The sequence below is a fragment of the Jaculus jaculus genome, chromosome 17 (genome assembly GCF_020740685.1).
Source record: "Jaculus jaculus isolate mJacJac1 chromosome 17, mJacJac1.mat.Y.cur, whole genome shotgun sequence".
Classification (NCBI taxonomy): Eukaryota; Metazoa; Chordata; class Mammalia; order Rodentia; family Dipodidae; genus Jaculus; species Jaculus jaculus.
The window spans coordinates 49,915,051-49,987,139 of record NC_059118.1 but is presented as its reverse complement, the minus strand read 5'-3'; the positions used below and the strand labels follow the sequence as shown (position 1 = coordinate 49,987,139).

Here is a 72,089-nt window from a genome sequence, read left to right as displayed (position 1 = left end):
CTGTATAGTCTCACTCATCTACAGCACCTAACCTGAATCTACCCAAGATGCTGATATACCCAGCAAGCATCTCAAGGACTAGACTGTAGGATGGGTAGGGAGGAAGGGGAGGACAAGGCAGGGGGTGGGGTACACAAATCTAGACCGAAATGACAATGGTACTATAAAATTCTACATCCTAAAAGGCAGACCAAATGATTGAACCTTTACCAGGCCCTTAGAGAGAACACCTGAGTCACAAGGGACTAGAGGGTACGGAGAATACTAACCTTAAACTTCTACAATTTCTCTCTCTCCCACCCCTCCCTATCTCTCTCCTTCTTCTCTCTAATTCTTTTATATTACTTATCTTTTTCTTCCTTCTCTTCATGGACACCAACATGTAACTCCCACTACCAGCAAGTGGCTATCATCCACAATGAGCTTTTGACCAGACAGACCTACAAAGATTCCTAAAAGAATGACAGATTTATGACAGAATATTTCATGACACACCAAAGGTTAGTGGAAAGACCCTGAAGGCACCATATGCAGTTGACACATAACATGGAGTAACATGGCTGGAAGCTGGAAGAAAGTCAATCCCCAGATAGTCAGTGCTTCTAAATTGTAGAAGGTGTTACATGGATGGCTGGGGTAAAATGACAAATATCTGTCCAAGCAACTCATGGTCTAACCTACTTAGCAGCAAGTAACCTGATGTGATGCCCACACAAGTGCAATAGTGGCACACAGCCATGGTAGGGGACCAACTGCTCTTGATTCGGCTAACTGATCCCCTCAGTGGTACGGGAACCATAACTGGAACTGGAAAACAAGTCAGAAACATATCCAAGCATAAGCCTGCTCTCCATTATCAAGCTACCATCAGTCATGGGCTACAAGAGGGCCTACACCTATTAAATTCTCTATAAAAAAGTGAGGGTTATCTCATTTGTCTTGGTGCTAACTTACTCTCCACTGGAGAATCTGCTTCTCTTTTTCAGATAAATGTAGATCCTCAGGAGAGAGCCACCCTGTTATACCTCAAAAGGGCCCTGGCTGAAACTAAGAAAAATATGCAAAACAAGCAAGGGTGCTGTTTCCCTGGTGAACTGGGTACCAACATAAGGGAGAAGGATATCAACACAGAGAAAAATCAACTCCTACCAAATCAGATATCCAGAGACCCGGAGGCCCCCAACACCTCATCACTGAAGCAGATCAAAAATGAACCCAATATGGCTCAGGGAAATTTTTCAGAAGAGGGGGAAGAAAGAATGTCAGAGCCACATGTTGGGACATGGTATGCAGAGACATTTATTCTATCCATAACTGTGAGATAACTCCACAATGCATGACCCATATACCTCAACAAGGAGGGACCAAGGGGAGGGGATAGGTCATGGATGAACCTAATAATGGTACCAAACTAACTGTATTTGCTGAATAGAAAACAAATTAATAAAAAATTAAAAATTAAAAAAAAAACAGAAGAATAGATATAATGGCATGGGGGGCAGAGGTAAGAGAGGGTAATATGAGGTATATATCAACGTATGTATGAAAATGCCAACAAGAAAATAAATAAGAAAATATAAAAAAAAAAGAAAATCAAGTCATACGCTGAAATTGTACCTCAAGAAAATGATGAACACAATGTGAAATAACACAACAGAAAACAATTGTTAAAAAAAAACCTTACTAGAACCCCTCCTAAAAGAGTCATTCATGTAGGACATGGATCCTCAGAGCTGAGCATAAGACAGGAGACACTGACCAAGAGTACAACACCTTTGCTAAGTTCAAACAAAATCGTGTGAACAGAAGAGGAGAGAACTGTGGGGTACCCTAAAATGATCAAACATCCGGATCATAGGTATATCAGAAGGAGAGGAAATCCAGGCCAGAGCATAGAGAATGTATTCAACAGAATTATTGAAGATAATTTTCCCAATTTTGCAAAAGAGAGGCACATGCAGATACAAGAAGCTCACAGAATACCAAATAGGTAAGACCAAAGAAACTCACCCAGGCTCATCATAGTTAAAATTCTTAACATTGAAAACAAAGAGAGAGTGCTAGAAGCAGCATGAGGGAAACAACTCATTTCATAAAAAGGCAATCCCATCAGAATTACTTCAGGTCTCTCAATGGAAACCCTGAAAGCCAAAAGGGCCTAGAATGGAACACTTCCAAGTCTAAAAAACTGTGGCTTCCAAGTCAAACTACTGTATCCTGCAAACGTATCCCTCATAATAGATGGAAAAGGAAAACTTTACACAAAGCCAACTATATGGGTATATAAGCATGAAGCAAAACCTGTAGAGAATACTTCAGGGAAAGTATTTCCAACACAAAAGAGTCAACCAACCAACCTCAAGAGCCTTCAATAAGAAGATCACAATAAACAAAACTAAAGCAGGTTCAAAAGAGTACAAAGCACAAGAAAGCACCAAACCCATTAAGCATCCCATCATGGCAAGGATTAAAACAAACCTCAGTTTTAACCTTAAATGTTAATAGTCTTAACTTACCTATTAAAAGACAAAAGTTGACTGGGTGAATCAGAAAAAAAAGTGTCCTATCTGCAATCTTCAAGAAACCCTGTTACTAAAGACAGATGCCTCCTCAGGGAGAAAGGATGGAAAATTATATTTCAAGCAAATGGAAATAAGAATAAAGCAGGTGACTTCCAGTTAAGATGGCAGTGTAGGTACCATGCCAAAGCAGCCTAGGGGGGAAAAAGACCAAAAAAACTCAGCAAAATATACACTTTTACTAAAAAGTGAGGTGTATAGGAAATTGAAGCAGCAGAGGAGAAGTAGAAGAGATCCAGAGCATCCAGAGCCTGCACAGGCCGGCAAAAGTGGCTCCATCAGCTTGGCCAACTGCGGCAGCGGCGGTGCTCCAGAAAGCCACGAGGCTCGGCTTCAGCCGCAGGAAAAGCCAGGTGCAGGAGCTTCCCCTCTTACTGGCGCTCTCCGCAACTCAGGAAATGTGAAGGGAGAGTGACAGTGAACAATGGAGGAGCAGACCGCGAGGTAGAAGAACACATAGAGCAGCAAGAGAACCAGAGCAACTGTGACTCCCTCCCCTCCCCCACTGCCTGAGCACAGCTCCGTCGAACAGAGCAGCGGTCCCGGGACCTGGCCACGCCAACTTGAGCCAAGAGCGAGACCCAAGCAGGAGCAGAGTTCGGCAGCAACATCAGTGGCTCCAGCAGCGGTAACAGTGGCCCCAGCAGTAGCAGCTCCAGTCGCAGCAGCAGTGGCAGACCCAGCAGCAGCAGCTTCTGTGGGAGCAGCAGCAGTGGACACAGCAGCAGCAGCTTCAGCAGCAGTGGTGGCTCCAGCAGTGGCAGCTACAGCAGCAGCAGCGGTGGGTCCAGCAGCAGCAGCTTCAGCAGCAGCGGCTACAGACACAGCAGCAGCAGCTTGAGCAGCAGTTCCAGCAGCAGGGGTGCTGATCTGCAGGGCCACGCTTGCCAGGCACAGTTTTCCCTGCAGGAAAAGCAAGTGCCCAGCTCCAGAAATTAGAACAGCAACCCGACGACCCAGGCAGCAACTTGACTGAGACCAAAATCACCCAAGGTAACTGGGATTGCACCAGGGAAGGGTCTCACTTGGACGCAAGCTGACTTGGATCCCGCAACAGACCAGAAATCTTAACCTTTTTGTTGATAGAGGATCTGGTCGTTATAATAACTACTCTTGCATACATACTCGGGGCTGTTTTTGATTGAATGTGTACAGTATTTAGTTAAACTTTAGATATCCCTGTATTTTATTCCACTCAGCCTGCTTGAATACTCCTATAGCAGGGAAACTCAACCCCTAAGAACATCTTTGCAGATACTCTGAGAGTCTTTTTTTTTTAATTTTTACTAATATTTTCCATGATTATAAAATATATCCCATGGTAATTCCCTCCCTCCCCACTCCCACACTTTCCCATTTGTAATTCCATTCTCCATCATATTACCTCCCCATTACAATCATTGTAATTACATATATACAATATGAACCTATTAAGTATCCTCCTCCCTTCCTTTCTCTACCCTTTATGTCACCTTTTTACCTTACTGGCCTCTACTGCTACGTACTTTCATTCTCTTGCAGAAACCCAGTCATCTGTAGCTAGGATCCACATATGAAAGAGAACATGTGGCGCTTGGCTTTCTGGGCCTGGGTTACCTCAATTAGTATAATATTTTCCAGGTCCATCCATTTTTTCTGCAAATTTCATAACTTCATTTTTCTTTACCGCTGAGTAGAACTCCATTGTATAAATGTGCCACATCTTCATTATCCACTCATCTGTTGAGGGATGTCTAGGCTGGTTCCATTTCCCAGCTATTATAAATTGAGCAGCAATAAACATGGTTGAGCACGTACTTCTAAGGAAATGAGATGAGTCCTTGGGATATATGCCTAGGAGTGCTATAGCTGGGTCATATGGTAGATCAATCTTTAGCTGTTTTAGGAACCTCCACACTGTTTTCCACAATGGCTGGACCAGATTGCATTCCCACCAGCAGTGTAGAAGGGTTCCTTTTTTTCCACATCACCGCCAACATTTATGATCATTTCTTTTCATGATGGTGGCCAATCTGACAGGAGTGAGATGGAATCTCAAAGTAGTGTTAATCTGCATTTCCCTGATGACTAGTGACGTAGAACATTTTTTTAGATGCTTATAAGCCATTCGTATTTCTTCCTTTGAGAACTCTCTATTTAGCTCCATAGCCCATTTTTTGATTGGCTTGTTTGATACCTTATTATTTACCTTTTTGAGTTCTTTGTATATCCTAGATATTAATCCACTATCAGATACATAGCTGGCAAAGATTTTTTCCCGTTCTGTAGGTTGCCTCTTTGCTTTTTTTTTTTTTTTTTGTGTTGTTTTTGCTGGTTTTTTTTGTTGTTATTTTGTTTTTTTGTTGTTTGTTGTTAGCATATATGAAGGCTACTGATTTCTGCGTATTTATTTTGTATCCTGCTACATTGCTGTAGGTTTTCATCAGCTCTAACACTTTGCTAGTAGAGTCTTTAGGGTCCCTTATGTATAGAATCATGTCATCTGCAAATAATGATAACTTGATCTCTTCCTTTCCAATTTGTATTCCTTTTATGTGTGTCTCTTGCCTCATTGCTATGGCTAAGACTTCCAAAACTATATTAAATAAAAGTGGGGACAGTGGACACCCTTGTCTTGTTCCTGATTTTAGTGGAAAAGCTTCCAGTTTTTTCCCATTTACTACTATGTTGGCTGTAGGCTTGTCATAAATAGCCTTTATTATATTGAGATATGTTCCTTCTATTCCCAGTCTCTGTAGGACGTTTATCATGAAGGGATGTTGGATTTTGTCAAATGCTTTCTCTGCATCTAATGAGATGATCATGTGATTTTTGTCCTTCAATCCGTTTATGCAATGTATTACATTTATAGATTTGTGTATGGTGAACCATCCCTGAATCTCTGGGATAAAGCCTACTTGGTCAGGTGAATGATCTTTTTGATATATTCTTGTATTCTGTTTGCCAATATTTTGTTGAGAATTTTTGCATCTATGTACATGAGGGAGAGTGGTCTGTAACTTTCTTTTTTTGTTCTATCTTTGCCTGGTTTTGGTATCAGGGTGATGCTGGCCTCACAGAAGGAGTTTGGTAGAATTCCCTCCTTTTCTATTTCCTGGAAAAGCTTAAGAAGCAATGGTGTTTTCTCTTCCTTAAAAGTATGGTAAAATTCAGCAGTGAATCCATCCCGGCCTGGGCTTTTTTTAGTTGGGAGATTATTGATAACTGTTCGGATCTCCATGTTTGTTATAGGTCTATTTAAGTGATTAATCTCATTTTGATTTAATTTAGGTAGGTCATATAGATCAAGGAAATCATCCATTTCTTTCAGATTTTCGTACTTTATGGAGTATATGCTTTTACAGTATGTCCCTATGAATTTTTGAATTTCTCTGGAATCTGTTGTGATGTTACCTTGTTCATCTCTGATTTTATTAATTTGTGTCTCTTCTCTCTTTCTTTTTCTCAGATTTGCTAAGGGTTTATCCATCTTGTTTATCCTTTCAAAGAACCAACTCTTTGTTTCATTAATTCTTTGTATTGTTCTTTTTGTTTCTATTTCATTAATTTCTGCCCTAATCTTTATTATTTCTTCCCGTCTACTGATATTTGGTTTGCCTTGTTCTTCTTTTTCCAAGTCATTAATGCGAAGCATTAGGTCGTTTACTTGTGACATTTCTAATTTCTTAATATAGGCACTTAAGGCTATAAATTTACCTCTTAGAACTGCCTTCATTGTGTCCCAGAGATTTTGGTATATTATGTTCTCATTATCATTTGACTCTATAAATTTTTTGATTTCCTTTGTGATTTCTTCATTGACCCATTCATCATTTAGTAGTGTATTGTTTAGTTTCCATGATTTTGTGTATGCTCTAAAGCCTGTCTTGCTACTGATTTGTAGTTTAATTCCATTGTGGTCTGATAGAATGCAAGGAATTATTTCAATTTTCCTGAATTTGTTAAGATTTGCTTTGTGTCCTACTATATGGTCTATTTTAGAGAATGTTCCATTTGCTGCAGAAAAGAATGTATATTCTGCAGCCTTTGATGAAATGTCCTGTATATATCTGTTAAGTCTATTCCTTCTATGACCTCATTTAGTCCAGATGCTTCTCTGTTTATTTTTTGCCGGGATGACCTGTCAATTGATGAGAGTGGGGTGTTAAAGTCACCCACCACCACTGTGTTTGGTGTTATCTGTGACCTTAGTTCTAATAGTGTTTGTTTGACGAATTTAGGAACCCCCATGTTAGGTGCATATATGTTTAGGATTGTAATGTCCTCCTGTTGGAGTGTGCCCTTAATCAATATAAAGTGACCTTCCTTATATTTCTTGACTAATGTTGGACTAAAGTCTACCCTGTCCGATATTAGGATAGCAACCCCTGCTTGTTTTCTAGGCCCATTTGCTTGAAACACCGTCTTCCAACCTTTCACCCTAAGGTAATGTCTATCCTATGTAGAAAGTTGAGTTTCTTGGAGACAACAAATTGTAGGACCTGCTTTTTAACCCAGTCTGCAAATCTGTGTCTTTTCGTTGGGGCATTGAGGCAGTTGATATTAAGGGATATTATTGAAAGGTGTGTATTTATGTTTGCCATTTTTATTTATTTATTTATTTATTTTGTGGTTCCAGGTCTACCTGTGCTCTCTTCTGTTAACTAGTATTTGAGTATTGCTTGTTTTTTCTAGGTACCTTATATGTGTGTTTTTCCTTTTCTTTAGCATGGAGGATTCTATCAAGTATTTTCTGTAGAGATGGTTTTGTCCTCCACTACTCCTTTAACCTGCTTTTGTCATGGAATGTCCTTATTTCTCCGTCTCTTTGAATGGATAACTTTGCAGGATAAAGGAATCTTGGTTGACAGTTGTTATCTTTCAGAACTTGGAATATATCACCCCAAGCCATTCTGGCTTTAAAAGTTTGTGTTGATTATTCTGCTGTAATCCTGAAGGGCTTACTTTTGTAGGTAAATGGATTTTTCTCTCTAACTGCTTTCAATATTTTTTCTTTGGTGTGTGTGTTGTGAAGTTTGATTATAATATGGTGAGGAGAGGTTCTTTCCAGATTTTGCCTGGTTGGGGTTCTAAAGGCTTCCTGGATCTGTATTGGCACCTTTTTCCCAATTTGGGGGAAATTTTCTTCTATGATTTTGTTGAAGACACCTACTATGCCTTTTGAGTGAAATTCTTCTCTTTCTACTATGCCCTGAATTCTAATATTTGATCTTTTCATAGTGTCCCAAATATCTTGAAATTCCCACTCATACTTTTCTATAAGTTTGTCTCATTCTTTGTTGGCGTGTATTAGATCTGCCACCTGGTCTTCTAGCTTAGATATTCTATCCTCTCCTTCATCCATCCTACTGGTGAGATTATCTACAGAGTTTTTTATTTCGTTAACTGTGTTCTTCATTGCTAGTAATTCTGACTGGTTTTGCTTTATTATTTCTATTTCCTTATTTATGTCTTGTAGTGCCTTCTTTATTTCATGAAATTGGTGTCCTGCATCTTCTTTGATTCCTTTGATTTCCTCTTTAAGTTCCTCTTTGACTCCTTTGATTTATTCTCTGACTTCTCTGAACATATTTACAATCATTCTATTGAAATCTTTTTCAGGCATGTCCTCTAACTCATTCTCACTGGAGGTCATTTCTGATGCATTAATACTTTTAGGTGGATTTATATCGTCTTGCTTTTTAGTGTTTCTTGTGTTATAATGTATGCATTTTTGCATCTTGTATTAAGTTAATGCTTGGATTTTCTAGCTAGCTGGGTATTCTTAGCTGTATCAATTGATTTGATGTTATATATTTTCAGGGTAGGAGCTTAAGGTGTTAGATGTGGCTCTTAAGACTCGGAGAGTATCTACAAAGGTGCTCCTAGGGGTTGAGTTTCCCTGCTAGGGGAGTATTCAAGTAGGCTGAGTGGAATAAAACACTGGTAGATTCTAAAAGTTAACTAAACTCTGTACCCATTCAGTCAAAAACAGCCCCAAGTATGTATGCCAGAGTAGTTATTATAACAACCAGATCCTCTATCAACACAGAGGTTAAGATTTCTGGTCTGTTGAGGGATTCCAGTAAGCTTGTGACCAAGTGAGACCCTTCCCTGGTGCAAATCCTGTTACCTTGGATGAGTTTGGTCTCAGTCAAGTTGCTGCCTGGGTCGTTGGGCTGCTGTTGTGATTTCTGGAGCTGGGCACTGGCTTTTCCAGGGGGGCAAACCAAGCCTGGCAACTGTGGCCCTGCAGATCAGCACCCCTGCTGCTGGAACTGCTGCTACTTCTGGGTCTGCTGCTGTTGCCACTCTGGGTCTGCCGCTGCCTCTCCTGCATCTGCTGCTGCTGGGGCCACTGGTACCGGTTCCAGGGCTGTTGATGTTGCTGCTGAACTCTGCTCCTGCTTGAACCCGCTGTCGGCTCAAGCTGGTGTGGCCAGGTCCCGGAATGCTGCTCTGTTTCTTGGAGCTGGGCTCAGGCGATGGGGGAGGGGAGAGAGCCGCAGCTGCTCTGGTTCTCTCGCTGTTCCACGTGTTCTTCTACCTCACATTCTGCTCCTCCGCTGCTCACTGCCGCTCTCCCTTCACGTTTCCTGAGTTGCGGAGAGCGTGGTGTGAGTGTCAGCTCCCGCACCTTGCATTTCCTGCGGCTGGAGCCGAGTCTGGCAGCTTTCTGGTGCGCCCTGACGCCGCCGCGGATGGCGGAGCTGCCAGGGCTGCTTTTGTCAGCCTGTGCGGGCTCTGGATGCTCTGGATCTCTCCTACTTCTCCGTTGCCGCTTCAGTTTCCTATACACCTCACTTTTTAGTAAAAGTGTGTATTTTGCTGAGGTTTTTTTTGGTCTTTTTTCCCCCCAGGGTGCATTGGCGTGGTAACTATTCCGCCGTCTTAACTGGAAGTCCATCCTCTGAGATTCTTAAGAGCCACACCTAACACCTTAAGCTGCTACCCTGAAAATATATTACATCAAGTCAATTGATACAGCTATGAATACCCAGCTAGAAAATCCAAGCATTAACTTAATCCAAGATGCAAAAATGCATACATTATAACACAAAAAACACTAAAAAGCAAGACGATATAAATCCACCTAAAAGTATTAATGCATCAGAAATGACCTCCAGTGAGAACGAGTTAGAGGAAATGCCTGAGAAAGAGTTCAAAAGAATGATTATAAATATGTTCAAAGAAGTCAAAGAACAAATCAAAGGAAACAAAGAAGAAATCAAAGAGGAAATCAAAGTTAACAAAGAAGATGCAGGACACCAATTTCATAAAATAAAGAAGGCAATACAAGACATAAATAAGGAAATAGAAATAATAAAGCAAAACCAGTCAGAATTACTAGCAATGAAGAACACAGTTAACGAAATAAAAAACTCTGTAGATAATCTCACCAGTAGGATGGATGAGGGAGAGGATAGAATATTTAAGCTGGAAGACCAGGTGGAAGATCTAATACAGTCCAACAAAGAGAAAGACAAACTTATAGAAAAGTATGAGTGGGAATTTCAGGATATTCAGGACACTATGAAAAGATCCAATATAAGAATTCAAGGCATAGTAGAAGGGGAAGAAATCCACTCCAAAGGCAAAGTAAGCATCTTCAACAAAATCATAGAAGAAAATTTCTCCCAAATTGGGAAAGAGGTGCCAATGCAGATATAGGAAGCCTTTAGAACCCCAGCCAGGCAAAACCTGGAAAGAACCTCTCCTCGCCATATAATCAAACTTCCAAACACACACACCAAAGAAAAAATATTGAAAGCAGTTAGAGAGAAAAATCAAGTTACCTACAAAAGCAAGCCCATAAGGATTACAGATTATTCAACACAAACTTTTAAAGCCAGAAGGGCTTGGAGTATTATATTCCAAGTTCTGAAAGATAACAACTTTCAACCAAGGTTACTTTATCCTGAAAATTATTCATTCAAATAGACAGAGAAATGAGGACATTCCATAACAAAAGCAGGTTAAAGAAGTATTTGAAGACAAAACCAGCTCTACAGAAAATACCTGATAGAATCCTCCATGCTGAAGAAAAGGAAAAGCACACATATAAGGAACCTAGAAAAAACAAACAATACTCAAATACTAGTTAACTGAAGATAGCACATGTAGACACGGAACCACCAAAAAAAAAAAAAAAAAAAAAAAAAATTGGCAAACATAAATACACACCTTTCAATAATATCTCTTCATATCAATGGCCTCAGTGACCCAACGAAAATACATAGGTTTGCAGACTGGGTTAAAATGCAGGATCCTACAATTTGTTGTCTCCAAGAAACTCAACTTTCTACAAAGGATATACATTATCTTAGGGTGAAAAGTTGGAAGATGGTTTTTCAAGCAAATGGACCTAGAAAACAAGCAGGGGTTGCTATCCTAATATCAGACAAGGTAGCCTTTAGTCCAACGTTAGTCAAGAAAGATAAGGAAGGTCACTTTATATTGACTAAGGGCACACTCCAACAGGAGGACATTACAATCCTAAACATATATGCACCTAACATGGGGGCTCCCAAATTGATCAAACAAACTCTACTAGAACTAAGGTCACAGATAACACCAAACACAGTGGTGGTGGGTGACTTTAACACCCCACTCTCATCAATTGACAGGTCATCCTGGCAAAAAATAAACAGAGAAGCATCTGGACTAAATGAGGTCATAGAAGGAATGGACTTAACAGATATATACAGGACATTTCATCCAAAGGCTGCAGAATATACATTCTTTTCAGCAGCACATGGAACATTCTCTAAAATAGACCATATATTAGGACACAAAGCAAATCTTAACAAATTCAGGAAAATTGAAATAATTCCTTGCATTCTATCTGACCACAATGGAATTAAACTACAAATCAGTAGCAGGAAAGGCTATAGAGCATACACAAAATCATGGAAAATGTTAATAAAAATTAAAAAAAAAAGAATAAAGCAGAGCCTGGCATGGTGGGACATGCCTTTCATCCCATCACTTAGGAGGCAGAGGTTGGAGGATTGCCATGAGTTTGAGGCCACCTGAGACAACATAGTAAATTCAAGAACAGCCTGGGCTAGAGTAAGACCCTACCTTGAATAACTATGATAATAATAATAATAATAATGATAAGCAGGGGCCACTATATTAATATCTGATCAAATAAACTCCAAAACAAAAGTAATAAACGAGGACAAAGGAGGCCACTTCTTACTCATCATCCAACATGAGACGATCACAATCATAAATCGATATGTACCAACACAGGTATACCACAGTTAATATAACAAAACCAACAAGACAACAACACAGAAATAAACACCAACACCATCATGTTTGGGGACTTCAATATTCCACTATCATCAGTAGACAGATCACCCAAGCAGAAAATCAACATGAAAATAATAGAGCTCTACAACACCATAGATCAACTAGACCTAATGGACATCTACAGAACTTTCCAACACAACTCTACAGAATACAAATTCTTCTCAGAAGCCCATGTAACTGTCTCCAAAATAAAACATATATTAGGCCATAAAACATGCCTACATAAATCCAGGAAAATTAAAGTAACCCTCTGCATCATATCAGGTCACAATGCTTTGAAGCTAAAAATTAGTAACAAGAGACACATCAGAAACTACACCAGCGCCTGGAGACTGAACAAACACACTTTTCAAAAATGAATGGGTTGTGGGAGAAATCAAAAAGGAAATTGTAAAATTTCTAGAATTGGATGATAATGAAAATACAACTTAGTAAAACTTATGGTATGCAATGAAAGCAGTCTTAAGGGGAAAATTCATATTCATAAATGCCTTCATAACAAAGACATAGAGATCCCAAATTAATAACCTTACTGTCCACCTAAAGGCATTGGAAAAACAAGAACAATCCAGCCCTAAGAGCTCCCATAGAAAGAAATAATGAAGACCATAGCAGAAATTAATGAATAGGAAACTGAGAAAACAAGAAAATTGATGAAACAAAGAACTGATTCTTTGAAAGAAATAAAGAAGATAGATAATCTCCTGGCCATTTTCATCAAGTAAAAAAAAAAAAAACAAAAACAATAGAAGTCTCAAATTAACAAAATCAGAAATGAAAAAGGAGAGATCACAACAGCAACAATGAAATTGGAAGAATCATCAGAACATAATTTCAAAACTTCTACTCATGAATATTAGATAACCTGGAAGAATTGCATGAATTTCTAGACATATACTGTCTACCAAAACTAATCTCAGAGCAGATTAATCAAGATTGAAAATTTAATAAAAAACTCCACCTCACCCCAACCCCCCCACCCCCACAAAAAAGTCCAGGATCGGATGGCTTCTCGGCCTAATTCTATCAAACTTTATTTTTGTTTTGTTTTGTTTTTTTGAGGTAGAGTCTCACTCTAGCCCACGCTGACCTAGGATTAACTATGTAGTCACAGGGTGTCCTTAAACTCACGGTGATCCTCCTACCTCTGCCTCCTGAGTACTGGGATTAAAGGCATGTGCCATCACACCTGGCTTATCAAACCTTAATTGAAGAACAGAAACTATTTTTTCTCAAACAGCTTCACATAATCAGAGAGCAGTGAATTCTCCTCAATTCCTTTTATGAAGCTTGTATAACTTAATACCAAAACCAGATCAAGTTACAACAAGAAAAGAAAACTATAGTCCTATATCCCTGATGAATTTAGATGCAAAGATGCTGAACAAAATCCTTGCAAAACAAATTCAACAGCACATCAAGAGCAACTACTTGACCAAGTAGGCTTAATCCCAGAAATGCAGGGAAGGTTCAACATATGGAAATTGGTCAATGTAATACACCACATAAATAAATGTAATCACAAGAACCAAATGATGGTCTCAATTGATGTAGAGAGGGTCTTTGACCAAATACAATGCCACTTAATGATTAAACCACTGGAGAGAATAGGCATGCAGTTTTTATAGATAAAAATAGATACCCACAGAATGGGAGAAATTTTTCTTCAGCTATACCACTAACGGTGGCCTAATATATCTAGTAACTTCAAAGAACTCCATAAACAAAACAATACAAAGTCAATACACTCCAAAAATGGGGCTGAGAACTTGATATAGAGTTCTCAGAGGGAGACATACAAATGGCTAACACACACTTAAGAAAATTTTCAAAATCTCTAACCATTAGAAAAATGCAAATTAAAACAACTCTGAGATTCCACCTTACTCCAGTAAGGATGGCAATCATTTAAAAAAGGTAACAACAACAACTGTTGGTGAGGATGTGGGGAAAGGGGATCTCATCCACATTTGGTGGGAATGTAAACTTGTACAATAACTAAAGAAATCAATATGGAGATTCCTGAAAAGGAATTATTATTATTTATCCCCTTACTGGGCATTTATCCTAAATGCTCCATGCTTCACTACAGAGATATTTGCTCAACTATGTTTATAGCTGCTCAATACATAATAGCTAATAACTGGAATCAACCCAGGTGCCCAACACTAGATGAATGGATAATGAAGTTCTGGTGCATTTACATAATGGAATTCTACTCAGTAGTAGGAAAAAAAATAATGAAATTTGTAGAAAAGTGGACAGATGTAGAACAGATCATATTGAGCATATTCACATAATCACAGAAAGACAACTGCTTCATGGTTTTGTTCATCTGCAGTTCCTACTCTGGACTATGTTGAGTTTTAATTTTCCTCATAGGCAACACAAGTTCCAGACTACAAGGATGTGAAGGTTTCCATGGAGTAGAAGTTGGGGGAAATAAACAACAATAAATCCAAAATGAACTGGTATCATAGAAGTCTTTATCCTTGAAGAGAGACTAAAAGATTTAACACTCAACGGTAGTGAGTGGGGAACACCTTAACAGAAGGTCCCTGCAGAGTCTAACCTTAAAATATTTTCCCCCTTTTGGCTTGTGACTCCCAGAACATGGTTGCTACCAACAATGTGCTGTTGATCAAAGTGACCCGTCAGGTTCCCAAAACAAGACTGGCTTCTGTCAAATCACTTGATTACCCATCTGAGGCAAAAGGTAAAACCCTATCGCTGAAGACACCATATGCTGCTGACACAGAGCATGGACAGACATGGCTGGAATCCAGAAGAGAGTCAGTCCAGGGACAGCCCATTTAGTGCTAGAAAGTGCTATATGAGCTACAGAGGGAAAGTGGCCAACAATGGTCTGAGCAATCAGAGTTCTAAGTTTCTCAGAAGCAAACACTCTGACAGGATATATATACATGTACAATAATGGCACACAGCCTTAGTGGGTAACCAATAGCTTTCTGATTGGCTTAGAGATCTGCAAAGTATAAAGGAACCCATATCTGGAATTGGGAAAGTGGTCAGAATCCTATGGGGACAATGATTATGCTCTCCAGTGTCAAGCTCTCAGTAGTCTTTGGCTAAAACATGGGTTACATACATCAAATTATCCTTAAATTAGTAATACTTATCCAATTAAAACTATGCTGACTTTACTCTCCCTTGGAAAATCTGTTTTTCTCTTTTAGAAGGTAGTGAGACCTGAGGAGATAAACTATCCCTCACACTTCAGCTAACCCACACCTGAACCAAAGAGGAATTAGGGAGATGAGCAAGAGTGTTGCTTCCATGGGGAACCTGACCATCAGTGCCAGGGTGAAGGAGACAGACTTACCAAAGCAGAGATTCAGAGAAAGGATGTTTGGGAACATATTCGGTATTCCATCTTCTTGAAATCCCTACAATCTCCTCTCCTTGGCCAGCTTTGATGGTGAACCATAAATGAGTGTTTTCCTCATCAAGCTAAAATTCTCCTTGTTCTAATCTTGTTATGAAAGAAAGGGCTGTTGGAAGTGAATTGGGCTAAGTCAACTTCACACAGGATAACCAAAAGCTTACCATAAACACAGACCAGAGTTACTCCTAATGAAGAAGCTGTGTAACAGATACAACACGACATAGTGTGGACATAAGCAGTGCTGGGTACAGCAGTGCACAGCCTATTGTTAGTGAGGCTCCGTGGGGTATTCTGTACCCTCAACTGCTCCTTTCCCTACAGCATTAGTCACTCCTTCTTACAAGATCATCCCACTGCTAATCTGCTGGCTTTCCTATCAGTGGGATATTCCCTAGTATTCCTTACAGAAGAAAAACATACTCAGATGAAAACAGATTGAGTTTTATATATTTTGCTTAAAATTTTACCACTGATATATAACAAGTATGACATATTGAGTACTTAGTTGTAAACAGCTAGTTATAACAACAATGCTTTGAGCATTATAACTTATTTTTCTCTCCCTTTCCTCTCTACCCTTCTTGCTCTTTCTTTCCAAAATGAATGTATAGCTATGTAGACATACTTAATTTGTATAAATATTTCAGTATATTAAATGGTTATATATAAATATATATTTAATTTTTGCATGCATGTGTGTGTATGGCATGTGCATGTGTTTTTATCTGTGTGAATGAACATACATGTATGAAAGCTAGTGGTCAACATTGAATGTCTTCCTCTATTGCTCTCCACCTCATTATTATTATTATTATTATTATTATTATTATTATTATTATTTGAGACAGGATCTCTCACCGAACTGAATTCTCACTAAATAAGCTAAACTAGCTAGACAATGAGCCATGGAAACCCTTCTATCTTCACCTTTCCAGTGCTGAATTTCAGGTACATACTACAATGCCCAGCGTTTACATGGGTGTTGGAGACCCAAAAACAGGTCATCATGCTTGCACGGAAGCATGTTACCAAGCGAGCCATCTCCTCACCCCCTATTTTGTTAACTATTGTCTGTTACCAGATTTACATGCACAAACAAATGGAAAGTAGAAGTGAATTAGGTGATGGAATTAGGAGAAGGTAAAATTTTATAAGAGATCTAGAGAATACTGGGATATACTTTACTACAATCATTATACTCCGAGTCATTGAACTGTATAAATTTGATTTTCTTTTAATAATATGTTAGAAATATATCAGAAAGTTTCAAATAAGGTTTTGTTTTAAAAAAATACCCAAACTATGGTTATGCCCTATTATAAGGCCTAAAATGCATCTAGATGAATGAAAAATAAATTTATAACTTGACAAATGGTTTTTGTACTATGAGTATCCAAATATAAACAAAATCATAATTCTTATTCCTGCTTTCTCAGTATGAATATCTAAAGTTTTCCATACCCCTATTTGTTATTTAAACAATGACTTTTAAATCAAACATATAGTGTTGCAATTTTGGTTTCACAAATACCATAAACTGATCTGTATCTTTTTTTTCTTTTTGTAGCAAGTAGAACTTTTATTAAATAAATTTTAAGTTTTTTTTTTTTTTTTCCCAGACCAAAGAGAGGTGATTTGAAGTTTAAGACAATACTTGACACCTCCCACCTGAACGCAGCAGGGACAGGGGGCCCGTCCAGGCACGGGGTATCTGCTGTGACATGAAATTCAAACTAAATCAAACCCAAAATTCCCTCCCTGTCCTTCCTTTCCTTACTTCCTTGTGAAAAAGAGAGAGAGAGAGAGAAAGAGTGTAAGAGTGTGTGTGTGTGTGTGTGTTGTCCAAAATTTATTTAGCAAGTGGAAAGTTCAGGAAACAACTAGTAGCAGAAATAAAGGGTATCATACAAACCACGCGAGTCTTCCGTGGAGTATAAAAATGGTGTTTACAGCTCGTAAACTTGTACTAGAAGGAAACGCACGATGCCACGCGCCAGCACGCACTCGTGAGGCGACCCGTGGGGGACACCGGTGTACCCCGTGAGGCCCCGGGACACACCTGGAGTTTGCACACGTACAGACAGACGCAGTCACGCGTAGGAATGTGTCAGAACGATTATCAAACTGGAATAGCGAAACAAGTCATCAGATTTTTTTTTTTGTTCTTTTCCTTATTTTTTTCTTTTTTTTGCTTTTTGTTTTTTGTCTTTTTGTTGTTGTTGTCAGTCAACGTATTTTGGTAGAAACAAAGGGAAATGCTGTAGGGGTTTTTTTTTGTATTTTTTTTTTCTTTTTACATTTTCTTGTTTGTTTTACTTTGACTTTAGTTAGGACTGAGACCTCCCCCACCCCCCTCCGCCGGACATCCAGATTAACTTGAGTCTGGCTACGTTCCGGGAATGGCAGGCAGGCCGGGCAGCTGTACAGGGGTGTCTGTCCCCACCCTCACCCCCAGCTAGGAAACAAAAATTATCCCTTCATTTTTTTCCCTCCCACTGTTTTTTTTTTTTTTTTTGTCTGTTTTTCACCTGCTCAAAAAGACCAAAAAAAAAAAAAAAATCAGGAAAGAAGGAAGAACAACACCCATTGAGGTCCAAAGATTTCTACGAAGCCTGCAGAGTCCCACAGAGGGGCAGTTGGCTGGTTTGCTGTGACACGTCCGACACGCTGGGTGATCTTGGGTACAAGACCTTAAAATTTGAAGCTGGTGATCGAGGGGCAGCGGGCTATGGCTGCTTGCCCTTGGGGGTGGGGGGACAGCAAGAGACAGGGGAATACCCAAGTCCTGTGTGTCCCTGAAGGAAAGCTAAGGACATAGGAGTAAGGCTGTGACTGAGGGACGTGGGGATAGAAAAGGTTCTGGGGTCTTTGTGCCAACATCTGGGAAACGGGGACCTGGGACCAGGGGCACCAGGCAGGCTGAGCATCAATGGTGGCAGTGACAGCAGGGACCCAAAGTTCTAGAGGTATATGGTGCTGGAGGGTTCCTTGTGTGATATTCCAGCAGGAAGTGGCCTTCCAGCCAGCCAGCCTCAGCCTGTCCTTCATGTCTCTCTGGGTGGCCACCTCACAGTCACCCTCTCTTGGATAGAGGGACCACACAAATGTTTAGTCCCATGGTCTATACTCCAAAAAATATATGAACTGTCTATAACTCTATCTATGTGTATTTATAGGAAATTCCAATTCAGTGTAGGGAAGGGGCAGGGTGTAAGGACACCCCCAGGCCGGGGACAGGGGTGGGGTGGCAGTGTTCAGTGAAGCTCTGGGATTCTGCACTCATGACACACCATGAGACAGACCACCATGCCTATATGTCCCACTCCCTGCGGCTCTGGGGCAGTTTCACATTTTGGGGTGGCAGGCAGGAGAAGGGGACACTGGAGAGGGGGGCTGGTGTCCAAAAAGGGCTGTAATTTATGGGAAAGTCCTGGGTCATTCGGAAGTCCTCGTGGGATAGAAGAACCTTGCCCTGGGGAGAAGGATGGGACCTGGGTGGAAGACACCATGTCCTAATTCCCTGGGGTCATGGCCAGGTTCTGGGTCTAGACATCCAAGCATCCCCCATATCTCCCTAACCTTCAGAAGCCAGTGGGTCCAGCTTGTCACCCAAATCTGCTACCTTCATCTGGCGATGGGGTACAAGTATAGAATATTCTTTTTGTGCCCTGATCCTTGCCACAGCAAACAATCTAGAGAGGTAACAGGTCCCCTCCCGGTTTCCCATCCCTCCCCCACCCCATGTTTTGTCCCATCCCTGCTGTGTCCACCAGTGCTGGCCTTGGTCACCAGCACATTTCTTGCAGGGTTGGCAGGATTGTGATTTTTAAAAAGAACAAATCAGGATGAGTTCATCAGAGCTCTGTAGGGGCAGGTTCTGTGCTGAGGAAACTTGGACAATCATGGGTGGCTCTGGTCTGTCACTGCCCCATGAGCCCATTTCACAGATGACCCTAGAGTTTGGCATGAACTCTCAGAGTGGCTCTCATTGATGATTCAGTTGTTAAATTTGCTGATAGAGTTGTTTGGCTTTGATGAGGAAAACAACCTTTGGGGTATTTTGTTGTTTGGATGTTTGGGTTCCCTCCCACCATGATCTTAACCAGTTGGTCATGAATTAGAAGACAGAAGCAAGCTGAGGGTTGACTGCAGCTGGTGAGGATGGAGATGGGGGGACAGGATGGCACTGTCCCTACCTCCTCCACTTCAGTTCTTTTCCAAGCTGGGTTAGGCATCTGGGATCCAGCCTTAGGGTCTGGGGTGCATTGAATATCTTTTCTCTGGTTTCAGGCATCTCAGCCAGGAGAATATATTCACTGGATGGAATAGAAACCCCACCCAACACATCCTACACCACAGACCCACATTCCCTCCTCTCCTGTGAACTTCTAGTCATCCTTCAAAGCCTTCTCCTGGAAGCCCTTTTGGTGAGAGCTCCTGGCTTCTCCTCACCTCCCACCCCAATGCCTCCCTCTACTCCACCCAGCCAAGGTTACAGGGGAAGGATCTTTATCCCCAGGCAGCCTCTTGGAGCACTGCTCCGGCCCCCAAGGAATTAGGGAGTGAGTGTGGGCTGGGAGGGGGTTAGGTGAAACCCGGGATGGGACAGGGCATAGGGCCGCCTGGCGGCTCACCTGGGCCGTACCCACGGTTCGGGGTGGCTGTGGGCATGGTCAGTACGGGTGTCCTGGGTCTTTGGGCCTCTTCAGCTGAACCTTGAGTCTCTTCATACCAATCTGAAAGCCGTTCATGGCCTGGATGGTGGTCTGTGCGCTGGCGGGATTGTCAAAGCTCACGAATCCGAAACACTTGCTCTGGTTGGTGGCCCGGTCCATAAACACCTTGGAGGAGATGATATTGCCGAAGGGCAGGAACATCTGCGTCAGCTCCGAGTCTCCAAACTCCTGGGGGAGGTGGTAGATAAACAGGTTACAGCCTTTGGGACCTTCTCGCTGCTGCTGCTGCAGGAGGGGCGGCGGCTGGGGGACGCTGTGTGCGATGGGAGTGATCGCTGTGGTGGGGTACATGGCTGTGTACTGCTGGACTCCGGAAAAGGCAGGGTGCAGCGTCTCGGCCACCGTGGGGCTCTGAGCTGGGTAGGGCACAAGGCCATTGGCATACACAGTCTCTAGGGCAGGATGGCCACCAGGGAACGGCAGAACCCCAGCAAAGCCGTTGGTGATGGGTGCCACGAGGCCAGGAACGGCGGCAGTGCTGAGCAGTGGGGGTGCGGGCAGCCCAGAGGCAGGGGCAATGGGCGTGGCAGGCAGTCCATTAAGGCTGACAGCGCCAAACTGCTGGATATGACAGGGTGAGAAGGCCGCGCCGGGGCTCAGGTAGCTGCCGGAGGTGGACAGGACTGTCGTCTGCTGCTGCATGAGCTGAACGAGGGCAAAAAGGGGTCAGTTGAATCAATGTGGTCTGAGATCATGGCTCACAGAGGAAGCCTGATCTGTATCTTTGTAACTAGTTTTAAATGCTATTGACTCGAAGTGTGTGTTTGTGTATGTGTGTGATGTACACCTTAAAAAAGAATGCTGTCCTATTGAGAAATAAAAATATCTTATTCTTGTATTTCTTTCTGCTTACAAAACATTTTGACATTACCAGCTCTCACACTAAGCCTATGAGTTAACTTGCTATGTCCATATTACAGAAAAGATCACAGAAATTATAATGTGAGTGACCAGGAGGTGATGGACCCAATACATGGCAGTCCTTTCTCCCAGAGCTTCATACCCCCCTCCCCCCCGAGTCTCTCGCCAACAGCCAGCTTCTTTCTGGAATTAAATTAGGCATAGGAATTTATTCCCAAATCTGAGAATCTTATATCCCAACTGGACTACAGAACTGTCCAACCAAAGCCAAACCCTTTTGTTTGGTTATCTCTTCTACAACAACCTTCATTTTGAGATGGGCAGTGTACAGATGTCAGAAGTCCTCACTGCCCTTTAAGCAAGAGCCTCTGGAAGGAGCTGGTCCATGCACATTTCTTCAGAAGCATGCTGATTAGACTAATATCAGACTCTATTCAGACAGCGATGGATTAAGATGGCTGCATCATTCCAAAATTTCCACCCTTAAAATGGTAATTATCTTTTGTTTCAAAGTCACTTCCAGGTGAAGTTGAACGTAAAGTAAAATTTGAGTTTTGGGTGAATTTAATTTTTTTTTCTTCTTTTATGGCTAATACAAAGAAAATTTCCCAAATAGTTAATTGGCATGAGGCTACTAGATATTCAGAAATACATTTATTTTAGTTTACTTAACATTATTTCTAAGAGCATAGAAAGATACTTCTTTTTTACAGAAAATAAAACTTTGAACTGTTACATTTATTCTAAGCAACACATATGTTCTCATTCCATGCATTTTAATTATATGTATTTTATAGTCCCAGAAGACATAATTATCAGTGACTACATAGCTAGTATCAATCTATATATATATATACATTTTACTTTTGTGCTGCTGTATAGCCTTGTTTTTTAAAAATATTTATTTATTCAACTATTTATTTATTTGAAAGAAAGAATGAATAGATGTGCCAGGGCCTCTAGCCACTGCTGATGAAATCCAGATGCATGTGCCACCTTGCGCATCTGGCTTAAGTGGGTACTGGGGAATTGAACCTGAGTCTTTAGGCTTTGCAGGCAAGTGCCATAACAACTAAACCATCTCTCCCTTTCACTTTACAATGTTTTTGTGGCTCTAAGTCTTTTTCCTGGTATAACCAGTTTGGAAGTAGCATGGAAATTTCTTTAATATTTAAATGTAAATTTAACAATGCTATTTTCTTTGTATGCATTTATAATGTACTTGACATAATAACTAATATAAATTTATCATATTTAATAAACAAAAAATAAAATATAATGTGATTATAATTTGACTCATAGATCATAGCTTGAAGATAAAGCACATCTTTACTCTAAGATCTACATGTGAATATTCAGAGTAACATTTTATAATAAAAAGTCAGAACAATAAAATCTCTAACAAGTACTGAATGTAAGAGTCAAATGTGGCTTAGCTTTGCAATAGAACATTATTCAGTGAAAAGAAAAAGATTATTCTTACAGGAAACACTATAGAATGATCTCTAAAAGTATTATGTTTAGTGAAAACGTATAAGCACAAAAGACAACATGTATAGATATACATTCATCTGAAACATACAGAAAAAGCAAATCTACAGACAGAAAGAAGATTAGCCTTTCCCTGGGGTTAGAATAGAAGGGGTATTTCAAATCCCATACAGCCATCTTTTTGGAAGATAAATATGTTCTAATTTTCAATTTGGCAATGTTCTTTCAACTTTAAAGGTGCTAATGATGATGAACTATTCCTTTGGCCTGGGTAAGTTTTCTAGGGTACAAACTGCTCTTCAAAAATGTTGATCTTCTGGCCACTTTGAAGCATAAAAGGCATGTTTAAAGTCGTGTTTGGATGTTGAGGCCAACGATGCACAATGGCAACTAGAGGGCCTGAGAAGGTGCACTCATAAAATGAGGCTTGCAGGGCCTATTAGAGCAAGGCTCCCCAGCTGGTCTGAAAAGGGCTTGAATGTTTAAAAAGGAGACTGGCATTATGGTTTTTGGTGTGGTTAGGTTATGGAATTGGCGTGAGATTTCCTTTCCCATGGCAAGGATTTGCATGGCTTGAAACACCTTAGCAGTCAAGAAGCTGGATCTGAGATAGAGTTTGCCCAGGTGAATAGCAGAAGGGAATAAGAGGTGCAATCTGAAAGTGTCTGCAGGTAATCATTGAAATGTAGCCAGGCACTCTATTAGAGCTATAAATTCATTTTATTTTTTTAAAAATATTTTTATTCTTATTTATTTATTTGAGAGAGATGAAAAGGCAGAGAAAGGAACAGAGAGAATGAAAAAGAAAGGTCATACCAGTTCTTCCAAGCACTGTAAATGAACTTCAGCTGCATGTGCCATATTGTGCATCTGGTTTACATGGGTCCTGGGGAATCAAACTTGGGTCCTTTGGTTTTACAGGCAAGTGCCTTAACTCCTAAGCCATTTCTCTGATCCCAAAATTCATTTTCAATGGGCAATATTTATTCCCTAAGTTTTTCATATTATCCTCTACCTGTGGCACTTGTCTAGTCTCATTGTCTCTTCTTTGTTTTCCTAAGCCCCAATGCTCTTATAATATGTACAATAATCATGCATATATTAATTGTTAAAAGTAGGTGACAGATGGTGTGGAGTGAATAAGGGAGGTAAGGAAGGAGAAAAGAAAATGTTAGGTTCCTTAGGAACAATCTATCTTCAAGCCAGTGACAGGATCTATGTTAGATGATTGAAATTCTTGATCCAAAGAAAATACTAAAACACAGTTTAACAATGATAGAACACATACTGGAGACAACGTCATTAAAATTTTATTTTTTGTTTCGATTATTAAGTGTACAATTTGATTACTATGTTTTGGTATCCTTAATTCTTGCCCATCTGCTTAAGCTTTTTATGTACTCAGAAAAAAATAATCACATGATTCTGGTTGTGTCTTGCTCCTCCCTCATCCTCAGTCTCCAATCTTCTAAAAGTCATAAACTCTACAGCATCACCTCTATCCATTGTCTGGATAACCATAAGTACTTGTTTGTCAGAGAAAATGTGAGCTTACTGTTGTTCTGTAAAACTCATTGATTGCTCATTCTACATGATGATACACTTTGAATATTATGTATATCCATACCATAGATTGTTCACAGATAGACTTTTCAGGAAGTCTTCAGATATGACCTCACTGAGCAGCTGTACCAATACTAGATCAATCACGTGTAGCCATAAACATTTATGCAGAGGCATTGTAAGTATATTTAGTTTTATTAAAACTTTTTCTGTGGCTGGAGAGATAGCTTTGTGGTTAAACGCTTGCCTGTGAAGTCTAAGGACCCTGGTTTGAGGCTCTATTCCCCAGGACCCATGTTAGCCAGATACATAAGGGGGTGCAAGCATTTGGAGTTTATTTTCAGTGCCTGTAGACCCTGGCGTGCCCATTCTTTCTCACTGTCTTTCTCTCTCTGTCGCTCTCAAATAAATAAATAAAAATAAACAAACATAAATTAAAAAATTACTGCATCTATGTGTATAAACTTGTGTGTGTGTGTGTGTGTGTGTGTGTGTGTGTGTGTGTGTGCATGTGCCTGTGTGTGTGTGCATGTGCCTGTGTATGTTTCATAGTAATATAGAGTCATTGAGAAGTCACTGATTTAATAGTTGGAATGAACAAGTTCTGGTTATAAGTATAAATTATGCCCAATTTGGGAAATAGTATGATCGCTTTATACTTCAAAATCTTTGTCAAGATCTGGGCATGATGGTGCACACCTTTAATCCTAGCACTGAGGAGGCAGAGATAGGAGGATGGCTGTGAGTTCAAGGCCACCCTGAGGCTACATAGTGAATTCCAGGTTAGCCTGGGCTAGAGTGAGACTCTACCTCAAACAAACAAACAAACAAACAAACAAAAATCTTTGTCAAACAGAAGTACTTCTGTTTGCCTTGTAACAAGAAAAATAATGGTATGTAGTGGAAGCTTCTGGGAAAGTTTACAAATTTGGTTGTAAGACGTTATTAAACTTACTTCCAATTCCCAAAGAGATGAGCAGATATGTAATCAGCTGGTAGTGTAAAGGAAGCATATTCAACAATGCCAGAAGCCCACAGTGCTGGTATCACAACAATAATGGTGAGAATCCCTGGTTAGTCATGAAGATTTACTCAGAATGATTATATTTTGAGTACTTTACAAATATTATCCAAGTTACTAAGCCTATTAATAACTGCACTCATTTTATAGCTGAGGAATTCAAGGCACAGAAAAACCACATGATTTGATAAGATACAAGTAGCTAGCAAGAAATAGAGCTGGTTTCGGTTTCAAACCTTAACATTTTTGTCTGGTGCTAAAATTAGACTATTTTCACTCAGTTTAATGGCTATGTATATTACCTATGATATTTTTTAGTGAGTTCCACTTAACACTTTTTCTCATTTGCCAAGATATGAAGAAATCACACTGACAGCTGCTTGGCAATACACAGAATAACCTCAGAATGTCCCTCCGATGTGTAGGTGAGATGGGCCTGTGGGACTGGAAAGCTCTCCACATTGAAACAGGACTGAGTACACACACAGAGAATGGGTCCACATCATACACTTTTGGTGATTCTTCAGAATCTTTCATCTTATTGGTAGAAATGACAAGGTTACTAGCTGGCAAGGAATAATTTTCTAGGAGAGGAATCAGGAGAAGAGCTACGTCTTCTTTCTCCTAGACTCTATCTATGACCTCCCCAGATACTGCCCAACCTGTAGCAGCCATCTGTATTATTTAATTTTAACAGGAAATGAATTCATTCAAATATTTCAAACACTATGATGTAGAGATTGTAGCCTTTCTATGATAGGAAATGGAAAGAGCTTTGGCTTGTGAGAAATTTTTGCCATATCACTGATTGTTGGTTATAATGACTTAAAGCATACACAGACTTATTTATAAATATAGCAGCAGTCAGTATTCAAAAGGATCCTAGGATCTACTCTTTTTCTTAAGCATTAACTTGCCTAGTGTAGGACACCAGCATGAGCATTCTAGGACCCTCTTCATAAACCTTTTCATTGCTAATGTCTTCTGTTACATAGGAATTTCCTCTTGAGCCTAAATTGCTTTCTGGGAAAATTTAAATTCATGTTTCTACATCTTGTTATCTGAGAATGGACAGCATATGGGGATTATAGAAAATAATGTTTTAAGATTTGTGGTAATAAAATTTTATTAAGCCAGGAATTGTTGCACACACCTTTAATCCCAGCACTAGGGAGGCAGAGGTAGGAGGATCACCATAAGTTCATGGCCACCCTGAGACTACATAGAGAATTCCAGGTCAGTCTGAGCTAAAATGAGAACCTACCTCGAAAAGCCAATAAATAAATAAACACACACACACACACACACACACACACACACACACACACACAACTTTATCATATCAAGTGTTGAGTCTTTCTGGGTAAGTCGGCAAGTACGTTTCCAGGAGGGATTAACTGAGGGGGAAGACCTTTTATTCTGGTGCAGTTTACAAATAAAGAGGCTACAGGATAAAGTGACCCTTTTGACCAGGCTGACTTTGCACCTTTCTGGTGAGTGCGTCTACTCCATTGCTGCTATCTTTTGCTGACAACAGACCTCAGCCTTTTCATCCTTTCAGCATAGACTGAAGACCAAAAGATCTCCAGGAACCCTCCAGAATTTCAGCACCAGATTGGATCTACTGAGACATGCAGCACTGTGGATTGTGCAGCTACCGCGTTCTCAGCTGTTCCAGTTTTCAGGCAACAATTGTTCAACCACACAGCCCATATTGTATAAGCCAAGCTTCTATCTCTTTATAAGATATCCCTATTCCATCAGTTCTATACAACTATAAAATAGTGACTAACCTAGAAGGTGAATGGTGGGGTCTACTCTGTGTGTGTGTGTGTGTTTGTGGGTGTGTACACTCTTATGTGCACATGCATGCACATACGTACCAAGGTATACATTCAGGCGTTGTATAGGAAAGGACTCATTCAAGTTTAAAGTAACGTGCATACTTCTCATGGCCTTTTCTTTGTTCTTTGAGTAACAAGTTGGATTTGACCTTGCTGTCCCTGCCTCCAGAGCCCAGGATGCGTACAAATGGGGGTAGTGAGAATGGCGGCTACCTTATAGGCCCAGTTTGTCTCCTCCTTCCACAGCAGAAATGAAATACACAGCAGGTTTTGTTTTTTTTTAAAGATTTGTTGGCTCTACTACAGAGTTTTTCATCCCAGTTAAAATACATCAAAAGCATGATTTATAAAGGTTCCGATAATCATGTGTTAATTAAATGTGAACAGAGGAAGAAGGACAGTTTTTAACATTTCTTTCCATCTCAGCATTTTTAAAAATAAGCCTGGTAAGCTCTCAGTCTTCACCAACAAAAAAGAGACATCTCACAAAGGTGCTCCTGGGAAGTAGTATGGACCACACAGTGGCAGTACAGGCATGGCACGGTGTTGTGGTACACATATCAGCAGGCAGGTGCCCTCTACAAGAGCAACACACCTTCTTCACAGAACCAAGACTCGTGGCCCTCAACTCTGTTCTCTTCCTTATTGGAGTCAAGGTGATTAAAATCCTCAAAACTAATGGTGGAGTGTACATTAGTGTTTTATTTTTCTTGTTACTACAACAAAATACCCAACAAAACAACTTAATGGAGCAAGGTTTTATTTGGCTCACAATTTAAAGTTATAGTCATGAGGGGTGAGGATAGCAATGGCAGTATGCAGCAGAGACCACATTGCATCCATAATCAAGAATTGAATAATAAATGCAGATGCTCAATTCACATTTACCTTTTATGCAGACCAGCACCCCAACTCATGGAATGGCACTATCCTCCCTTGGGGTGGGTCTTCCTAGCTCAATTAACCATAACTAGAAGCTCTTTCATATGCATGCTCAGTGATTTATTTCCTCAGTGATTCCAGATCCAATCAAATTGCTAATTAAAATTAACCATCACAAGAGGTTTATGTTGTTTTTCCCCCTATATTTTAATATAGGCCACCTACCAAGTTTGTTTATTTACTCCACTTTATTCCTTGCTTGTTTTTCTTTTTCTTTTTTTTTTCTACTTGGAATTTGTAGGTGACAGGCATAGGTTTGAGGACTGGGGGTACAAAAGGACTTTTAGATCATACTAAGGATAACAGGAAATAAAATGGAAAATCATGTTAGCAGTTTATACATACACATACAAAATAGGTACACTTGAAACAAAGGCTACTTGTTATTTTAATTTCAACACAGCAGTAAAGACTATACAACTTAGGTTTCCAAGCACTTCTCCACTGGGCTCATGAGTTATCTTATATCTTTAACTTTTTTATAACTTCACAAAAATTTATATTCTTTGGAGACCTTAGTATCCTGAGTTCTGTACTGAATTACTTGCTATAAGAGATTAATGAGGGTGCTGAGACAATTTGTAATGGAAACCCTTGCTTTTCATCTCTCTCCTCCTCACTCTGCCTACTGACTTGGTTGCCAGCTCAATGTTATAAATATAAGTGTTCTTGGCATGTTTCATGGGAATAGGGAGAAAAATTATAAGAGTAGGCTAAAAATATGAAAGTGCTTCCCTCACTGTCCTCACCTGCATGTTTAATCTGCAAAGTAATAGTGGTCTTTCTCATTAGCCATATGGCATAAATATCTACATTTAGATTACAGCCCTCAATCTTCTAAGAGGGTTCTAAAGTCTTCAATGTTTCTAGAATATTCTGATTTCTGACTTTGGACATTTCTAAAGTCTATTCAGGTCATATTTCCTTTAAAATAATTTTGTTGTTGTTGTTGTGTATATATGTGTGTGTGTGTGTGTGGTGTATACATGTATGTGTGTGCAGATACACACGCCCTGTGTGTATGCACATGGAGGTGAGGCAGTACATCGGGTGTTCTGCCTGTCTTCTGCTTCATTTTCTGAGGCAGGTCTCTCATCGAACCTGGAGCTCCCCATTTTTCAGTCAGGCTGACTTACCAGGGAGCCTTAATGATGCTCTGTCTCTACTACCCCCAGTACTTGGGTTTCAGGCATGGGCAGCCATGCCTGCCTTTTTATGTGCCTCTGGGTGGTTGAACTGAGGTCGTAATTTTGTGCAATAAGTTCTCGTATCCATTGATCATCATCTCACCCCTTCATGTCCTATTTTTCTACAGAATATGCAAAGCAACATAAGGCATCTTTATCACCCTTTCCTGATATTGCCTCCAGCATGTTTCAGAATTGGAGGGTATGCAGACATAGATTTTAGCTATGATATCTGAAACATAGTTCAAAACACAGGTAAAACATGGAGGTTACATTTAAAGGTAGTTGGAGGTTTGTTAAATACTGAGAATGAACCCCAACAGTTCCTGATGCTCCAGAGAAACCACTGAGGCTGAGCTGCAGGAAAGGCTGGTACCTATCTTGCCAACAGTCCCTGAAGTTCTGCAGAGGAAAAGAGGATCAGGTGATAGGACCCAAGGGACTTTTGACAAAAGCAACATTCCTCACAATAGCTGCAGCAAAAGAAAACCTAGGACTTTCTAAACTCCCTCCACCTGCCATTCCACATTTAAATGGCTATGGTGGTAGAAAAGTCAAAATGTCAGTTGGGCCCTAAAAATATCCTCCAGTGTAAAAATGTTTACTACATGATATTTAGTGGAGAGAAAAAGAAAATATAAAACTACTGAAAGAGAGAGAATGATTTTGAAAAGTAAGTGGAGGTAATTAGACCAAAATATTAACAATGTATGATAAGATGATTTGTTATGTTTAAAATTTTTTTTTTATTTAGTTATTTTCAAGTAGAAAGAGAGAGAGAGAGAGAGAGGAGAGGGAGAGAACGGGCACACCAGATCCTTTAGCCACTATAAATGAGCTCCAGACACACATGCCACTTTGTGCCTCTGGCTTTATGTGGGTACTGGGGAATGGAACCTGGGTTGGTAGGCTTTTAAGGCAGACTTTTAACCACTGAGCCATCTCTCCAGCCCTGTTATATTTTTTAAAATACTTTTATATTCACTATACAAGTCAAAATAAATATGAAACATTATATTTATTCATATTTTATTTATAAGCAGAGAGAGAAAGAGAGAGAGAGAGAGAGAGAATTGTGAAAGAATGGGCATATCAGGTCCTCTTTCCATTGCAAATGAACTCCAGATGCATGCCCCACTTTTTTCATCTGGTTTTACATGGATACTGGGAAGTCAAACCCTGACCTAACCAGGCTGGCAGGCTTTGCAAGAGAGTGCCTTTAGCCACTGAACCACCTCCTCAGCTGCATTTAAGGAACTGAGTTTCAGGCTGAACTTTTTCCTTGCAGAGTGATAGGATTCTTCAAATATTTGATATTTTGACATGAATTACTTCAAATTCCTTCCTCTACCAAAATTTCCATTTGGTTACTAGAGGCTGTAAAATGACAACACTAATAATTCAAATGACCTCTTAGTTATTACCTAATTATCATAGAGAAGTTGAATAAAAATATAATCCTTAGGGACAAGGTAGCAAAGCTGAAAACAACAGTTCCAGGCAGAGTAAAGGATTCGGTTAGCTGCTAAGTAGACATAGGTTGGAAATGAGAGTGAAGTGTAAAACCAAAGTTTAGCAGAGATGAACTCTCAGCCGGGCATGGTGGTACTTGCCTATGATCCCAGAGCTCAGGAGGCAGATGAAGGAGGAAAATAAATTCAATAACAGTCAGTGAGATCCTGGCTCAAGAAAAAAAAAAAAATAAAGTGAGAACTCTGAAAATCAACTTTATTTTCCACTGGAACATAATTAACAACACACACACACACACACACACACACACACACACACACAAACACACACACATACACGCACCCACATACACACATGCAGTTCCAATAGGAACAATCATAACTAATATTCCTTTGCTGAATAGTATGAGCCATGCTTATTCAGAAAACCTCTCATTTGTTGCACATGTTACTATACTTAATTCTCAGCAATTAGTCTGTTTTAATAACAATGAAGCTGTAAATCAGAACTTAAACCAGTCATCCTGTGACATTCCCTTAAAAAGAATGTAACATACATTTCAAGACCATGTCCATGCCTTCCCCAACATTCTGCACCACCCTACATAGTTTAATGGGAACACAAAATTTTATCGAAAAGCTTTGCTTTGCTTAAGGGAAGGTAGAATTCCTTCTAGGAAAAGAATTTTGTTTTGGGTTGGGGAACTAATTTCAACTATAAGTTTGGTTAAGTAAGTTGAATTAGTAAGGACAAAATTCAGTGATTTAGGACATATGAAAATTTATTTATAACTTACATCAGGATATATCAGCTTATGTGTAGCTCTCCTTACATTGATAGCTCATGACAACAGTCAAAATTCATTTGCCCCCTTGAGGACATGGCTTCTAGATATAGCCATCCTGACCCTGGGAAGAGGAAGGAACAAAGTATGTACGTGAATGTCATGGGCCAAATGTGCACTAGGTTCATGTGCATTGCACTCATGTTCTGCTCTTCAGAGATCACTGTGCCTCTGTCCTCCAGAAAGAGGACTTAAGCTGAAGACAGATGGCACAAAGCAGAGCTTCTGAAGCAGTGGAAGTGGGGATTGAAGCAGGACACCCAAGGGAAATGCCTTATCAGTCTAGAAGATACTTGGATATCCTGTCTTTCCCAAAAAAAGAGAGATTTGGGGCATCAAGTCATTGCTTTTGTTTTCACATTCGCTGAAGATGCTCTCAAAGAACTAGTATTTCAGGTGACAGACATAGTATAGAGGGGAGATGTGACTAGATTTAGAAATAGAAATCCAAGCATCTTAATCCAGACCTTGCTATGAGGTAGTTGTTTGATTTAAGACAAATCTTTTCATGACATCAAACCTCATCTTTCCATGTAGCTGAGTAAGAAAATAAAGGGTTAGCCAGGCATCGTGGCACACACCTTTAATCCCAGCATTTGGGTGGCAGAAATAGGGGGATTGCTGTGGGTTTGAGGCCATTCTAAGACTACATAGTAAATTCCCACTCCAAAACAAACAAACAAACCAAAAAAGATTGTTGAGTAAAATTATATAAGGTACTTGACATGTGGTTTGACTCAAATATTCAAATATTCTGCATAAAGTTTTGTGGCCCCAGTTGATGGCTATTTTGGAGGTGGAGTCTTGCTAGAGGAAGTGTGTTTATAGGGAGATGACTTGTGGGGTGCTATAGCCAGTTCCTTCTTGATAGAGCTTGGCTCACCCTCTTGCTGTTGTTGTCCACCTGCTGTGGCAGAGGTGATACCCAGCCTCTGCTCATGCCATGCTTTCCCTGCCATCACGAACCTCCTCTCAAGACTGTAAACCAAGTAAATACTTCTGGTCAGGTGCTTTGTCTCAGCAATGAAAAGGTAACTACAAAGGTGAAGTGCATTTGAGCTTGAGAAATGCTACGCAAATGGAGGTAAAACTGAACCACTGGCCAGGAAGATGCATTGACTATGACGACTTTGTATTTGGGAGAAGCTAGTTGATAATGATGAGACTGTCCAAAAGAGGTGTGAAATACTTCTAGTGTGAAAATTTGATGACAAAAAGCACTATTACTGGAAGATGTGCATCCAAAAAATAATAAAATCAGACATTAGTCACACACTTGTCTTATTTTCAAGAGAATTTTTCCAAAAATTAAAGTATGTCTTATATAATATTTGCATGTTTTTACCCAATGAAAACACCAACATATTTATAAATGTAATGCCCAGGAAAAACTGAGCATATTTTAGATACTAACTCAAGTAAGATACTTATTTCATTGTGTGTGTGTATGTGTGAACATGTGTGTGTTTAAATGGTGCTAGGAGCTATTTCTGTGTTTCCTTAAAAACGGATCTTCACTTGCCTGATGATCTGTGTAGTTAATTAAATACTAGAAAAATATGCTTACTGTCTTGCACACACTTGTGATGATTTTGTCATTGACTTTGGTCCAAACAGGGCACCTTTCAAATGGAGCAACACTTAGTTCTTGGGAAAAGCTAGTGAGTCATTAGCCTGTCAATATTGCTCATTTCTGCCTTAATTTACCTACCTCATCTAGTCATTACATATTTCCAAATATCCTCAGTGGCAGGAAATTAATTCTTGGATACTTTTAAAACTTATTCCTCACTGAAAGTGTACAGGTCCTCTTTATGCATGTCTCTTTAAATTCCTGTGAAGCTGTAATGGCTTTAAAAATAAATACCTTTCCCTAAATATTCATAATATAGAGTACAAGGAATTTTTTCATAGCTCTAGTTAACACCTTTCTATCACCTTCCAAATACAATTCTAAAACTATTCCCTACTACATAGGGTAAATGACTTGGGGTCTATTTTTCAAGAAATATTTTGCTAGAAGAGTTGAGTATTATAATTTTACATGGTCATATTCTGTTTTATTTGGGTGGGGTGTGCAAGGTATGTTCTCACTCTACCCAAGGCTAGCCTGGCATATGTAGTCTCAGAGTAGCCTCAAACTCATGGGGTCCCTCCTACCTTTGCCTCCAGAGTGCTGGCATCAAAGGTGAGCACACTACACCTGGTGATATGATATTTTAATAAACTATCTTAAGGATGAACAGGTGCCATTCAAAGGAAAAACTTGCCAGGGTCTGCTTTTGTAACACCCATACACAATTAGCACTTCTCTGATGACATTACTCTCAGCACTTAACAATCTATAAGCCAAGAGGCATGAGTTTTGCATTCAGGTGCTATCCAAGTCCTAGGCTAAAAAGGATTCCTTAAAAGGAAGGATGTATAGCAGAAAGCATCCTTTGATTTAGAAGAAGCCACCAGTAGGAGAAACGAAACCCACAGGCATTTAAGCTAGGTTCTTATTTTGGACAGAAACCCTTAGGAGAGTAAAGGAGAGTCTGTGGGGTCATAAAAGTCTATTGGGAGGGGCTCCTCACACTATCCCGAGCCAACCAAAGCACTCCCATTGGCATGGGTTTTAATCCTTCAAAAATATTTACTGAACATTTTGTTATGTGAGAGCCACTGTGAGAGACTTGCAGAGCAAGTCAACGATCACATCCAGCCACTGAAACCACTGTTGTGCCTCCCTCCCTCTGTCCCTGCATCCAAACAGCCTCAGTGGTATGATTTCACTCCTCCATAATGCCACACGGTTCTCTCTTCTTTTCTTCCTATATCCACTACACCTTTGTAAAACCACAGAACCTGTCCTGCCCTGAATAACAGTAATTATGTCCTACCTTGGTCTCTGTATGACTCTTTTATAAGCTTAATATCAATAATAACTTTTTCAAATCAAAATATTATCATACTCTTAAAATTAATTATTGAATCATCATTATCAATGTTAATTTCAATTGCCATTTGGGGCAGTGTGATATTTTTTGAAGAGACAGGTACCTCAATGTATTTAATATGTTGGGACTAACTGATGCAGCATCACAATAATTTATTTATTTATTTATTTTTATTTATTTGAGAGCGACAGACACAGAGAGAAAGACAGACAAAGGGAGAGAGAGAGAATGGGCGCGCCAGGGCTTCCAGCCTCTGCAAACGAACTCCAGATGCGTGCGCCCCCTTGTGCATCTGGCTAACGTGGGACCTGGGGAACCGAGCCTCGAACCGGGGTCCTTAGGCTTCACAGGCAAGCGCTTAACCGCTAAGCCATCTATCCAGCCCCATCACAATAATTTAGTTTTTCAATCTAAACTAGTTTGTTTTATAGTCAGTCTATATTAAAGTTGTTATCAAAATTTGAAATCAAATATGTATACAGTTTTAGTCTCACATCAACCTCAACATACTTCTGTGTTTGGTTCAGAGTTTAGAATAGTTAAAAATGAGATAAATCCCAATTCACATTGGTAAATACTCTAAATTATGAACAAATTTTCACTTTTTTTCTCTTTTTTTATTATCAGATATGGGCATATTTTGTATGCAAACATCACATGTTGGTACCATCCTTTCCCCCCTCCCTGCCCTTTTTCTGAAGAAACCTTCCTCATAGGGGATGCAGGTCAACCCCATGGGGATTGTGGGTCATGTATTATGGGGGCAGCAGTCAGTTATGGGGAGAGGGAATGTCTCCTTTTTAAAATCACTCTCTACATCCTGGGGCAGGCCCCTCATTTGAAGTCAGCATGTTGATTGATCCTGTGTAGTTAGTCAACTTGACCCACAGATCCCTTGTCTCTGCCTCCCCAGGGCTGCGATTATGGTGCAGCACCTCTCCCTTTTGTCATTTATGTAGGTGCTGCTGGTCCAAACTCTCGTCCCTACACTTACATAGCAAGTGCCTTATCTAACGTGTTATCACTCCAGCCCCAGGAACAAGTTGTAATAGCCATTTTGCAAGTTTCTCATACTTTTCAATTAAATATCAGTAAGAGGAGATTTATATTGAGGGTTGTGCAAGAAGATATGAATTTGGCAACATAAGTTAATTGTGTTGGCCATTTCTGGTTTCTCTTTATCACACACTTGAAAAAGTCCCACCAAAAGTGGCATGCTTTCAGGTAATAAATTTAATTAAATATAGCAATAAAATAGTTTAAAGTACAATTTAATAAAAGCAACAATCATACATCAGAACCGAAGCCAAACATCTTAGCACTTTAGAAGAGATGCAATAATTTATTTATTTATTTAGTTAGTTTTTTGAAGTAATGTCTCACTCTAGCCTAGCCTGAACTGGAATTCAATATGTAGTCTCAGGGTGCCTTGAACTCATGGCATAATCCTACCTCTGAGTGCTGGGATCAAAGGCTTGTGTGACTACACCCAGCTAGGTACAATCATTGGAACATATGCATTTTCCCCAATTTTGGCTTCTCATATTTTTCTCTAGGCTCTGGCCACAATCAAATATTTCTGACTCTTTGGCAATGCAAGAATTGTTAGCTGTTGTTTTCCTTCTCAACTTTCCCTTGGCTTGCAATGTCATTAAAATCTCTCTCCTCAATGACATACTTGTTTCTTCCCAAGGATTTGGACACTCACTGTATGCACTGTCTTTTCTAGAAGAAGAAATGCACATTGTATTGTTTATTACATTCATTTATTCCTTTCATCCCCAGTTTTGAGGGAGGGTACATGTACTATCCATTTTTATGGTAGACTTGAGTTGTGTCAATTTTGCTGAAGTAGAACACTGAGCTCCAGAATCCTCAGAATGGCTTCTGTTCTCAGGTGACATGAGAGAAGCTTGTCCAATATTAACAAAAATAATGTTTGCATAACAAACATAATATCTTTAAAGGCCTTTGTTGGTACTAATAGTTAAGACAATTCATTCACAGCCATCTTCACTGATTGCAAGCTCATCTTGTGATGAGAAAGCACCTGGTCCAGATGTCCCCAGCGGCTTCTCCATGGCCAAAGCTGAGTACTTTCCCAGCTCCATGACAAAGGACAGTAGCTTCTTCTGCAAGCCATGAATGCCACTGATAATGCAGATTCTAGGTTGTCTTTACAAATTTGTGTTCTCCTTTTTCTTCTCCTCTTTCCTTGCCTACTGCTTGGTTTCTTGATCTTTGATAGCTCAGGTCCAGCAACAGACCTAGGGAACAGTAGTCTTCCTTGCACTTCTTCTCCAATGCCGGCAACAGGTAAGGCAATTCTGAGAACAAATTCTTTGCTCAATACCAAACATATTTTTTTCTACTTTGTTGATCCATTTCTGCCTAAAACCTGATTCAACATTCTCCAAAGAAAGTATTCATTTCAGCAAATTCTCTCTTTATCTTTATGAGCAATCACCACTGACCTAGCTGGGGATGATATAAGGAAGTTAGACCAGAGGACTGGTGTGCAAGAACCTTAAGATCCAGTTTTAAAGACATCAGAAGTACCAGAAGTCCAGACTGGAGTGATAACTCAGTGGTTAAGTGAACTTCTGCATAAACAAAAAGTCTTGATGGGGGCAGAAACAGCTCAAGTTCAAATCTCCAGAGCCCATGCAAGCAGCTGGCATGACCACATATGCCTATAACACCAGTCCCACTAAAGGGAACAGAGACCAGGGAATTGCCTGGGCTGTGAAAAAGAGCAAGGACAACATGAGTATGAGACTTTAGTTCAAAATGAGAACTGGCAGGCACCAGATAGATGTTTTGCTCTGACCCCCACAGGTGAGTGCACCACTGCAGGTATGTGGCACTTCAAGGGCACATATATACATCTAATCCACACACACACATCACATACACACACACACACACACACACACACACACAAGCAAATAATTCGAAGTCCTTGCATACATGGTCAGGTACAAGATAATGGGAGATGAATAAATGTTATAAAATGATATCTACATATTTCCAGAAATGAAGCTTTAAAAGAGATTCTGAGGAGCTGGAGGAAAGTCTTAGTGGTTAAACACTTGCTTGTGAAACCTAAGGACCCTGGTTCGAGGCTCGATTACCCAGGACCCATGTTAGCCAGATGCACAAGGGGACTCACACATCTAGAGTTTGTTTGCAGTGGCTGGTGGCCCTGGCACGCCCATTCTCTCTTTGCCTCTTTCTGTCTGTCACTCTCAAATAAATAAATAAATAATTTTTTTTTAAAAAAAGAGATTCTGAAAGAAGTCGTGTGATAGGGATACTTCTTATAGATGTGGACCAGAATCCTAAAGATTTCTATAACTAGATAATAGTGCAACTTAGACCAGAGTTAAGTATGAAGCCTGTTGTGGTTTGAATGTTAAATATTCCTGATAGGGTCAAGTGTTTGAACCTTTGAATTCAGCAGTTGGCACTCTTAAGAAAGTTTCAAGAAGTAGTGGGAAGTAGAGAATGGCTGGAGGAAGTGAGCCACTGGGGGAGGGACTTGAGCTGTTTTAGCTGAGCCCAACCTCCTGTTTGCTCTTGACCATGAATGCACTGCGATGACCTGCACTTCTGCTCCAGCTTCCAGTCCTTTCCTGCCAGAATGGCATGTAACCGCCCAAACTGTAAGTAAAAAGAAATCGGTTCCTTCCTTAAGTGGCTTCTTGTCAGGAATTAGGTCACAGCAAGAAGTCAGTAACTAAGACAGGGCCTCAACTTCTATTTTCCTTATGTTCCACCATAAAAATAATAGATAAAATTTTTAATAGAAGTAGAAAAGTTACAGTATAAGAGAGACAAACTAAAAGACCATAAATAACTCCAACTTATCAACATCAAGGTCACGGACCCTAACGAGTGTCCACTAACAGGTAGATCATCTGTCTGTCTACCTTGAGACAGATGAACAGAGAGAAGACTTTAAAGCACGAGTGACTGAATGTCAATGTCTAATCTAGTCATGCTCTGAAGCCCCCTAAAGAGGATTTATGCTTTAGGAATGTTTTCAAATGGTATGATCCCTAAAATCATCACAGATTTATCACTATAAATAAAAATCCTCTTACTTCTTCTATCACTTATCCGTATTCCACTGCTCATATACTTCACTGTCTCCATCACATGCATGGACCCTTACACATAGGATAATCAAAATAAATATTTGTAATTCTCTATTTATATAAAGGAAAAATGCAAGCGATAAAAGTGAAAAGGAAGTGTGAGCAATAATGGACAGCTCTGCTTTGTTTGATGAACCAGATAATAGACTCCCAGAGATCTGTATGTAGGACTGTAGGGGTAATTCTCACAGGATCAGTCCCTGTGGGGAAGTGGGAATAGACAGTGGGATATGTTGAACCATGATGTATCTTCAAGAAATTTCCCAGTTGATCTCGGAAATTTTCAGCTAACCGTATGAGGAATTCTTAAGCTGGATATCTCATCAGAACAATCTTCCCTGGAGGTAGAAAAGAAGACCTCTGTCCCTAGCTATACATCAACTAGTCCTTGGATGCAAGCATAACATTGAGAACAGTAACCATCATTAACCAGGAGTAATAACTCCAGGCAGAGTCTCCTGTGATCGATCTGTACTCCTAGAAACTTGGGAAAGGAGTACCTTAATCCTACAGGGTGGTGGCCAGCTAACTATAGCAGCCTCTACATTTCACTTATGCCACTCAGATCAGTTCACTGTTTATAAGTTCGTCTCATCTGGGAGTGGCTCCCTCAGGACTCAAGATGGTCTTATATTGGGGATCTATAATATGACTATACTACTACACTGCTTCCTTTGCCCCCTCAGAGTGCCCCTCTACTTTCCACCCTATCATTCCATCTTTCACCAGCACCAACCCTTGTCTATTGGGCTTACCTGATGGAACCCACAGATCCTCACGTCTCAGAAGTATCCTGCTGGTCTCCATGTCTTCTTAGGCCATGGGTGTTCATCATATCATTTAATACCAAAATTCAATAAAGGAGTACCTATGGATCGCCTAAACACTAAATTTACTTTGGTTTGCCACCATAGCTCTACATCTTCCAGGGATCTGGGTCAGTTACCTTGCCATAACATTGTATTCTTGATTGTTACTTTGCTGACATCTGGAGCCTGGAGTGACTAGGAAGTAATTATAGCTTAAGATTTAATAGAACTCTTCAAAGAAGTCATCCTGTTGTGATAACCACTATGTTTAACTCTTTATAAATCAGGCATTTCTGGTAAGAAATATGATTCCACAAGCAGTCAGCCACAAGAAGTGATTGTTAGCAAACACATTCCTGCTTACATGCCTGGGTCTGCAATGTATTTATTAAAGATAGTGCTTCATGTAAAAGCTATTGATTTAGGGAGCTATGATGTCTGACAGATGGCACTGGAATTTTGAGGGTATCATATTTCAGATATCTCCTCTGCTGTCCCTCGTAAAGATGTTTCACCTCTGTACTGTGCCCATAGCTCCCAGAAGGTAGAGTAAGAGCAGTGGATCTCAGGCTGGGTACACACTGCTATTTCTCCTCCTGTGTGACATGGGTGAATTGTTTTAATGAGGTGTTATTTAGTATCATATATTGGTGGTCCTCATATTTTCTGTGTCTATTGATCATGAAGCTTACTGAAGCTCTGAGATCAGAAAAATTCAGGTTCATACTGAAATATATATTAATTTCAAGCTTGGCCTGGTGGCACCGACCTGTAATGCCAACTATTCATAAAGCTTTGGCAGAAGGATTGAAAGTGCAAAGTCTGCTTAGCTATATAGTAATTTCAAGGCTAATATGGGTGACTTACTGTGAGGCCTGTCTCAAAATAAATAGTACCAGGAGAGATGGTATGATAGCTCAGTGGCAGAGGTCTTGCTTTGTAATGTGTAAGGTTCTGGGTTCAGTCCCTAGTACTGAATAAAAAATGGCATGGCAGTCCTATAGGACACAATGTATTCAACAACAGACAATGTAATACTAAGCACCTACCTGCCCTCCCTAGGGCAAGGCATGGTGCTCAGCATGGTTCTGCATTGCTGTTAGGCAACACATCTATCAATAGAACTAGTTGAAGCAGCCTTGATGCATGGGGACTCACATTGTTGCATCCAAAAATCCCACCATCTGTCAGCATGATTCCTTCATGCATGAGCCCAGCGCCCTCAGGACTAATCAACTAATGGGTGCTATCAATATATAACCATAAAGGTGGCTCTCTGCTCCAACATTCAGTCTGGATTTAGGTCATCCTCAAAGTATTCCATTAACCTAGCAGTCAAGTGACTAATGTGTAGATTCTGAAAACTCATAAGTATGCCTATCTCAGCTAAACATGCAAAGACTAGGGACATTGATCAGATTTGAGTGTATGGACTGTGTAGAACCTAGTGATCATGAGATTACTCATCCCCTATGTTCACCCACTCTACAAAGGAGCCAGTGATGACACTTGGGGTCCTGGAGGGCGAGCGTTAGCTTGGACTCAGTGTGTAGCAATCCAGAAAATGTCTGAATTGTCACCTTTCTTCAATGAGTTGCTAGCCATGCAAATGTCCAGGAGTATCTTTGGGAGAGATGGGCAGGTAGACTCATTCTGTATTTAATGACATTATTGATCCTGAGCATGCAGTCTCCCTCAGCCAGTGGATTCAAAGTTTAAAAAAGATCATATCTGAAAGCCAAGCAAATGTTTTCTTACAGAGAAGAAACTTCCCTTGGGTGCCTGGCCACCTGTCATTGATTTCATTCACCAGACCACGCAGTACCCTTGTTGACAGCCACTTACCTTGTCCCTGAGATTTTGTGTTCTATTACTAATCTCTATGGGTTTCTGTGGTTCAGGCCCTTGGCTGCCACTACAAGCTTGTAATCCACCAAGATGATTGTACCCGTATTTTGATGGTTAATGCTACCAATTTGGTGTCATTATTTTTGCATCCTGCCTGCCCCATTGCTACCAGAAAGTCCTGTTTTGAAATCACATCTTCTTCCTTCAGCACTGGTCTGTAGGATCTCTTTCTTTTTCCAGGAGCACACCTCTTACAAGACTGGTGAATGATTTCTCCTGTGAGCCCTTCTGCAGAGCACAGTTGGCTAATGGATTTGTCAGCCATATGTAACATACCCACTCTTGCATGCTCACTGCTTTGAGTTTCTTATTTTATTACCTGTCAAGGTGGTTCTGAAATTTCACTTCATTAAGAGTGGGCCATTAGTATCTCTAGGCTTCATCAACCAATCCGCTAGCAGGCTAGTACATTTCCTGGAACTTTCCCATTATTGTTTATTTGTTTTTGCATGTGTATGTACATAGTACGTCTGCATGCATGTGTATATGCATGTTTGTATGTGTGTGGTAACAGGTATGTGCACGTGCCTGTGGAGGTCAGAAATTGCTGTCAGATGTATTCCTCAATCACTCTCCACCTTTGTGTGTTTGTGTTCGTGTGTGTGTGTGTATGTGTGTGTGTGTGTGTGTGTGTGTGTATGGCATATCCATGTGTATGTGCTGATGACCTCAAAGGCACACAAAGGCCAGAAGAGAATGTCAGACATTTTTCTATCACTTGCAGTGTATTTCTTTGATATGGAGTCTCTCTCTAAAAGTGGATCTATAGTTTACACAAGCTTCAGCAATTCTTATGTGTCCATTCCCCACAGAAATAGTATTATTGACATAAGTGTCCAAGCCAAGCTATTTATGTGAGTGCCAGGGGGTTGAATACATGTGGTCTTAGGCCCTCATGGACTTTCATCTTTATAGCAAGCCACCTTACCCACTGAGTTATCTATCCAGCCTTCCACATTATGTTTTGAGACATGGTCTTGCTGACCAGGAGCTAACCAATTTAGCTGGAGTATCTTACTATCAATCCTCAGGGATTCTACTGTCTTCACCTCTCCAACTAGGATTATAGTCACTTGCTGGTGGACCTAAGTTTTATGTGGGGGCTTGGAATCTAAACTCAGGTCTTCATGTTTGCATGGTGAGCACTTTACTGATTGATCCATCTCTCCAGTCCATTTCAGGAGTTTTAAATTCCATGCCAAAGGAGTTTTCATGTTAATAACATACTCTTTAATTTTATGTTCTAACCTTATGAGCTAGCACTCTCTTATGATCTAGTTCCATGCTATTCTCCTAGCCCCTAGCTAGCTTCCATGACTCAGTTCCTTCCTTGCCAAGCACAGAACTTCCAAGTATGTTATGCAATGAATTAATCTTAATTTATTATTTAACAAACCAGAAATAACTAGATTATGCATTACAACATGAATGACATTGTTCTGTAATGAAGAAGCATCTTAATTGACTTCAAAAGAAAATGGCATACTAGTCTTTGATAGGGAGGGAGAGACACTTTGGCTGTCCCCATGGTTTCACGAGAATCTTAGATTTTAATATTTTTGAGTGCTTTGATTGAAATATTTCAGGATCTACTCTTTCTCAGTAAGGGCCATGACTTTTGGAAATCAAATGTTTGATAGTTAAGAACGCAACTATTTTTGTAGATATTTTGTCTTTATGTTAAACCTTAGGGTCTCTGACTCACCCTGGCCCTGGGCTGTGAGAGACAAGTGTCTCTTTTTCTGCTGTCAAGCAGATCCACTGAGTACCTTTCATTGGTGACTGATCTCTCAGCTTTTCTGTCTTTCTACAAAGCAAATCTTGTGCTTTTCACAGGCACCTCACTCATTTGTCTTTGTAGGACTATCAGTAAATCCTCTCAAACGCCTGAGACATTGCTCCTGCATTCCCTCCCATCAGTGTCTCAACAACTGCCCAGCTACGGCATGATGGGGTTCAGTTACGCTGAAGCCATCACTACCTGTCAATTCATGCCTAATCCAGCTTCAGAATCTTGTCACAGAAAAGGCTTCCTGGGCTGGAGAGATGGCTTAGCGGTTAAGCGCTTGCCTGTGAAGCCTAATGACCCCGGTTCGAGGCTCAACTCCCCAGGACCCACGTTAGCCAAATGCACAAGGGGGCGCACGTTTCTGGAATTCATTTGCAGTGGCTGGAGGCCCTAGTGTGCCCATTCTCTCTCCTTATCTCTCTCTGCCTCTTTCTCTGTCTGTAGCTCTCAAATAAATAAATAAAAATATTTTAAAAAAAAAAGGCTTCCTGACAACACCTGGCTTAGGTCATGTTCCTTGAAAACAATTAAAGGACACTACAATGGAGATTTTCACTGCAGAAAGATAATCCAGGCAGTTTGGTGGCCACAGAGTATGCCTCACAGGTTTACCCATAGGATAACTTGATACATGGATACAAACTGAGTGAGAGCCTCAGGTGCCACAACTTCAGACTTTTTGTAGCATTCAAACAGTGACCACCATTGCTTAGCACTTTTCCCAGTCATTGACTGGCCTCAGGTAGAATACTAGATCTGGAACATTCCTACCTGACACAGGACTCTTTCCATGGCAAGCTCTGTTTGCATCTCTGTCATCAGTCTGATGAAGACATTCCCAAGCTAATGCAGGCTAATACTTTTCCCACTTGATCTACTTCCTTTCCACATTTTTCACAGAAGTCTGACCAGCAGCCTCATCTGAAGGACTTCTAGATAATTCCAACATTGTTGTTATGACTGTCTAACCAGACATAGTTAATGGGAAGAGTAAAGTTGGTTCAGGCTTACAGATCCAGAGGAAATTCTGTCAATGGTAGAAGAAGCCAGCTCCATTCATAAACTTAAGGAGAGAGAGAGAGAGTGAGGCAGAGAAAGAGAAAGAGAGAGAGAGGAAGACCACCAGCAGCCAGCAACACTAAAAAACTGCCAGCAGGGTCCTACCAGAGCTCAAACCTCTCTGCACCTGCAGCAGAAGTCTGCCCAATAGGGGATCAAGCTGCAAACTCGATTTTAATAAAACACCCGAACCTACGGGGCCATATATTCAAAATACCACACCCAGGCTTGTTCTACTCTCAGTTTTCACAGGCATGTTTCTCCTATGCATATATGAGCCTCCAATTGTACTCTGAAATCTTTTTGAAGGACCATAACTGAGACAGAAATACTTTATCTCATGAATAACTGCTAGCAGACATCCATAAAGGAGGAGTTCAGAAGGAGAAATTGAACTTATTGTGGTTACAATAAAGGGTTAGCTGATTTTATGAGGAATTTTGGACCTGTAGAATTGTCCCAACTTGAGGCAAGAGTGCCAACCATTTCTACCCTTGTTGCAGTCAGGTTCTCATTGCTGGCAGAAATCACCTGACCAAGAGCAGCTTGTGGGGAAAAAAGGGTTTATTTTGGCTTACAGACTTGAGGGGAAGCTACATGATGGCAGGGAAAATGACAACATGAAGAGAGGGTGGACATCACCCCCTCACCAACATCAGGTGGACACAGCAATAGGAGAGTGTGCCAAACACTGTCAAGGGTACACCGTCTGTAATAATCATAAACCCACCCAAACAATGCATAGCCTACAAGAGGTGTTAATTTCCAAATCTCCATCAGCTGGGAACCTAGCATTCAGAACACCTAAGGTTAGGGGGGACACCTGAATCAAACCACCACATTCCACCCCTGGCCCCCATAAACTGATAACCATACCTGATATAATGCATTCAGTCCAACTTTAAAAGTCCCCATAGTTTTTATCAATCCTAATGATATTCAAACATCCTTATAATCCAAGGTCTTTTACCTGAGCCATAAATACCAAAAAAATCCCCCCCCCAAAACAATAATGGCACAGAATAAACATTCACACTACAAAAGATGGCATTGGGCATAGCAAAGAAACATTCAACCAATACAAGATTTAAACAACCAGGGCAAATATTAAACTCTGCAGCTACAAGTCCAACAAATCTAGTCAGTGACAAATCAAGTCTAATAATTCTAACCAGCAGCAAGTCTGTGGTATTCCAATTCTGCCTCTCCAGCTGGGATACTCACAATCCTGGAAAATTTCATCTGGTACCCACAGCTCTCCTTAGCAGCCATCTTGTGGTCCTAGCATCTCCACTGGATCTCCACTGCAACCCACAATCCATGCTTATGGCTCCACTGGGTCTCCAAGCAGGTAATCCAGCAAACCGGCTTCACACTGTCCATGGTTGTTTCCAAAACACAAGACAGTGTTGCAAATTCAATGACTGCCTCTTTCCTGCATTTCTTATATACCACAATACCAGGTCGGGTGCCAATTTGTTAATCCAGGGGGTAATAAAGATGACCTTGAAGAACAGGACACTTCTTGAGCATTTAGGCACCTTCAAAAAACTGCATGCTTTCTGTTGTCCCAATGCAGGTCAGCTAGACCAATCTCAAAAGTTGTAATCTCTCATACAGTTACAGCTGAACAGGCAACAGTTTGGGCCTAAAGATTTCTTTCTGCACCATATACCTTTGCACCTACCAGTCCATTTCTATGCAAAGTGGCCCTGCAAACTTCTCAGGATATGGCCATAGCAGCAAGCCTCTCACATAAACTGCTTCTAGCTCAATTCAAGCAAAGCTTTTTCTCACCCTCATAAGACAAATTTCACAGTCCATAGTCCTTATTACATTCAGGTCTTTCAACTCTGACAAGAATAGTCCATCAAGCTGTACTTACAGCATATCAATGCATCTCTTAGGCTAAGGTATCAAATCCTTCCATATTCCTCTTGAAAATCAGCTTAAAAGGGCCACATCCACATAGTCAGGTGTCTACCAGAAATCCCACTCCTCTGGTACCAACTTTAGTGTTGCAGTCAGGTTCACATTGCTGGCAGAAATTAGTCAACCAAGAGAAGCATGTGGGAAAAATGTTTATTTTGGCTTATAGACTCAAGGAAAAACTCTATGATGGCAAGGAAAACGATGACATGAGCAAAGGGTGGACATCACCCCCTCACCAACATCAGATGGACAACAGCAATAGAAGAGTGGGCCAAACACTAGCAAGGGGACACTGGCTATAACACACAAGCCCGCCCACAACAATACACTGCCTCCAAGAGGTGTTTATTCCCAAATTTCCATCAGCTGGGAACTTAGAATTCAGAACAGCCAAGTTTATGCAGGACACCTGAATCAAACCACCACAACCCAGCTTCCATGACTCACTAGATAAATTCTGCCACAAGGGAGGGATGCAGCATTGGGTGAGTCAGCTCCTGTTAGCTGAGAGAAATTCCCAGGGAAAGACCCAGCTGTGAGCCATTAGCAGCAAACACTCCTGACAGCTGAGGGTATGAGTGCCCTGGTCCCCACAGGGAGGCCCTTGCAACACACAGACTCTGCAACAAGGAGGGAACTGAAAACTGCTGTTATGATTCAGTAATAAATAGTGCCAATAATCCAAGCCCCTTTATAGACCAAAGACATTACCATTTACAAAACTGCATGGGTTAGCAGAGAACATTTTGAGAAGATAGGAGAAATATTGCCAATTATTTGGCCATGCTAAAGTCAGGAGTGCAATCAGATTAAAGGAAATCTCTCTAATTTGTATTACATAGGTGTTCTCTCACAGCAAGCGAAAATGGTAGTCATTACAATCACAACTCACTGAGCATCTCCTTAGGAGTGGTATGTTTCTTACAACATGCATGATGTTTGCTACATGCAGGTCTTTAGTTTCCAGCAAACTTGGCATAGAATCATCTCCACTGAATGGTTGAACTAATTGCTGATTAGAAGTTGATAGTTTCCCTCATGGTCCAAGAATCAACAGACCTGGATCAATCCCAGCTCTCCTTGACTACAAGGATGCTTTTCTTTACAGTATTCTGTGCATTAAAACTCACATGGAAATTAGAGTTCTAATTGCAAATGCTTTTATTCACCATCACGCATCTCATTTCAAATGAAAGGCAAACGTCGAAGCCTCAGAGACCCTGGACTCTGTAATGATCAGATCCATTGATAACTATTATTAGACAAGGATGGAGAACGGCACGGGTGTTCTGTGCAGCATTGGCAGATTTTATCTGAAGACTGGAAGTTATTCTGTTAAATATGTGCTCACTGCCAGTATGTGTTCACTTAACATTTTTTCCCCAGTATCTCTCTTCTCCCACCTGATAATATACTCTTCTCTTGGCAGTGAACATATGAACTGCTGTGGGCACACCACACAAACATGGACACACACACACACACACACACACACACCACAATGATCCTAATTCTCTTCTCAATTTCCAGGACTCAGCAGACCATTAGAGTTTTTCATTCTTTTTCCATACCTAACCTTTTGATGTGTTGCCTATACCATTCATTCCCTCATGAGCTAACAAGGCTGTCTGCAGAGGAGAGGTCCATGGATAGCCAATTAGAGAGAGCATGTGAGGGTGATCAGAGCAGAACAACCTGCTGGGAGGCTGTCACTTAAGAATTAAAGGCACTGCAGTCATTGCTATAGCAGGTTTGTTCTGAGCAGGAGTTAAACTCTGCAGCTACAAGTTGATGAGTAATTTTTGTGTGCTTTAGGTCATTTATGTTTTCTGTTTTATGAGTAAAATCCCTAATATTAATGTAATCTCTTTACAATACAATATGGACGAAGGTAGTTTGCTCATAAAATGCAATGTTGTGAAACCCAACAACCATTTGAATATATGTACATAAATGACCAATGCTTGTGAATATAATTTCAACTTGCAATTGAAGGGAGGCAACTATGATGCTCTATGATGAAAGCCAGGGTTGATACTATATTTCAGATGCAAATTTAGGCACTTCAAAATCAAAGTATGTAATGGCTAAGCTCAACATCATCCATGGAAGTCTCTATCATAGTATATACAGCCCTTAGTCTCTAACTAGAGCAGGCACTCTGCTCCATGAAGTGGTATCATAATGAAAGAAAAAAGGAAGAGAGTCTTTACTTCCATGACTTAATTAGTCCACGGTAAGAAATCATGCTGAATTTTCTTAAGTTAATCATCTTGAAAGGAAAGCCAATCTAAATTTTCAATAGGATTATAAAGGGATAAAAAAATAGTCAGAAGAGAGATATGAGAAAATATAATGATCTGTGTACCTCTCACAATTTCCCCAAATAAATGCCTTATACATGCCAAGTCACTCCAGCCTGAGTCCTTAAATGACCTGGCTAAGTGATGCCACATTCTGTCTACATAATCTCCATCCCATTATTAAGGAGCAAACAGACAGGCTTCGACACATTCAAGTGCGTATTTTGACCATGTTGAAGCACAAACAGAAGAGCTATGTGTTTAATCAACACAAGCAGATGTCAAGAAGTGCAAAAATATGCCTCTTTTAAAGCCAGTATGTCTGTGTGTGCCAGCATATGCCCAGAACATGTGTATTTTGAGTGGTAAGCATGAGGAGGAATGAGTAAAGGAACAACAAAGCTCTTCCCTAAAAATATTCTGTGCTGAAAGCCTGGTATAATTTCTGTAAATGTAAAGCCTTTTGGCACTGCGATATTTCCCATCTATTTGGGAGGCTGGCAGGCAGCCTGGTGTCATCTGTGAGAATGTGGACTGAGCTGGGGATGGGGGCCATCTTGGTCCACTTTTTGACCCAAGTGTGATATCAAGTTTTCCTGGTGTAACACTAAGTTGATATTTGGTAATATTTCTTAGGGGCACAGCAGTAATGGACAGGTAGGTTGAACTAGGAAGATAGTTTTTAAATAGGGAAAAAAATAGGTAAGGTCTCCTAAAGGGAGCTGATATAAGGCAAAGAGTTCTACATATTACCTGGATAAGGTAGATGAGAAGCCCAGAATTCCCACAAAAAGGAAGAACTGGACTTACTAACAGTTCAGGGAGATATTCTTCAGACCATTTGAGGCACAGGGAGTTAGTAAACGAGTGAGTGTCCTGAGTCAGGCACTGGGCTAGACATGTTACAAGTGTTATGTCACTGAATCCATGTAATCATAGAATGAGACAAAGGCACTGTTTTATTTTCACCAGGGGAAAATCTCGAGTGACATGGGTTAAGTGCTTTTCTGAGGATAATGTCATATAGACAGTATCTGGCCAAATTATATCTGCTTTCTGGCAACTGGGACCCATAGGTCCTTCAGGAGCAGCAAACACACCTGAGTCAGGTTAGTGGCAGCCGACCTTTGGGGGATTATAAAAACATGTCTTAATCCTTACAAGAGATTAGGAAGCACGTGCTTAAAATGAGAGGGAGTTTTCTGGAACATGCAGTGGTGTCAACTTGAACCTGATACAGTCTGAGTAGTTGAACTTAATCAAAAGCAGACAGCATTGGGAGACCCCAAACCCTCTTCAGTATATGTCTCTGTGTACGTGAAACCCACTTTCTTAAATCAGGGTCTATAGTTGGACCACTTATTTCAAGGCAAAACACCTGTGATAGGCAATTATTTCCATGAGACTCCCTGTCAGCATAGCCAGGACTTTCTCAGAGCTGCATTTTGACTCTTCTTATACAGTCTTCTCCATCCTCTTGCTGTCCGCCTCCCACACACTATAAGAGATGTTTCCCAAACTCTAGTATCACACTTTGAAGTTCTTTTAACTAATCATGCTTATTTTTTCCCATGAAAGATAGTGTCCTTCATACCCACCATTCTCTTGTACTTATAATTCAATCCTGAAGCTGTTTCTCAGATGGTCCATAATGGTGCAGCCAGTACTGTGAATAGTATGGGAAAGCAATGATAAGCTGGAAGTTAAGGTAAGATCTACTGGTAAGAATGGTCTGATTTCATGTTAGATGAAACCAGATAACTCAAGATATTGTGCTGATGGGTAAAAACTACATCCTTGATGACCAGGGAAACTCCTAGAAGATGGAAATGCCATTGCCTATGTAACAACCAGGCATTTGAAATGTATAGAAGGAGTAGTTCATATAAGGACAATGAAGTTGGCTGGTCAGAACTCAGAACTAATTGTGTTGTTATAACACAGAGACATAATGAGATTATAATGGTTCAGAATGAATAAAGACAGGCTAAGACCTGAGGATCTTCAGCTACCTTGAAAAGGTCATTATTTCTATCCACATAAAGCTAAGCTGAACACACAGTACTTCATAATTAGAGACAGAGCAAGTCTGTTATGCTAAGGCCAGGGACACAGTTTGGAAAGCTGGATCCCTGAAATATAAGATAGGGCTCTCTGGGCAAACACCTTGGTTCAATCTCTGTAAACCTATCTATTCTCTAAGGCTGCACTTGCACCCTACTCCTCACTATTAAGAACCACTGCTTCCCTGTGGGAGTAAACACTGAAAACTTCTCTCCCTTGCATGGCAATCAGTGTCCTCTCGGGACTGTTACCTCATCTTATGGCTGCCAGGGTAATAAATCCCAGCATAATGTTGTTTGGCAATAGCTTAGACTTGTAAGAGCAGAGGTATATTAAACTTTCAAAGAAGCTTCAAGAATTATCAGGAGACATCGTTGAATTTTTGCAGGCAACTGACTAAAGAAGCCAGAAAGTAAGACTGAAGAAGCAAGAGGTTGTTGGCTTAGGAGTACTTGGGTTACCAGGATTTGAAGCTCTGGTAAGCATCCCAAGGACAGATGGCTCTGGGAAGCCGGAAGCAACCGGTATTTGTCCATGCTGAGGAAATATTAAATGTTTGCACCACCAGGGCTGACGGCACAAATAGGAATGGAAGGGCCCAGGACAATGGGTGTGATGGAGCAGACATGTCATGTAAAGTCAGAAGTCCCAGAAGAATGGCATCATCCTCAGGAGGAAACATTCAGCAAAGCCATCAGGAATGTGCTGGTGACAGGTGACAGTATCCATAATAAAACCAATGTACCTATCTGTAAGTCAGGAATAATGGCACATGTGTTCACAGATCTTGGCTTAGTAAAAGCAGAAGGAAATAAAGAGATCATCACCCTCCACAAAGCCAGTCAGCTACTGTGCTTTGGGTTCCAGAAAGCCGGAGAAGTTACTACAAGGATCAACAACAAGGGAAGAGTAGAAAAATTGGTGTAACCCACATGAACTAATGGAGATGGTTAATAGAATATGATGCTACTAGGAGAGAAATAGACAAGCAACCACCAAGGATGCTGTTTAATATCTGTCACCTTAAGTACCAAGGGATAAACGAGCATAGGAATTTATCTCAGGCATCACAATTCATTGTCAGCATTTGGAAAAAGCATTCCATTCAGGAAGGAGGACAGTAAAGTAAGCATCTTGCACTCATGTGAAACAGACTACTGTGTTCTTTCACAGTTGTATACCTAGCCTTAAGCTCACTTTCCTATGCACTGTTAGAATAGACTCTAGAATCATCATGATATCAGGATATCCAGCAGAATATCACATCAGCCAATGCATCAATGAAATCACACTGTGTTGATTGGGCAGCACAAACAACTGTTGGTTAACAGGTGTGCAATATGCATTGAGAGGATTCATGTACCTCACAGTTAGAAATGAAGTCTCCAAAGCCTCTAGGATTCATTAGAGTAAAGTTTTAGAACAAGTAGCCAGGGCCATGCTGGGATATACCTTCCAAAATAGAGATTGATTCACTGTATCCTGCATTGCCTACCATGAAGCAGGAAGCATCACATCCAAAAATAAGCCCCTTTGGATTTTAAAAAGAACACATTTCCCACTTAAGATAATCGTCTAGCATTTATGCCAAGGACGGTGGAACTCGGCCATATTTGAGTGGTATATAAACAAAAAAAAAGGGTGCTGGATCAGACTCATGATGCAATGTGAGTGGCTCTGACTGCTTGGCCATGTGTTTCTGCAGGCCTATTAGATTGGCAGTATCAGTGATTGAATAAGACACAGTGTGAAGCTTATGGTAAATCCAAAGCGGGGGGGGGGGGGGGCAGCACACACAGCGAGCTGGGTTTCTGGAGCAAGATGACAAGATGACATTTACTGTGGAGAACTAAACATCTCTTAGCATGCCATTAGACCCCAGTATGGAAAGAATGCTTCACCACTGAGCACCACTTCCCACATACTTAAAACTTCACATTACAGACTGTTTTCAGCAAACCTAGTGATCCACTAAAAGTAAATTTGACAGAAACTGTCTTGATACATGAAGAAACTGAGCCAGGGCAGGCATGGCAAGCGCAGAATGCATAAACAAAACCTTGCAGCGATGACTCCTGCTCAACTGTTGCCAATGCTTCTCTCCCCACTTATACACAGGTATACACCAGAATCCTTTTACAGTGAGCCATGAGAAGGAAAAACCCTGTTTTATGTGTAGATCAGCCTTATATAGGAGTGCAAACTGCAACTAGATGATGACTATATCCCAGTAGCTTTAAGAAGAGGCCTACAAAAGAGTAGAGAGGGAAACTCCTGCTTCCACAGGTGTAAGTAGTGAATCTCCCCATCCATTTTATATCAAACAAAAGGTGAACCCTGGCAAAAACATGTAGACATCTAGGTAATGACTAATTGCTGAATTCTGGCAGTGCCTTAAAATAAAGATACTGACTGTTGGAAAAGCAAAAGTGAGGTTGCTGCTTCTATTGCTGCTACTGCTGAAGCTTTTCCCCAGCAAATACTCCTCTGGTATTTTCAAAACAACCACAACATCAGCAATGTTTGAGCAAGTTGAATGAGAAATCTGCATTAGTTCAGTGAAGGACAGATGTCACATGCCTGAAGGACAAGGAACTTTCACTTTGAAACATTCCTTAAACATTTGTTCAAAGAAAGAGAACACCAGTTGAAGTTTGTTGCTCCAGAGCATGTGTGACACACACACACACACCCTCCACATATATTATTATTATAACCCCACATTATTATCAACATTCTTGGGGACAGATCATTGCTTTTAACATCTATTCCTTTCAGTGGTGGTCAAAATTTTTCATGCATGGACCAAGAGCACAACCAGATTGCTGGGAGATAAAGTAAAGAGACATGGCTTGAGGTCATGTCAACATATCCAACATTCATTGTTGATATTGGTAATTGGTATTGTTCTGGGCAAAGGCAACCTGAGGCATAAGATATCTTGTTGCATGGTTCTAAGCAGAATAATTTCATGGTTTTAAGGTTAATTTCAGGCAAGTTATAAGATAGGAACTTACCAGAAAAAGTATCTCACAGAAATATTCTCAGAAAAGTTATGTATAAGGTCCATGAGACGTATTCTCATAGCTTTTTCCCATAGTTTGTTCCCACAGTTAATAACCTATTCATTCAACCTAGGTACCCTTGAGAAAAGAAGGAGAATATCAGAAAACTTGCCAAGGGTAGAGACATGTGAACAGACATAAAATGCCCTGACACTGAAGTGGCTCTGAAAAAGTGACTTCCTTAACACTAGTCATTCTGAGTCATCAGATTCACCACAACCAGCGATGACTGGGTGGCCATGGTGACACAGACAGAAAACATGCTGAGCTTCCTTATAACTTCTGAGGCTGCCCAGACATGTACCAGCACAAAGCCGTGAGGGTGCAGGTGCTGGAGTGTGAGGGTGTGGGCGGTCCCAGGGACAGTGTGCAACGCTTTGTGTACAGAACAGCCACTTACGCTGTACCTCCCCTCTCCTACCATGGCAACTACAGCTCAGAGGGTCTGCCTGGGTGCTGCTACAACCTCAGGGAAGACAATGAGGGCTAGCTGGATGGGGCGGCTGTGGCTGCACAGCACTTGAGCCTGGTCTGGACCCAGTGAGAAGCCATAGTGGGCACGTGGTCCAGAAGTTCTCTCTTTCAGTGGCACAACGTTTGCACTAACTTGTACGCCCTAGTAACATGATTGTCCCCTCAAATCTTTCTGACACTACTTTACTGCTTGCTGCTCAAGGAGCAAGGGGCTTGTGTATGTTAGACAAGAAAATCTTCAGATTTTAATTCTCCTAAGTGGCATCCATAGGGCTCACAAGTTGTCAAACTTTTAGTTTCAACTTTGCTTTTTATTAAACCTGAATATAATATCTACTACTGCAGTTGGGTTTTAGCAGCAGACTATATTGACTCTGGCCTGTAGCACCTAGACAAAAGTGACAATAAGGCTGATTTTGGATGGCTCAGTAAAAAATCAGAGGAAAATTTCTGTCCCCAAATATGCACAGCATCATTTCTAAAATTTTCAGATTAGATACAAAGTACTAAAAGTGTCCATGTAATATATATATATATATATATATATATATATATATTTAAAGAAAGCAGACTGGAGAGATGGCTGAGTGGTTAAGGCGCTTTCCTGAGAAGCTTAAGAACCCATGTTCCACTCTCTAGATGCAGAAAGGTGAGGTCGCATATTCCTGCTAAATGCCACAAGCGTCTAGAGTTGGATTGCATGTGACTAAGGCCCTGGCATGCTAATTATCTCTCTCTCTCTGTCTGTCTCTGTCTTTAAAAAAAAAAATTTAAAATGAAAGAATATATGGAAACTTCCAAAGCCAAGCTAGGAAATACTGCCTCAGCAAGATGTCACTGCTGAGGTCCTGGTATAGGACAGGTCCTTGAAAAGTCCAAGTGGAAACATTGTGAAATTATATCTGTATTGGCAGATTACCTTAGGGCTAAATAGCTAACTTACATATACTGCGCCAGCTCTAGCTGGCACCACTGTTAAAGGTATTCAGAATGTCTCACTCACCTGCAGAGTACCACCCAGCACATGTAAGAGAATTCCTGTCAAGCTGAAAAAAAGCATTACCATGGGGCTAGGATCATGAGAGGTCCTGATGATAGTGCATACCACAACACAGATAGACAGCCGACTACATGAGTCTTTAGAACAGCTTTCTTAAGGCATGTTTTATACACCTGCTCAGTGCCAATGCCCTCCAGTGACAAGGTACCATTTGCTGTCTTCTGAACTGACAGCATACGAAGTCAAACTTACCTATATTGGACTGTTATTATAATAGGAAGGATCCATGAGTTTGCAATTCAGTGTGGGGATTTACTTAACTCTTCATGACGTGTTGAAGGCATTTTCTTACTTCTCATTCCTGCTACTATGGGCCCCTGAGTATTAAAGTCCTGGTCCCCTAGGACGGCACACTCATACTAGAGGGCCCAGCAAGCGTCCTATGGAACAAGAAGGTATGGCTGCTGTCTGGGCACTTGAAAGCATTAATGCAGACATTAAGTAGAATAAAGAGTCCATCTCTTGGCTGGAGTAAGTAATCCTGATCTGAGGGAGGAGACAGAGCTATTGTTGATTCATAGGCAGAGAGGAAAGTGCTAGTCTGAAGACATCTCACCTGGGCCTTACTTTTCCCAGTTGTCACCTAATAAACACATGCAGAAACCCTGGTCTCAGGTAGTTCTACATGCTGGGGCCTCGAATGCATCAGGATGCCAGTGGAGGTGAGAGCTGAGGGCGAGTGTATTTGGGATGAGGCCTGAGTGAAACAGAGAAATCGCAAGTACTCAATGCACCACTGAGGTCAAGTACACTGCAAGAGCTGTAGCTTGTCCCATAGTCTTCCCTTTCCTAAATTCCCTTTTACAAAAAGAGGAAGAGTCTGACAGGGGCTGCGGAGGTTCTACCCACACATGTGCCGGAAGGCGAGTCTGAGTGGCACGAGAAGGGCTGTTCGAGTCCAGAAGGTGAGCCTTTCAGGATCCCTTTGGGAGAAATCCTGAAACGAAAAGTGTCATGAAGACACAGTTTTCAGTTGCTGCACCTTCAGAATCTACCCAGCAACATCCTGGCAATGACAAAACACGGCGACAAGGCTGAGCAGTACTAGGGCAGGCCACTGCCACTTTTGCAGCATGTGGACATTGCTCAGAGACCCCATCAGCTTGCTGGAGACGGTAGCAACATTGTGGCCTGAACACTTTCTTTCCAGAAATTCCTCTCTTATCTCCCTCTTTCCTTCCTTCCTTCCTTCCCCTCTTCCTTCCCTCCTTCTTTACCTCTTTCCATCCTTTGCTTCCTTTCCATGCTTCCCCTTCTTCCGTCCCTTCCTTCCTTCTATCTGTCCGCTCTCCCTACCTCCCTGCCTCCCTGCCTCCCTCCCTCCCTGCCTCCCTCCCTCCTTCCTTCCTTTCTTCCTTCCTTCATCCTTACAGTTCCCCCTTCCTTCATTTATCCCTCCCTTAACTTTTTCCCTCTATGCATAGACTACAGAGCTGCACCACAGTCTGAAGTTCTATCTCCTGGCCCCTCTACCTTTTATGCTTCATGTTTTATACTTCACGGACATTTTTGTCAGTGTATCTTTTAAGCTTTTTATTCTTGCTTTCTATTATTTTCCCAGAGGATCTTAAGAATAATGGAAAAGGGAGCCTGAGGCAAGGTCCTGAAAAATATGCAAGCTTGGTGCCATGGTAATTTGTTGAAGACCAATGGCTGATTCAGTTTCCGTTTTGAGAACTACAGGGACATTCGTAACTATCTCAGCACTTTTCTTTTTGTTTGTTTACTGTTACTTTTGCCTTGATTAGGAAGGAATTACAGTTGCCAACTCCAGAGAAAAAAGGGGAAGTGAAATTTGATCTTTCTTAGCTAGAAAAAAGTAATCTAGGCAGAGGAAAATCAGGCTGGGAAGCGCTGGGGTGGCAGGAAAAATGAGCTATTGGTGGTGAGGAGAGACATTCCACACCTATTGAAAACGTGGCCCAGTTTGTGCACTTCCTGCAGAGATGGTTTTAAGAAATCTGAGTGTCTAGACGAATCTAGTTGTTCTTATGAAAAGGGATCTTGACGGGGCTGGGACACTGGCTTAGTAAAGTATTTGCCACACAAGTATGAGGACCTGAGTTCAGATCTCCAGCTCCTTTGTAAAATCTGGGCATGACAGCTTTGACTGTGACCCCAGTGCTGGGGTCGCAGAGAAAGGAGATCCCTGGTAGTAACTGGCTACCTTATCTAGCCAAATTGGTGAGTTCCAGGTTAAATGAGAGACCCTGTTTCAAAAACTAAGGCAGTGAGTGATTTGAGAAGATATCTGACTTCAACCTCTAGCCTCCACATGCATGTGCAAACACAGGTACCTGCACCTGTACACACATACACCTACCCACATATGAACATGCATGCACACCACACATTCACACTCACACACACACACGCATGCTTGTGCCAAGAAAAGAAAGAAAGGGATTTCTGTTGCATGGTCCTTGCTTTGGCATTTGGGAATGCATGAAGACAGTCTGACATGCTTTAGTAAAGGACCAGGATGTAGGATTTGTTAGTAAGTGGAAAAATGTTTTGCTATAGTGACAGGTATCTATGAGAATATGTAGTTCATTTAGAGAACAGAAAACCCTGCTATATAAGCCAAAAGAGGAAAACAAGTGGATACAAGAGAGGAAAAATGGCAAAGATGAGAAAAAGATAAACAATCACAACATCCAAGAAGAAAATTCACTACAGGAATGATTATGCCCACTCATACCACAAGGCACCCCAATCTTCAGCAAGTCTTGAATCAGAAAACAATGTCTCTGAAGCAGGTGCTATTAATAACAAAGCTATAGTTTCTTGAAGTGATTCACACCCTCATCCTGACATGAATGCTTATGGATAAGATATATGGGGCTGGAGAGATGGCTTAGCGGTTAAGCGCTTGCCTGTGAAGCCTAAGGACCCCGGTTCGAGGCTCGGTTCCCCAGGTCCCACGTTAGCCAGATGCACAAGGGGGCGCACGCGTCTGGAGTTCGTTTGCAGTGGCTGGAAGCCCTGGCGCGCCCATTCTCTTTCTCTCCCTCTATCTGTCTTTCTCTCTGTGTCTGTCGCTCTCAAATAAATAAATAAAAAATTAACAAAAAAAAAATTTAAAGATATATGGTAGGCAAGGTGATAGAAAAAAGAAAATAGTTTAATTTTTATCACTGCTACTTTGTTTTAATTAAATGTTGTGTTAGGATTTCCACATACTGAATATATTATGTCTACTATATCTTATGATCTTTATTTTCATTATTGGAGAAAACTTGGAATATCCAGGATCCAGAACATTAATTGTTGACTGTTTTGCCTCATTACAGCATGGTATGTTGCTGAACTTCTCTGCATCTCAATTTATCCCCCTATAAATTAATTCCCATAATTTGCATATAATAGTACTACTTATGAAGCAATGAGAAAATGGATTTGCACCTGCGTTGTCCAGATCCTTGCATAGGATGGGTGCTTGGCAGCTGACACAAGTAGCAGAAGTGACAGCCCTGAAGTCTTTCTCATGGCAGTAGTGGGAGATGCCCTGGGAACAGAAATTGAAATGCTATAAAAACCTTGAGAAATATGTAAAATTTGGTCATTTAAAAATAATTTCTGACTGACTGCTATTCTCATAACTCATAATCCTCAACTCTATGGTGAATTCCATTAATGTAGGGGGTCTCAGTGGAGTAGGGACAGGGAGGAGGGTAATAATGGTACCAACACTTGATGTATCCATACATATTTCAATATATATATATATGACATGACATTGGTATTCTACAATTCATTCAACCTTTCCCTTTATAACAATGATTAAAAATTTTACAACTTTTAATTACTGCAAATGATACTTTGATGAACATTCTTCTATTGTTGTCCTATACGTGTTTCTAACCTCTTCTTCAACTCCTCCTGTCCTTACAGACAGTGATTTTTATGACACTTGTGGTCCTCCTGAGCTCTGATGGGAAGGACCAGGGTTCTCTGCTTCCCATGCTTGTTATGTTGCTCCTGGAATTCAGAGGCTCGATGGTCCTAGCAGTGGTTGGGACCCAATCCAGCCTGTTGTGATTTTTTCTCTCTCATGGCTTCTCTCATGATAACTTACAATTTCAGTTTCTCCTATAGGTGTATAGGTCTTTTCTCTAAAGAGGAAAAATATTCTTTCTTTTCAATTTTTGGGAGCAGCTTGAGCTTCTGGCATCTTAATGGAGATTTGATAAACAGGTTGTTTTTCTTTCTCTTCCTTTATTTTTTCTCATTTCTCCCCCTTGGTGATATTGGGGCTGGAACCCAGGGCCTTGTTAGTGCTAGGCAAGTGCTCTACCATTGAGTTTTAACCCCAGTCCTCCTTTCTCTTTTTGTTTCCTTGGCCTTCTGTTTAATTTTCCATACTTTTCTCTACTTAAAAAACTGTATTAAGTTGCAGTCCAGGGTTGGGGAGATGGCTCAATAGTTAAGCATTTGCCTTCCAAGACTAAGGACCTGAGTTCAATTCCCTAGTAGCCATTTGAAGCCAGATGCATAAAGTGGCACATGCAGCTGCAATCCGTTTGCAGGGACTGGAGGTGATGACCCTTCCATTTTTTTCTCTCTCTCCTTCCAAATTCATTAAGTAATTAAAATTAAAAACAATCACAGTACAAAAATCAAACTTTGAGGATATTCTGAGTTCTGTGCAGAAGCTTTCCTCTTCTGACACATTCCTTCACCACATTAGCCACACACTGACTGCACTTGGCAGATGTCCCTACTCATTCACCCCGAAGGCTCTGCCCACCACAGGCTTCCCAGAGGAGGAATCTATTAGCATTTTCCACTTTGCAGTCACAAAAGGTCATTTGTGCACATGGGTGCCAAGAGGTGTTGTCTTTTATTCATTATCTTTATGAGGATTTTTTGGTGTTGACCAAATAATGGTGCTCACCCATTATTATTATCATTACTACTATTATTTATTGTCAAGATAGGGTCTAGACTGAGCCCAAACTTCCAATCCTCTTGCCTCAGCCTTCCCAGAGCTGGAAATGTTTCACCAGTCTTGGCTACATTTGCATTAATTGATCCCATCATAACAATCGGTACATGGTTACCTCTCCAAAACATACAATAACATCTAAAGAATACAGAGAAGATAAGATACTGTAGAAAGAGACAAGCCTGGAATTATTCGAATAATACTTGTTTCTCTGATTATATATATATATATAATAGCATATCTTGTTTTCCAGAAAACAGGGTGGAAAGAATGAAGAAGGGAGGATTTCTGCAAGTACTTTACCACCTATATGATGTTTTCTCGATGTGGTGACATTGGGAGTAGCAAGTGAAAATGTGAAGCCAAAAATAAGTCTTCTTTGCGATTTATCTTTGACCTTGAATTATTTTTGATCCTTTAGCGCACAAAAGGGATCAACATGATTGACATGACAAGAACCAAAGGACTTTTCTTTCATGGAAAATACTTTTGAGGAAGTTGCTGTGGATGGGATAACCCGGCTGGGACACAGATAAAAACTTCCTTTGCTCTTATATCTTTGCTTCTGACCAGGAAGACCATGCAATGTCTCTGTAAGTGACAGAGCACTGAGAAAGGAAACAAGGCTATGACTCTTCTCAAACAAGATGGAATTGACAGGCTATCACCTTGCAAAGACTTAAGTGCCAGATTCACAGTTGGAATTTTGATGGGTAATAATTATTAAGTCTGAATAATTAAACTTATCTATTCTTAGGGATTATTTGACCCAGTAATTATTACCCAGGAAATTTAAAGTGTGTGTTTGAAATCTACATTTTATCATGAGTGATGAGCCTGTCAATTTCACCCATCAATCAGTTCTTATTACAGTCTTAATACAGTCTAATATTAATATTAATAAAGTCACTATGAATCAGTTTGTAACCATATACACCTTCAGGTCCTTTGGACTATAAATCATCAAAATAATTTACTACTGTGCACAGAATATCAAACAAGCTGATTGATTTTTTTTTTAATTTTATTTATTTATTTATTTGAGAGCAACAGACACAGAGAGAAAGACAGATAGAGGGAGAGAGAGAGAATGGGTGCGCCAGGGCTTCCAGCCTCTGCAAAGGAACTCCAGACGCGTGCGCCCCCTTGTGCATCTGGCTAACGTGGGACCTGGGGAACCGAGCCTCGAACCGGGGTCCTTAGGCTTCACAGGCAAGCGCTTAACCGCTAAGCCATCTCTCCAGCCCTGATTTTTGTTTTTAAAAAGCAAATATAAAATAGAATAGAAAATTGAAGTATACGTTTTCCAAAGAAAAATGAGTATCTTTTGTTAAGGTTTTCCATCAGTTGTGTGTACATTGGCTCATATAAGCATCATTGCTGGATCACAATGCATCCTATCTGGTTTGTATTGCCAAAGAAATCCAAATGCCAGTGACCTGGATCATGGATTCTTCATCTTCCACTCATGATCACTTTTTTTCCAGGAAATATTAATGTATCTCTAGGTATTCTGTAAAATAAAGTGAACTAAAAATCAAACATTTGCTATAAATAAATAATAATGAGATTTATTTGAAAGTAATTGTTTGTCATACATATAATCTCACAAATGTGATAATAACATGGAATCTGACCTGAGGCATAGCAGGCAGTGGTCATTGGCATCAGGTACTGTGCTGCATGGACAATGCCAAGTGCCCACGTGTGTGTTCAGAACCAGGGCTGCAGGGGAGACACGATGTAGCACAGGTAAGCTGCTCCCAGAAACAACTTAATTTCAATACACTTAATTTTGAGTTCATTTTTGGTTCTGAGTATTCAGAAACCTTCCACTGTTGCTATGATCATTAACTGATGGTTGTAAAATTGCCAGGAATTAGAATCACCAGAGAAACAAGATCTTTTAATTCCAGAGACTTGTTGCTGGTTAGGGTTATCAGACTTGGAAAGTTGTCACTGACTACACTTGTTGGACTTGTAGCTACAGTGTTTGATGCTTGCCCTGGTTGTTTAAAATCTTGTATTGGTTGAATATTTCTTTGCTATGCCCAATTCTATCTTTTGCAGTGAGTGTCTATTCTGTGCCATCATGGTTTTGGGGGGATTTTTTTTTTTTTTTTTTGGTATTATGGCTCAGTTAAAAGATCTTGAACTATGGGAATGTTTGAACATCAATAGGATTAATAAAAACCTTGGGGACTTTTAAAGTTGGACAAAATGCATTGTATTTTATAACATGCATGATTATCAGTTTATGGGGGTCAGGGTGAAATGTGATGATTTGATTCAGGTGTCCCTCATAAACTTAGGTGTTCTGAGTGGCAGATTCTCAGATGATGGAGATTTGGGAATTAATGTCTCCTGACGTTGGCCAGGGGGTGATTTCCACCCTCTGCTCATGCCTTCATTTCCCTAGCTATCATATCCCTTGAATCTATAAGTCAAAATAAACCCCATTTCCCCAACAAGCTTCTCTGTCAGGTGATTTCTGCCAGCAATGCAAACTTGACTGCAGCAGGCCTCCAATACCAGTTAGTTTACTAAAGTACTACTCTCTGAAAAGCAAAGGGCAAGAAGGGAGAAATGGTGAATTCAACACTCATAAAGTCATGTATACCTGGAGGGCTTCTGTATGATTAATGTAACAAGTCTTTATTTTTTAAATTTTGAGTAGGAAAGACTAAATGAAGTCCATGTTAATTTGAGGTTATCTTTGTAAATTTTACCCTCTGGTGCCAAGGAGCATTCAATTTGGACATCTAGAGAACATGTTCATATGGCATGGCAGAGTCAATCCTTCCCAGGACTCTGAGCCCTTACATGTCCTCCTTGGCCACACCACCAGATGCAGCCAACCTCTTTGTTATGGTGATACTTCTTGGTGCTCTCACTGGAGCCTCTGACTCTCTAGCCCTTAAAGGACAATGGCTCAAAGGAGACAGCTTTTCAAACACTGAGTTTCTGGTTGATTCAAATTGCTACTTGAATCTCTCAGAAAACTCTGGAAGACAGGAGGGATATGCCAGTCAACCAGGAATATCTGATGACTTCTACAGGATAGGAACAGTAATGTCTCATCATTTGTGGTAATAGAAACTCTACATCAAGCCTTGTGGAGGCCTGGTTCACTGCAGAAGTATTTGCTCAACCATGTTTATAGTTGCTTAATTCATAATGGCTATGAACTGGAACTAACCCAGGTACCCATCACTGGATGAACAGATAATGAAGATGTGATAAATTTCCACAATGGAATTCTAGTCAGTAGTAAGAAAAAAAAAAAAGCTATAATGAAATTTGTAGGAAAGTGGATGGATTTGGAACAGGTCATATCCAGTGAACTCACACAAACACAGAAAGACAAATGCCACATATTCTCATTTATCTGTGGTTCCAAACCTGGAACAGTGTGAGTTGCTGGCATACCTGACAGGCAACTGGAGGACCAGACAATAGGGATGGAAAAGTCAGAAGGAGGAGAGTGGGAGGTTGGGGGGAAATATACACAAAACTAAACCCCAAATGAACTGTGACTGTAGAAAACTTTCTCCTTGTTATAAGACTAAAAAACATAACCCTCAACAGAAGTATGGAAGGTGGGGGGGGGGGGGATGATCATCTGGTAAGAAGAGTTCTGTGGAATCAAGCCTAATTTAAAAATACTGGCTCTGAATTGTAACCCCCAGTCCCAAAAGGTGGTTGCTACCCACATTGAGTTGATCAAAGAGACCTATAAGTTTCCCAAAACAAGACAGGCTTCTGTCAAAGAACTTGATAACCCACCCGAGGTAAAAAGAATGACCCTATTGCTGAAGAAACCACATGCTGCCAACACAGAACACTGAGTGACCTGACTGGAATCCAGAAGGGATCCAGCCCTCAGCTGGTTAGTCCATTTAGTGCTGGAAAGTGCTACATGAGCTACTAGGGGAAAATGGCCAACAATGTTGTGAGCAAGCAGAGGTCAGAGCTACTCAAAAGCAACTAGCCTGACCAGAGGTATGCACTTCTGCAATGTTGGCACAGAGCCATGGTGGGTAACCAGTGGATTTCTGATTGGCCAAGACTCTACTCAGTGGAAAGGAACCCATAGCTAGAACTAGGAACCAGGTCGGAATCCCATGGAAACCAAGATTATGGTCTCCAACAACAATCTCCCACAAGTCTGTGGCCAGAAGAGGGGCTACATCCATCAAAACCTCTCTAAATTAACAATGTTTATCCTATTCAACTTTGCTGACTTTATTCTCCATTGGAGACTCTGTTCTTTTTCAGAAGGTAGCAAGACCTGAGGAGATAAACCATCCCTCGAACTTTAGCCACACCCCAGGTGAAACCATAGAGGACTTGGTGACATGAACAAGACTTCTGCTTCAAGAGCAAGCCAGATTATCTGAATGAGGGCCATGGAGACAGATACTGAGGATACTAAACACATAGAAATCCAGAAGCTCCTGAGAGCTTAACACTGAAGTACACTTAAAACACACCCACCATGGCGCAGGGAATTTTGTGGAAAAAGGGTCAGAAAGATTACAAGAGCCATAGGTCAGGAGGGCCTACACAGAGGCATCCCGTACCCTCAGTGACTATCTTCTTCTCTCACAGAACATAACTTACAATCTCATGGGGAATACCAGCAACCTCACTGAGGTGGGCCCTCAGTGGATTGGGGCCAGGGAGGAAGAAAATGATGGCACCAACATATGATGTGTCATACAAAGCACATTCTTTTTTTTTTAATTTTTATTAACATTTTCCATGATTATAAAATATATCCCATGGTAATTCCCTCCCTCCCCACCCCCACACTTTCCCATTTGAAATTCCACCCTCCATCATATTACCTCCCCATTACAATCATTGTAATTACATATATACAATATCAACCTATTAAGTATCCTCCTCCCTTCCTTTCTCCACCCTTTATGTCTCCTTTTCAACTTACTGGCCTCTGCTACTAAGTATTTTCATTCTCACGCAGAAGCCCAGTCATCTGTAGCTAGGATCCACATATGAGAGAGAACATGTGGTGCTTGGCTTTCTGGGCCTGCGTTACCTGACTTAGTATAATACGTTCCAGGTCCATCCATTTTTCTGCAAATTTCATAAGTTCATTTTTCTTTACCGCTGAGTAGAACTCCATTGTATAAATGTGCCACATCTTCATTATCCACTCGTCTGTTGAGGGACATCTAGGCTGGTTCCATTTCCCAGCTATTATAAATTGAGCAGCAATAAACATGGTTGAGCACGTACTTCTAAGGAAATGAGATGATTCCTTCGGATATATGCCTAGGAGTGCTATAGCTGGGTCATATGGTAGATCAATCTCTAGCTGTTTTAGGAACCTCCACACTGTTTTCCATAATGGCTGGACCAGATTGCATTCCCACCAGCAGTGCAGAAGGGTTCCTTTTTTTCCACATCCCTGCCAACATTTATGATCATTTGTTTTCATGATGGTGGCCAATCAGACAGGAGTGAGATGGAATCTCAATGTAGTTTTAATCTGCATTTCCCTGATGACTAGTGACGTAGAACATTTTTTTAGATGCTTATATGCCATTCGTATTTCTTCCTTTGAGAACTCTCTATTTAGCTCCATAGCCCATTTTTTGATTGGCTTGTTTGATTCCTTAATATTTAACTTTTTGAATTCTTTGTATATCTTAGATATTAATCCTCTATCAGATATATAGCTGGCGAAGATTTTTTTCCCATTCTGTAGGTTGCCTCTTTGCTTTTTCACTGTGTCCTTTGCAGTGCAAAACCTTTGTAATTTCATTAGGTCCCAGTGGTTAATCTGTGGTTTTATTGCCTGAGCAATTGGGGTTGTATTCAGAAAGTCTTTGCCAAGACCAATATGTTGAAGGGTTTCCCCTACTTTTTCCTCTAGCAGTTTCAAAGTTTCCGGTCTGATGTTAAGGTCTTTAATCCATTTGGACTTAATTCTTGTGCATGGCGAGAGAGAAGAATCTATTTTCATCCTTCTGCAGATATTTATCCAGTTTTCAAAACACCTTTTGCTGAAGAGGCTGTCTCTTCTCCAATGAGTATTTTTGGCATTTTTATCGAATATCAGGTGGCTATAGATACTTGGGCTTACATCTGGGTCCTCTATTCTGTTCCACTGATCTACATGTCTGTTTTTGTGCCAGTACCATGCTGTCTTTGTTACTATGGCTCTGTAGTATAGGTTAAAATCAGGTATGGTGATACCACCAGCCTCTTTTTTGTTGCTCAGTATTATTTTAGATATTCGAGGTTTTTTGTGATTCCAAATGAATTTTCGTATTGTTTTTTCTATTTCCATGAAGAAAGCCTTTGGAATTTTGATAGGGATTGCATTAAATGTGTAGATTGCTTTAGGTAAGATTGCCATTTTCACGATATTGATTCTTCCAATCCACGAACAAGGGATGTTTCTCCACTTTCTAGTGTCTTCTGCAATTTCTCGCTTGAGTGTTTTAAAGTTCTCATTGTATAGATTGTTTACTTCCTTGGTTAGGTTTATTCCAAGGTATTTTTTTTTTTTGATGCAATTGTGAATGGGAGTAATTCTCTGATTTCATCTTCTGTGTGTTTGTTGTTAGCATATATGAAGGCTACTGATTTCTGTGTATTTATTTTGTATCCTGCTACATTGCTGTAGGTTTTTATCAGCTCTAACAGTTTGCTAGTAGAGTCTTTAGGGTCCTTTATGTATAGAATCATGTCATCTGCAAATAATGATAACTTGATTTCTTCCTTTCCAATTTGTATCCCTTTTATGTGTGTCTCTTGCTTTATTGCTATGGCTAAGACTTCCAAAACTATATTAAATAAAAGTGGGGACAGTGGACACCCTTGTCTTGTTCCTGATTTTAGTGGAAAAGCTTCCAGTTTTTCCCCATTTACTAATATGTTGGCTATAGGCTTGTCATAAATAGCCTTTATTATATTGAGATATGTTCCTTTTATTCCCAGTCTCTGTAGGACTTTTATCATGAAGGGATGTTGGATTTTGTCAAATGCTTTCTCTGCGTCTAATGAGATGATGATGTGATTTTTGTCCTTCAACCCGTTTATGTAATGTATTACATTTATAGATTTGCGTATGTTGAACCACCCCTGCATCTCTGGGATAAAGCCTACTTGGTCAGGGTGAATGATCTTTTTGATATACTCTTGTATTCTGTTTGCCAATATTTTGTTGAGAATTTTTGCATCTATGTTCATGAGGGAGATTGGTCTGTAATTTTCTTTTTTTCTTCTATATTTGCCTGGTTTTGGTATCAGGGTGATGCTGGCCTCATAGAAGGAGTTTGGTAGAATTCCTTCTTTTTCTATTTCCTGGAAAAGCTTAAGAAGCAATGGTGTTAGCTCTTCCTTAAAAGTCTGGTAAAATTCAGCAGTGAATCCATCCGGGCCTGGGCTTTTTTTAGTTGGGAGATTATTGATAACTGTTCGGATCTCCATGTTTGTTATAGGTCTATTTAAGTGATTAATATCATTTTGATTTAATTTAGGTAAGTCATATAGATCAAGGAAATCATCCATTTCTTTCAGATTTTCATACTTTGTGGAGTATATGCTTTTATAGTATGTCCCTATGATTTTTTGAATTTCTCTGGAATCTGTTGTGATGTTACCTTGTTCATCTCTGATTTTATTAATTTGTGTCTCTTCTCTCTTTCTTTTGGTCAGATTTGCTAAGGGTTTATCAATCTTGTTTATCCTTTCAAAGAACCAACTGTTTGTTTCATTAATTCTATGGATTGTTCTTTTTGTTTCTATTTCATTAATTTCTTCCCTAATCTTTATTATTTCTTCCCGTCTACTAATTTTTGGTTTGCCTTGTTCTTCTTTTTCCAAGGCTTTAAGGCGAAGCATTAGGTCGTTTACTTGCGACCTTTCTAATTTCTTAATATAGGCACTTAAGGCTATAAATTTACCTCTTAGAACTGCCTTCATTGTGTCCCAGAGATTTTGGTATGTTGTGTTCTCATTATTATTTGACTCTATAAATTTTTTTATTTCCTTTTTGATTTCTTCATTGACCCACTCATCATTTAGTAGTGTATTGTTTAGTTTCCATGATTATGTGTATGCTCTATAGCCTTTCTTGCTACTGATTTGTAGTTTAATTCCATTGTGGTCAGATAGAATGCAAGGAATTATTTCAATTTTCCTGAATTTGTTAAGATTTGCTTTGTGTCCTAATATATGGTCTATTTTAGAGAATGTTCCATGTGCTGCTGAAAAGAATGTATATTCTGCAGCCTTTGGATGAAATGTCCTGTATATATCTGCTAGGTCCATTCCCTCTATGACCTCATTTAGTCCAGATGCCTCTCTGTTTATTCTTTCCCTGGATGACCTGTCAATTGATGAGAGTGGGGTGTTAAAGTCACCCACCACCACTGTGTTTGGTGTTATCTGTGACCTTAGTTCTAGTAGTGTTTGTTTGACGAATTTGGGAGCCCCCATGTTAGGTGCATATATGTTTAGGATTGTAATGTCCTCCTGTGGGAGTGTGCCCTTAATCAATATAAACTGACCTTCCTTATCTTTATTGACTAACGTCGGACTAAAGTCTACCCTGTCTGATATTAGGATAGCAACCCCTGCTTGTTTTCTAGGCCCATTTGCTTGAAACACCGTCTTCCAACCTTTCACCCTAAGATAATATATATCCTTTGTAGAAGGTGAGTTTCTTGGAGACAACAAATTGTAGGATCCTGCTTTTTAACCCAGTCTGCAAATCTATGTCTTTTCATTGGGGCATTGAGACCATTGATATTAAGAGATATTATTGAAAGGTGTGTATTTATGTTTGCCATTTGTGTGTGTGTGTGTGTGTGTGTTTCTGTTTCTACCTGTGCTCTCTTCTGTTAACTGGTATTTGAGTATAGCTTGTTTTTTCTAGGTTCCTTATATGTGCACTTTTCCTTTTGTTCAGCATGGAGGATTCTATCATGTATTTTCTGTAGAGCTGATTTTGTCTTCAAATACTCCTTGAACCTGCTTTTGTCATGGAATGTCTTTATTTCTCCATCTATTTGAATGGATAACTTTGCAGGATAAAGTAACCTTGGTTGACAGTTGTTATCTTTCAGAACTTGGAATATATCACTCCAAGCCCTTCTGGCTTTAACAGTTTGTGTTGAATAATCTGCTGTAATCCTGATGGGCTTGCTTTTGTAGGTAACTTGATTTTTCTCTCTAACTACTTTCAATATTTTTTCTTGGTGTGTGTGTTTGGAAGTTTGATTATAATATGGCGAGGAGAGGTTCTTTCTGGGTTTTGTCTGGCTGGGGTTCTAAAGGCTTCCTGTATCTGTATTGGCACCTCTTTCCCAATTTGGGGGAAATTTTCCTCTATGATATTGTTGAAGATGCCTACTATGCCTCTGGAGTGGAGTTCTTCTCCTTTTACTATGCCCTGAATTCTTATATTGGATCTTTTCATAGTGTCCCGAATATCTTGAAATTCCCACTCATACTTTTCTATAAGTTTGTCTTTCTCTTTGTTGGACTGCATTAGGTCTGCCACCTGGTCTTCTAGCTTAGCTATTCTGTCCTCTCCCTCATCCATCCTACTGGTGAGATTTTCTACAGAGTTTTTTATTTCATTAACTGTGTTCTTCATTGCTAGTAATTCTGACTGGTTTTTCTTTATTATTTCTATTTCCTTATTTATGTCTTGTTTTGCCTTCTTTATTTCATTAAATTGGTGTCCTGCCTCTTCTTTGATTCCTCTGATTTCTTCTTTGATTGTTTTCATGTGTTCTTTGACCTCTTTGAACATATTTATAATTATTCTTTTGAACTCTTTCTGAGGCATTTCCTCTCACTCTTTCTCACTGGAGGACATTTCTGATGCATTAATACTTTTAGGTGGATTTATATCGTCTTGCTTTTTAGTGTTTCTTGTGTTATAATGTATATATTTTTGCATCTTGGATTAAGTTAATACTTGGATTTTCTAGCTAGCTGTGTATTCTTAGCTGTATCAATTGATTTGATGTAATATATTTTCAGGGTAGGACCTTAAGGTGTTAGGTGTGGCTCTTAAGACTCTCAGAGTATCTACAAAGATGTTCTTAGGGGCTGAGTTTCCCTGCTATAGGAGTATTCAAGCAGGCTGAGTGGAATAAAATACAGGTAGATTCTAAAATTTAACTAAACACTGTACACATTCAATCAAGAACAGCCCTGAGTATGTATGCAAGAGTAGTTATTATAATGACCAGATCCTCTATCAACAAAGAGGTTTAGATTTCTGGTCTGTTGAGGGATCCAAGTCAGCTTGTGACCAAGTGAGACCCTTCCCTGGTGCAATCCCAGTTACCTTGGATGATTTTGGTCTCAGTCAAGCTGCTGCCTGGGTGTTGGGCTGCTGTTCTGATTTCTGGAGCTGGGCACTTGCTTTTCCTATGGGGCAAACTGAGCCACTGCTGCTGCCTCTGCTGCTGCTGTAGCTGCCACTGCTGGAGCCACCACTGCTGCTGAAGCTGCTGCTGCTGTGTCCACTGCCGCTGCTCCCCCTGAAGCTGCTGCTGCCGAGTCTGCCGCTGCTGCCACTCTTGGGTCTGCTGCTGCTGGGGCCGCTGTTACCGGTGCTGGAGCCGCTGATGTTGCTGCCGAACTCTGCTCCTGCTTGGGTCCCGTTGTCAGCCCAAGTTGGCTTGGCCTGGTCCCGGGCCGCTGCTGTGTTCGCTGGAGCTGGGCTCAGGCGGTGGGGGAGGGGAGGGAGCCACGCCTGCTCTGGTTCTCTTGCTACTCCAAGCGTTGTTCTACCTCGTGGTCTGCTCCTCCGTTCCTCGCTGCCGCTCTCCCCTCACTTTTCCTGAGTTGTGGAGAGCACGGTGTGAGGGGAAAATCCCGCACCTGGCTTTTCCTGCGGCTCAAGCCGAGTCTGGCGGCTTTCTGCTGCGCCGCAGCCGCGTCGGTTGGCCGAGCTGCCGGAACCGCTTTTCCCGCCTGTGCAGGTTCTGGATGCTCTATAACTCTTCTACTTCTCTGCTGCTGCTTCAATTTCCTATACACCTCACTTTTTAGTAAAAGTGTGTATTTTGCTGAGTTTTTTTGGTCTTTTTCCCCCCTAGGCTGCTTTGGCGTGGTACCTACGCCACCATCTTAACCAGAAGTCCCAAAGCACATTCTTAATAGAAAATGTATTAAATAAATAAATATGTTTTAAAAATTTAAAGAAGACTTGTGGGGGTGGTAACATGCTGGCTGGTCACATTTCTAGACATAAAATGAATGATACAGTCACAGCCAGGGCTGTATTTGAAAGATCTTATTTAGCTTGGAATAAAATTTGAAGAATCTGGCTATGATTCCAATGCCCTTGTGAGCTGGCTTCAGAGCCCAGGGGAAAGGAGAAAACAGTGTGATTCTCTATCCACTCCAGTAATGAAATAGCATCTGTTCCCATAGGCAAGAAGTACAAACAGCTTTGCTGCTGAGATAGGCTTACAACAAATCCAAACTAATCTTTGTGAAACTGTGTTCTAAGTGATTAGTGTTAACAAGCATGTACCAAGACAGTTGCATTATTTTCTCTCCTCAGGAATTCAGAGCCCAGTAAATATCGCCAGCCCTTCTCATTTTGTAATCACTATATCTTATTTTCTCCCCAATTCTGTAAAAGCCAAAAGGAATGGAACTCCAAACATCTGCACAACAATGGTTAGAAAAACAACCAAGCTATTACTTCTTACTAGGGACATTACCTATCAATTCTGCCTAGTTATTTTGTGCAAGTTGAGAGGGGGTTTGGTTCCATAGGAATCCCCTTGATAGAAAATATACTCAATCCCAGTGTCCATGAGGCACTGGCTCCCTGTAGGTACCAAATGCACAGGTGCTCAGGACCCTTAGATAACACTGAGAAGCATTTGTACATAACCTACACACACTCTCATGCACACTTTAAATCCTCTAAGTGACTAATCATACCTAACACAATGTAAGCACCACGCCAATCACCGCTACTCTGTCTGCTTTGGAGAATGGCAAGGATAAAGTACATGTCCATCCATATGCATTTTTTTTCAAATAGCTTTCAACATATACTTCATTAAATCCATGGATGCAGAAAACATGAACAGCAGGCCATGGGTACTTGAATGTAATCTCTTTTAATGTGTAGGTGATCTCAGAGAATGAGCACTGAGCATCCCACTCAAAATGTTACCTTTTTGTATTGCTTTGGTTTTTTAATCTATCTATCTATCTATCTACCATCTATCTATGTACATATCTACTTTTTTTTTTTTTTTTTTTTTTTTGGTTTTTCGAGGTAGGGTCTCACTCTAGCCCAGGCTGACCTG

The 72,089-nt window shown here is 40.5% G+C and overlaps 1 protein-coding gene across 1 annotated transcript; it reads right to left on the bottom strand.

Annotated features, from left to right (window-relative positions):
- Positions 1 to 19,030: 19,030 nt before the first annotated feature.
- LOC101615106 (CUGBP Elav-like family member 5) lies at positions 19,031 to 50,749 on the bottom strand. The gene is made up of 3 exons (XM_045136360.1): positions 50,675 to 50,749; positions 20,231 to 20,666; positions 19,031 to 20,189 (listed from the first exon to the last, which is right to left on the bottom strand). Exons 1-3 carry the CDS (start codon positions 50,747 to 50,749, stop codon positions 20,071 to 20,073), a joined length of 630 nt encoding a protein of 209 aa, XP_044992295.1. The 3' UTR covers positions 19,031 to 20,070.
- Between the last annotated feature and the right edge of the window lie 21,340 nt (positions 50,750 to 72,089).

What these genes read in the sequence shown, in the direction of transcription:
- LOC101615106 (XM_045136360.1), bottom strand. Translation starts at nt 50,749, where the DNA reads ATGGACAAATACCGGTTGCTTCCGGCTTCCCAGAGCCATCTGTCCTTG. An exon ending in TACCAGAGCTTCAAATCCTG is followed by an intron (nt 20,667 to 50,674) that starts GTAACCCAAGTA and finishes GCCCTCGTTCAG; the next exon opens with CTCATGCAGCAGCAGACGAC. An exon ending in GCAGCAGCAGCAGCGAGAAG is followed by an intron (nt 20,190 to 20,230) that starts GTCCCAAAGGCT and finishes CACCTCCCCCAG; the next exon opens with GAGTTTGGAGACTCGGAGCT.